This window comes from Coenobita brevimanus, chromosome 91 (assembly GCF_032717465.1).
Source record: "Coenobita brevimanus isolate Jiangsu-jjx chromosome 91, ASM3271746v2, whole genome shotgun sequence".
Lineage (NCBI taxonomy): Eukaryota > Metazoa > Arthropoda > Malacostraca > Decapoda > Coenobitidae > Coenobita > Coenobita brevimanus.
Genome location: NC_137044.1, coordinates 19891702 through 19963790, shown reverse-complemented (window position 1 = coordinate 19963790; position 72089 = coordinate 19891702). Strand labels below are relative to the sequence as shown.

General features: G+C 42.7%; 1 long non-coding RNA gene and 1 pseudogene across 1 annotated transcript; both read right to left on the bottom strand.

Moving 5' to 3' along the window:
- Positions 1-24032: 24032 nt before the first annotated feature.
- On the bottom strand, positions 24033-38606 carry LOC145411812 (uncharacterized). Its single transcript, XR_013899490.1, has 3 exons — positions 38585-38606; positions 26438-26541; positions 24033-24144 (listed from the first exon to the last, which is right to left on the bottom strand). It is a non-coding gene; the product is annotated as an uncharacterized LOC145411812 (long non-coding RNA).
- A 15517-nt stretch (positions 38607-54123) lies between these two features.
- On the bottom strand, positions 54124-54242 carry LOC145412031 (5S ribosomal RNA; annotated as a pseudogene).
- Positions 54243-72089: the final 17847 nt, after the last annotated feature.

The following is a 72089-nucleotide window of genomic DNA, read 5'->3' as shown; positions in this document are numbered from 1 at the left end:
ATGAGTTGGGGGAACGTTTTGGGAAGGAGGGAAAAATATATGTGCCGTTTACTTATCCCCTAATTCTACTGGCTATCAAAAATTCTTTGACTATCTTACTTCTACGATGGAACACATTCTATCCATTTCTCCTTTCTCTGAAATCTCCATTCTAGGAGATTTCAATGTTCACCACCACCTTTGGCTCTCCTTTCCTTTCACTGATCCACCTGGTGAACAAGCCTACATCTTTTCTATCCTTAATGACCTAGAGCAGCTTGTACAGCATCCTACCCGTATCCCAGACCGCCTTGGAGAGAGCTCCAACATATTTGACCTCTTCCTTACAACTAATCCTTCTGCTTACACTGTTAATCTTTTCTCTCCGTTGGGCTCCTCCGATCACAACCTTATCACCTTATCCTGTCCTATCACTCCGGTAGGGCCTATGGACCCTCCAGGGAAATGTCGCCTGTGGCATTTTGGAGCCGAGGATTGGGAGGCCCTCAGGCAGTACTTCTTTGATTTTCCCTGGAATGATTATTGCTTCCATGGCCGGAACCATCTAAGTATGCCTTGCGCATTACGGAGGTTATTCTCTTGGGCATGGAAGCATACATTCCTTTCTCCTATCCTTTGACTAATGCAAGAAAGCCTTGGTTTAATCATGCTTGTTCTAATGCTGTTCGCAACAAGGAGAGGGCCTACAAAAGGTACCGGAGCCAACCCACCCCTGAATCACATCATCTTTGCATTTCTGCCAGGAATCGTGCTAAGTCTATTCTCTGCTCTGCTAAAAATAATTTCATCTGTACAAAATGCTCTCAACTCTCCAACTCGAATTCTTCCCACTCCTTCTGGCACCTTGCCAAAAACCTTTCTAACAACTTTACCTCATCATCCTTCCCTCCTCTTTTCGAGTCTGATGGCTCTGTAGCTATTTCTTCTACTGATAAAGCAGATCTCTTCACTGAGAATTTCTCCTCCAATTCCACCTTAGACGATTCCAGTGCTGTTCCTCCATCATTTCCCGCCTCTGACTTCCTCATGGCTGACATTAAAATTTCTTCAGCTGATGTTTTTTCTGCCATCACTGGCCTCAATACAAACAAGGCATATGGGCTTGATGGAGTCCCTCCTGTTGTTCTCAAGAATTGTGCTTCTGTGCTTACACCTTTGTCTGTCAACTTGTACCTTTCCTTCTTGCTGGAAGTTTGCTCTCATTCAGCCAGTCCCAAAGAAGGGTGACCACTCCCAACCCTCCAACTATCGTCCAATTGCTTTAACGTCCTGTATTTCAAAAGTTGTCAAGTCAATTCTCAATAGAAAAATTTTTAGGCATCTCTCCTATCACAACCTTCTTTCTGATCATCAGTACGGATTCCGTCAGGGACGCTCCACTGGCGATCTTCTCACCTACCTTTCTGACTCCTGGTCATCCTCCTTTCGGGACTTTGGCGAAAGCTTTGCCATTGCACTTGGCATCTCAAAGACTTTCGATCGAGTCTGCCATAAATCTTTAATTTCCAAACTGCCCTCTTACGGTTTCTATTCTTCTATCTGTGCGTTCTTTGCTAGCTTCCTTTCTAGTCGTTCTATAGCCGCTGTTGTAGACGGCCATCGTTCTTCTCCTAGATCTATCAACAGTGGTGTTCCTCAGAGCTCTGTCCTATCACCAACTCTCTTCCTTTTATTCATCAATGACCTTCTAAGCTGTACATCTAACCCTATCCACTCATATGCTGATGACTCCACCCTTCACCTTTCCATTCGGTTCCCACAACCCCCATCTCAGCAGTAACTTCAACAAACAAGGAAAGAGGCTATGGCACACCTAATGTCTGACTTGGCTCATATCTCTGACTGGGGTAAAAATAATCTTGGTGTTTTTAATGCATCTAAGACTCAGTTCTTACACCAATCAACCCATCAAAATCTTCCCCAGGTATAACCACTAATGTTTAATAATATTCAGCTTAATCTTGCATCATCGTTGAACATGCTTGGGTTTTCATTTACTCAGGACTTATCTTGGAAAGATCATATTACATCTCTTGTAAAATCTGCTTCCAAGAGTTTGGGTGTGCTAAACCGACTCCATTCTTTCTTTACCACTGCACAATTGTTGACTCTATACAGGGGTTTTATCCACCCCTGTGTGGAGTACAACTCTCACGTGTGGGGAGGCTCCCCACATACAGCTCTTCTCAATAGGGTGGAGTCAAAGGCTTTTCGTCTCATTAACTCTCCTCCACTTACTGACTCCCTTCAACCTCTGTCTCTTCGCCGCACTGTTGCATCTTTATCTCTTTTCTATCGCTACTTTAATGGTCACTGCTCCTCTGAACTGTCTGCAGGCATTCCTCCACCTCTATGACGGGTGCATAGCACCCGTCTAGCAGCAAACTCTCATCCCTTTTCTGTCCAACTCTCTAATGCAAGAGTTAACCGTTACTCCCAGTCCTTCATTTATGCAACCGGTCAACTCTGGAACTGTCTCCCTTTGCCTGTATTTCCTGCTGCCTATAATCTCCAGTCTTTCAAAAGCAGTGTGTCCAGGCATCTCGAAATGAATGGATCTTGAATTTGGGTCTCTCTTTTATTTTGTTTTTCTCTCGGAGGGAACTCTTATTACTGGCTCATGGTCTTTGGTTCGTTCTTCCTAGCATAAAAAAAAAAAAATGAGGGAGTATTTCATGTGTGGGGGGAACCTTTATATATTGTGAGAGAGTATATCATGTGTGTGGTGAAACTTAGGGGATGGACAGCCGAAAAGTAAAATAAATAAATAAATAAATTTTATATTGTTATGCTGAGTGTTTTTAGGTCGACTCCTCGTCCTAAAAACACTAGCGACTGAGCGGGGTCCTCTTTCCGGACCGGAAGTAAAGCACCAACAAAGGAACAGGACATAAAGACTAGGCAGTATACCTTAACACATCTATTGCTTTAATTCTAAAACCGTTACAATATGATACAGAGTGATATTTAAGATACAGGATACAGGGACACAGAGTTAGACTTTGATAACACAAAATACAGTTGTACTAACACACGATATGATGCATGTATACCAATGTCTTTAGTTATATATATGGAGATACCCGTATTTCATTTAAACCCAAAGTATATATACACTTGATAACAAGGGGAATAAACAAGGTTAAGAGTTCGTGGGGGGAATATTACTTTAACGAAGACAGGGTGCGGATCACGACACTCGACACAGTTACCTGGTCGCGGCGACACTTTACACAGGCTTTTGATTCTCCCGTGCACCCTGATCGTCATTCACAATTACGGGAAGTTCTTTTATTCTGGGCAGGTGCAATTACTTTACTTCCTATGATTAAATATTTTCTACTCTGCTGGGTATGTAATTCTTTTGGGTTAATAACAATAGTCACTGGTTTTGTATGGATCACACTCTGTCACTGTTCACTGTTCCTCTTCCCCTGGCTTATTTTCGGTATAAAGGGCGTCACTTATTTACCCGTGTTTCCTGGGTTGTTTCACTGTCACTGTTCGAGAGGAGGACCTCAGGGGGACTCTGCCCATAACGGGCAACACACTAACCTCAGGGGAGTCACTGCCCGGGTCCAGGCCATCAGTGAGGTGCAGGGAGGCCCTCATGTCTGGGGGCCTCAACCCGAAGGGAGGCCCTTACCTCGGGGTCTCGTCGGTGGGGTGCAGGGAGGCCCTCCTGTCTGGGGGCCTCGACCTGAGAGGTGGCCCTCGGGACTGGGGCCAAACAGCTGGAGGAGGCGGGCCTGGGATCGGCGGCTCTGTGGGGTGAGGGAGTCGGGGTTGCCCTCGCCTGTAGTCTGCTGGGCTCGCCTAGGGGTCCTGGGGGTGCGGTCGTCTGCCAGGGGACGCGCCGTCAGGGTTGGACTGCGGCCTCGTCTCCTGCTGGTGCCTGCAAAGGACAGAGATTTCCCAGGAGTGGGAGGCAGGTCCGGTCTCAGACTTTGCCTCCTGTCTAGTGACACCTCTGGGGCAACACTCCCGGGTGATGCCGAGCAGTTCCCACAGGGGAACGCGGTAGGCTGAGTATACACAGAGACTGTGTCCTCTCCTACATACAGGGAGGAAGCACAGAGGCGACTCTCTCTCCTGGGTCTGTCACAGCCGTGGCTCCAGGTCTTTTTACCCTGGGACCCACTTTTAGTTGTCTGCTAGGGCCTCCTGCCCTTGGAGTGGCTGAGGGTACTAACACCTTGGTGCTCACTAAAGGGCCTCCTGCCCTGGACGTGGCTGAGGGTACTGACGCCTCTGTGCTCACTAAAGGGCCTCTTACCCTGAAAGTGGCTGAGGGCACTGACACCTCTGTGCACACTACTGGGCCTCCTGCCCTGGATATGGCTGAGGGCACTGACACCTCTGTGCTCACTAAAGGGCCTCTTGCCCTGGAAGTGGCTGAGGGCACTGACACCTGTGCACACTACTGGGCCTCCTGCCCTGGACGTGGCTGAGGGCACTGACACCTCCGTGCTCACTAAAGGGACTCTTGCCCTGGAAGTGGCTGAGGGCACTGACACCTCTGTGCACACTGCTGGGCCTCCTGCCCTTGAGGGGGTAACTATGGCCGTCGCCAAAACGTTACTTGGGACTGAAACCTGTTCAGTCCCACCCCACTGCTGGCGATGGTTGTCCCGCCTGCAAGGTCATTGCCGATCCTTGTTCACCTGGTGTCAGGGCAGTTGCGGGGAAAAGGGGCGCAGGTCAGTAGTGGATGGGTGACCCTCTTGCCCTGGGTCACTAGCCCCCCCGTTGTGTCTTCCTGGGGTGGTGGTGTGGCGGTGGCCCGGTGGTTGGGTGGGGGGTGGCGGGGTGGGTGGTCTAGCGGCGGGCATTTTATATATATATATATATATATATATGGCACACACCCACGAACGCCAGTGGACAGTTATGAGACCGTGAAAAGACACTGAAAAGTTATCCTTTATGTGAACTGTTTGCAAATGGTGCAGCGATTGGACATAGAGAATGATATAACATGACTTGTGTAGTGCTACTCTCAATGAAGGTGTTGTGTGATCGTGAATGATATCTCTTGTTTTTTAGCTGAGAACCTAAAAAGCTCATACTTGACTTTCTGTGTCAGTACTTGCCAAAATGGAGAAGAAAGGTTTGTCTTCTGATGAGTGGCAAAATGTTCTCTTTGAGGAGGAGACCGAGAGCAAGGTAGATGATGAGCTAAGCGATGTTTCAAGTGAGGAGGACTGGGACGATTTCCAAGGGCATTCCCCTCGGGTGGCTTTGCCCACACTTGTACCATGACGGGAGCAGACACCACCACCACCAGTGTCAGGACTATCGGCCCAACCATCATCTTCACATGGATGACAGGCATTGCCTTTGCTTGGACCTCTGTCCTACAGCCATCGCGGTCTCTCCACTTCAAGCCTCCAGTTCCCCCTTGGCTGAGCCTTTGTCACCAGTAGCAAGGCCTAGTTACGTGACACTGGCACCTGCACACGGTGGTGCCCGCGACGCAACTGGTGCAGGAGGCGACTGTGTCATCGTCCCCTGCCCGGTCGACAAGGGCACTGTCTCTGACAGCATTCATCCCCCCCAACATTTTCCAGCAGCAGGAGACAGTCTCGTCTTCCTCATCATTGGAACCCTCACCACCTCGACGAGGCCGGCATGGTCCACGGCCCGGCTATGTGGGGCGGCCAATGGGTGTCTGAAGAGGCACAAGGGTGTCGGTACGCTGACCCACTGCCACCACTGTGGGAGGTGTTGCTGCAATGGATCCAGAGTGGAGCAGTGGCCCTTTCACACCAGCTAATGGGGCATTCACAGGATCCCCAGGAATGAAGGTGGATCTGCCAACAACTCCTCTCCAGTTCTTCCAGCTGTTCTTCACCAGGGAGTTGTTGACATATTTCACCCACGAGACCAACAGCTACGCGTCATTCCTGGGGAATGTGTTGGATGCATGGTTCATTTACAATGAAGAGGAGATGGCCAAGTTCCTGGGGCTGTACTTTTTCATGGGGGTGATAAATCTGCAGACCATTAGGCATAACTGGATAAGACCCCATCTCCACAACTACCCCCTGTTCACGCAAGTGATTAGTGGAAGGCGTTTCAGGGCCATCCTGAAACACTTCCATGCCTTCAACTCACTTTCAATACCCCAGGACAATCACCCCCAGCTCATCAGGGTTCGCACGGTGATGGAGTACCTCCTTCAGTGGTTCCCAAACACCTACTTACCTGAGGAGCACCTCAGCCTGGACGAGGGCTCACTGCCGTGGAAGGGGCGCCTAAGCTTCAGCGTATACAACCCCATGAAGCCCTCAAAGTATTCAATCAAGCTTTATATCCTAGCTGAGGCTTCCTCGGGTTACATCTGGAATTTCGAGGTGTATACGGGGCAGAAGAGGGCTCTGGGGCTTCCTCGGGTTACATCTGGAATTTCGAGGTGTATACGGGGCAGAAGAGGGCTCTGGAGACCAACGTGTGGAGCCTCGTAGAACTGCTGAAGGATCAAGGATACAAAGTGTACATGGACAACTATTATAACTCTGTATCCCTGTGCAAACGCCTCTTCAGTGCAGGTACCTACGTGTGTGGGACCCTACGCCTGACAAGAGGAGCACCAAAGCGGCTGCAGGACATCACAAGGACCAAGAACCTGCCAGTGGGGGGCATGACAGCGATGCACAATGACAACTTGATGGTGTTACTGTGGAAGGACAAGTGCATCGTCAACATGGTCTCCACTTTCCACAGCTCAAGCACCATCCAGAAGCAGGTTCGAGGGAAGATCAGGGCTTCTGACTGGAGGACAACCTATGTCCAGAAGACCGTGTACAAGCCCGTCATGATGGATGACTACATTCGACACATGGGTTGGGTGGATCACTTCGACCAGATGGTCCATTACTACCCCATCCAGCAGTGGACCATGAAATGGACCAAGATCACTTTCTATTTCATCCACATGGCCGTTTTCAACGTGTTTGCCCTGTACATGAAGTTCTCACATGGGTCAGTCAGTCTGCTCGAATTTGTAGAGGAGATAGTGGACAAGCTCCTCTACTTTGATGAAGCAGAGTGGCCCGCATCAGGGCACGTCATCCACCATGCCCCTCATCTTCCAACCCGATGACCAGCAGGACATCTGGCACCCGCGGCACCTGTGGCACCTGCTGCAGCACCAGCACAGGTGCCATCAACACCGGCTCCTGCACCAACACCACCATCTCCAGGAGGAGAGCCAACACAGGAGTCAGCACCACCATCACCTGCAGGACCAGCACAAGTGCTGAAAGAACCTTCACCAGTTCCTGGTCCGTCGGGAGAACATGCTGTCGCTGCCATGCCCGGCCCTGCAGCTGCACCTCCAGGACAACAGGACCGGGGAACACAAGGAGGACATCCAACCATGCATCGTCGTTTCATCAGCGACAGAGTGCGACTGGATAACACACTGGGCCACCGACGAGAAAGGATCCCCAACCGGAGGAGGCTGTGGTGCACCATGTGTTCCCTGGCGAAGATGAGGAGGGACACAAGTCACATGTGTCCTGTTTGTGATGTGGCACTGTGCGTGGGTGATTGCTTCAAACGGTTCCATGGCGAGCAAAGTATTCCCTAGTGCAGTGTACACACACACACACACACACACACACACACACACACACACACACACACACACACACACACACACACACACACACACACACACACACACACACACACTCACACACATACTTACACACTTACACACACACTAACACAGACACTCACACACACACTCACACACTCACAAACACACACACACACACACACACACACACACACACACACTCACACTCACACTAACACACTTACACACACACTAACACAGACACTCACACACACTCACACACACACACACACACACACACACACACACACACACACACACACACACACACACACACACACACACACACACACACACACTAACACACACACACACACACTAACACACACACACACACACACTAACACACACGCACACTAACACAGACACTCACACACACACTTACACACACTCACACACACACACTCACACTCATACACACACTAACACACACACACACACACTAACACTGACACTCACACACACACACTCACACACACACACACACACACACACACACACACACACACACACACACACACACACACACACTCACACACACACACACACTAGCACACTTACACACACACACACACACACACACACACACACACACACACACACACACACACACACACACACACACACACTCACACACACTACATAACTCCTCATCTTCCAATCCCAGAAGGTCGTACAACTCCATCAACACCCCTGGAGGAAGTGAGTTCTCCGAATATTGTTGATATGTATATTGACCTAATATCAATACCCCTATAATATTCAGGCAAATAACCTCCTTCTCCTACGTATTACACGTATGACAGAAAGTACAGCTTCATTAGCAGTAACTTGGAAAAAGTAGTGTTCATGTGTAGTAGGTTACAACCATAAAAAAAACAACCTTGGAAGATTTTAGTCTGCGCATAAAAAAAGAAAGAAAGAAAAAAAAAAGCTTTGGCAGCATAGTTTTTAGGCAAAGGGGGGGAAAACACTGTTCTTTTTTCGCTTGCGGTAAAGGTAGGTAGCAACTGGAAGAGTAATCTAGCTTAGTCGTCCTATTACTCGAAAACTATTGGGCGTATCGACTTCCTGTAAGAGCCAAGATAAAGAGCAGTAATTATTACATATGTTCATTACCAGAATATGAGCCTTTGGGAGTATTTTTGGTAGGAAAAGGCAGGGGAACAGACTTCGTTTTTTCCTCACTTACCGTAAAAGTCGAAAGCTCTAGGAGGAATAATCTCACTTTGTTGGCCAATTACTCAAAATGTATTAGACGTATCGATTTCCTGTAAGAACCATGATAAAGAGCAGTAAATTCTACGTATGTTCATTTGCAGAATATAAGCCTTTGGGAGCATTTTCTGTTAGAAAAGTTGGGGGAACAGACTTTGTTTTTTTCCTCGCTAGCGGTAAAGTCAAAAGCGCTCTGAGGAATAATCTCACTTTGTCGGCCAATTACTCGAAAACTATTGGACGTATCGATTTCTATTTGAACCATGATAAAGAGCAGTAAATTCTACGTATGTACAAGACATAACAATGTAATATCTATGATAAGAATTCGTTGTTAGGTAGGCGGGACTGTAGCGTATGTCATGCGCGCATCACGAAACTGATGCACGGACGTGGGTACCCAGTCGTTTTGGCGATTACTCGAAAACTATGAGGCATATCGAAACCAAGTGGTCTATCTATCTATCTATTGCCAGACGCCTCAATCCCATTTGGGGTGGCCACAAACAAATCGCCTCCACGTCGCCCTGTCCTCCGCCATTTCATTGCCCCTCTCCCAACTCACACCCCCCTCTCCCATATACCTTTCCACCCCGTCCGTCCATCTCATCCTCGGCCTCCCCCTCCCTCTTCCCCCATCCATCTCACTCACATACACTCTCTTCGTCAGTCTTTCACCCTCCATCTTCTCCACATGGCCAAACCACCTCAGTGTATTCCTCCTAACACTTCCTATCACATCCACATCACCACCAAGTGGTGCTCATTAGAAAGCTCGTGAAATTCTGCATAAGATTATGCAATAAAAACATACGGTGTGCGAGAAGAGTTCGTTTTGAGAGCTCCATGAAGTTTTTTCGAAAATGGCTTTCAGTTTTTGGCTATTTTCTCAAAAAACACAAATCGTATCACAACCGGATTCATCTCTTTTGAAAGCTGATGAAATTCCCTATCAAAACTTCTAATAACATTTTCCTGTATGATGGAAAACTTTCGAATGGTGATGTTAGGAATTGAAACTGACATACCGAAATGTTTATTCACGGCCGCCTAATGTTGTTTTATTCGTGTTTTCCTGTTTTTTTGTTGTGCTTGTCAGCTAGAACAAACATCGACTAATAAGATGAGATAAGTTTCATGGCAGTATATTGATGTTTGGGTGGCGAAAATAAGGCGAGAATACATGTTATTTGCCGCGCGTGGGCAGCCTGGCCAGGCGGCCAGGCGGATAAAATCGTGCCCCGGAAAGCTTAACCAAAACTTATCATGCACCAGAGGGTTAACATAATTGTCAATGGTCGATTACATACCACACTGTTGCTTCCCTTTGTAAGGCAGGAATGGAAACATGATAGTATTTAACCCGCCACATCCTGACCACTTTTCCACCACTGACTCCCCCCAATCCCGACCATTTTTGGAAAAATTTTTTTTGGCTCAAACCTTCGTTTTTGGTGAGAAACATCGAAAATTCATAGAGAAATCGCTCACCTGAGGTTTAAAATTCTCGATACAGGAAGGAGTATCTCCTTACCTTACTGGGTTTTCTAACAGGCTGGCACCAAAGAAAACAAGTTCTGTGGGAGGATAACTATTTCACACCACTCATAAACGGTATTTATTTATTTACTTGATACGAATTTATATGTAGTATGAGAGTATATTGGTTTTCAAGCAGTAATATAGGCATTATAAGCATTGTTTCACTCACTAATACCTGACCTTTTTTTGCCACATTACCTGATCATCATTTCTAACTGTTTCTTCCTCTAATGCTATGTAAAGTTTGTCCTCCACATTGTCATTGATTGGGGAATCACTCTGGCCCTGAATTTCATACCGTGGCATGACATGGCTATACTGGCCAGGTCACTGATAACAGGTGAATTGCTGAGACAATGGCATGCAGGGGGGGAGGAGGAGCTCATGCTGGGTAAGGCATTGTCCCTGCCTGGCATCTTGCAGAGGAAGGTGTCACGTGTATACGTACCAAAAGTCACTCGTGAAAATTGAAAATTGTGCAAATTAGGGACCTTGCAATTTTTTCGCGTTTATGTACGTCGACGGGATTGGCAGTGACAAAACGTGTGGACGTTAAAGAACGTCGACGGGACCCCGCGGGTTACAGCATGTAAAGACATTCTGTAGCACCATGATCTGTAAGAACAGCTGAGACAGAGGTGATGCAGGCAAGTCCAACGAGAATGGTGGGAAAGAGGGAGAAGGAAAAGGATTTAGGGATGGTGAAGGGGAAAGATGAGAGATGGAAGTGTCAGGTATTGTTCTAATTGCAGGTTGCACAATTACTGACTCTCTTCTCTTCGACATACATCCTTTATTGGAGCTGTTATGGAAGTATTTCCATTTGAATTCCATGATATGTTATCCAATAGACAACAGTATTAACCCCCAAGCACCGGCTGACGTGTATAACTGTCATGATTCAGGGTGCGGAGCTCTGCCAGCTGACGGGATATACGACAAGCCCATTCCTGCCACCTTTTGAACTCACAACCATTTTCCATGACACCCATTGGGTAGGTAGGACCACTAGGTACCCCACGGATGCGCGGCTCAGTCTGTACATGGCACTGGTAGCGTTAGGAGCAATGTCTTCTTCTTCATCATCGTCTGATTCTGTACCACCACGTGCAGGGCCAATAGCCTCATCAAACTGTGCAAAAGTTCTGCCCTTAGTGCCAGGGAAAGGGCTGAGTGATAGTGCCATCTGTCATGCCTTGACTGACACCATGTCCTCACAGACACTTAGCTAAAGCACATCCTTGAAGGAGAGAAAGAGCTATTATGTTGAAAGCGACCTCTCTCGCCCTCCAACCCCTACCCACTTTCAAATGCCAGAGAAAGCTCTCAAACTGTTGCAGGAGGAGGGGAGGGCCTTCGACAGTGACGAGTTCACTGAGGAGAAGGAGGCAGATGACCCAGCACACCAGGCAGTTGAGCGTGGAGTTGGCTGTCATCTGCGGGATAAAGGTCAACGAGCATTATCATCATCATGCTCACTGCCTGCTCGCCGACATCTCGCCCTCGAATGTTTTCCATCACCTCAGCCGAGCACCTTAAAGGCAGAATCAACAACTGGGCCCTTCAGGAGTGGAATTTTCTACACAGACCCCACGTGGTGTACTCAGCACCAAACATCTCTCCAAGGAAGGCCCGCATCAGGTGAGTCATCACCCAATTACTCTCCCACCTACTACACTTCTCTCTCTCTCTCCTTCCCTCTCACCCCCTGCCTGTGGGCATGCACGTGGGCATGTACGCTGGCGTGCATGCACGCAGAAATAACGTCCTGCACATGGCAGACGTGCCACTTTACCAGGTGTGTGTAGAGTGGATACCTTTGGGAAGATGGAGCAGGATTTAAGCTGTCTGTGCCGGTGTTCGAAGAGGAAGGAGCAGATGTTCAAGAGGATGAGCTTTCCACCAGGCCCTGGACTGTTAGCAGTACGTTCAGTGCGATATTCACGATTGGTATAATCCAATATCTAGTAGAAGAAATAAATTTCCACCAGGCTATGTGTGTGCGGTGGCTGGACGTGGCTGCCATTGAAAGCAAGCACATGAGGGACTGGCAACCTGTGGAGGTTGGAGACTTGTTTATGTGGCTAGCCCTTACCATGTTGATGGTGCACGTAAGAAAACATGTGCTCCATTACAATTGGTTAGTAGGCGATCTCATGGGCACACCTGTCTTTTCTAAGTATATGGGCCATGACAGGTACCTGGCCATCCTCAGGTTTCTCCATTTTGAAAGAAATTACAGGCCTGCACCAAACGACAGGTTGTGAAAAATTTGACCCATCTTAACATTGCTCAAGGGGTCATTTTCTAAATTTTTTCGTCCGTTTCAGAAAGTGGTAATTGATGAGTTGCTGGTGTTATTTAGGGGCAGGCTGACATTTATTCAGTATGTGCTGTCCAAGCGTCACCACTTTGGCCTTGAAATTCTTTGTCCTTTGCGACCGAAAAACTGGATATGTGCTTGATGTGATAGTTTATTCAGCAAAAGATGTTGATATACCTACTGACGATCCTCATGGTTTCTCAGCATCAGTCGTGAAAGTGCTGATGGAAAGGTATTTCAACAGGCACTACATTCTGCACACTGACAATTATTATACTGCCTCGGGATTGACCAAGTATTTGCTTGAACATGGTCCTGGGTCCTGTGGAACTGTTAGGGCAAACAGAATTTCCCCGTATTTCCAGCAAATACTGAGAAAGGAGCCCTTCTTACAAAGAAATGTGGCAACATGTTAGCCTTTCTCAGGCATGACAAGAGACAGGTTAACATGTTGTCACATCCAGTACATAAGGGTGTGTATGAGGAAACTGGAAAAACAGATAACAAGACCAGGAAACCCGTGCTGATGCTAGATGCTGTCAACGAATATAATATCAACATGTGGTTTGTTGATAAATCGGACATGCAAATTGGAGAGGTTGATTGCCTACTTAAGTCCTGCAGGTGGTACAAGAAGGCGCTTTTACATCTCCTTGATATTGCCACCCTGAACAGATTCATACTGTTCAAGGAATTCGTCAGGAAACTTCTCTTTCTACTAGAGCTTGAGAGAGAGCTTGCACACAAACTCCATGAAGAATATTCAACTATGCAGGTGCCAGGTGCTAGGCAGGGGACAGTGGCTACAGGGGACAGGCTAAGCTGTGCCGAGTATTTCTGGCGGCACAAGCTGGTAGAGATTGGCTGTACCACAGCAGGTCATCAGGCATATAGGCGGTGCTACGTCTGTAACACGACCAAACGCCATCCCCCGGCCAGTGGCAGATTTACATTGATGCTAATGAGGCTGCAGCCTCAGGCCCGGGCATTCAGGGGGCCCCCGATGATTAAAAAATAAATCAATAGATAAAATTAATAAAATACATAAAAATTATGTGAACTAAATACAATAATTTAAAAAAAAAAGTCTAAAAATGTTGATATACTGAAGGCAGCCATAACTCAGTACTAGAGTCAGCAGGATTTGGTGACTTTTTACATTAGGCTTTTCATACGTGTATCTACTCAATAAGCATTTCTAATGATTTCATACAATAAAATTTCTTTAATAGTATGGTTAAATCACGGACTTCAAGGCGACTTAAGCGCGTAGTGCGTATACATGTGCAATAATACATCACGTGTCACTGTCGGCCGGCGCCGGCGGGGCTTGGCCGGCCGTCTCCAATCTCGGAGAGGCTCAGTCTCAGTTATGTAATGTTAACGCAGGGAGCTGCAGCCTGCTGTACCTGACTTGTGAACTTCCATTGGTAAGTGTTCGGTCTCCTTAGCTCCAATAACCTTGTAAATGTCAGCTCTGTGCATTATTATTCTGTGATTTATGATAAGAATTATAAATATATAACTGCCGTGAAAAGCTGTAATTAGTTGTCTGCAACAACGTAAGAATATTGCAAATAGCTGCATAACCACCGAAAAGGGCCAGTGAGTGAACTGGTGTGTGATTACTAGTGTGGTTATAATAGTGTTCTGGTATGGTGGTAGTGTGTATAGTATGGTAAGCATGTGATTTCTGGTAGTATGGCATGGTAGTGTGGTACGGTGTGTGGTATGGTGATATGGTATTGTGATAAGGTGTGTGGTATGGTGGTGGTGTGGTAGTGTGGAAAGCGTGTGGTATGGCTGTGTTGTGGTAATGTGGTAAGTAGAATTTTTGTGGTCTTCAGTATATTGGAACAAAAGTTTAATTTCATTCTCATTACAGTTAGCTTACAAGAATTCACTTCTGTTTCCAGAGATGTCTCTTAGAAAGTATGAAAGTGGGGTAGTTAGAAGAAAGAAAACAGCTGAAAGAAAATTAAAAGAGGAAAGTGTAATCAAACAAACAACACGGATAGAGATGATTTTCACTCGGTCTACGTCTGATCCTGTTACATTTTCCTCTTCAGCAGAAAGAGAAGGGACATCCGTGCCGATAGAACATCAAGAAGCTCTGCCTCACAGTCAACATGATAATTATGATGTGAACAAACAGCCATATGGCCATGAGGAAGCTTCATCCATCCATCCATCATCCATTCCTACGTTACCCCATGAGGAGCATAGGAGCCCGGGGCTAGGCAGTTGGTCCTGACATTTAAGATGAGAGTGACCAACCTCGCTCATCCCTAAGTGGCATTACGTGAGCAATAAACCCCAATCACCCCTTGGATATAAACTTTCACCGGCTCAATCCGATTGGAGCACAATAATTACCCATTAAACCACCAGGAGCCAAAATTTGGTTATATGGTTACCACCAAGCGTAGTAAATGGTTTCCTGGTGTACAGGAAACCAATTGGCTTGTCACTCAGTGTAGAGTCACCCACAGGCAGGAGGAAGAGGGAAACTTCATTAACTATAAAAAATAATGGAAATACATCCTCAGGCCTTTATGAGACAGATTTAGGTTTATGGAAAGAGATCTCATCAGAAATGCAAGCACATTTTATTGGTGTAGATAGTGTGGACTGTCAGCATAAAGGTGATGATTTTGCCAAGTCCAAACTCTCATTTGCTGATCAACATCGTTGCTGATCAGCTGCTTTATTCACTCGTTACACACTCTTACAGGTGAAAAATCACATCGAACTTGGTTATGCTACTCTCCAACAACAGGCAAAGTGTACTGCTTTACATGTCAACTATTATCAACTGATGATAATGAATTTTCCCGTGGCTTTAATGATTGGAAGAATGTAAAGCGTGCCATTGACTTTCATGAAAAGAGTCAGACTCACCTGTTGGCTAGCGTTGCTCTTACACATCGATCAAGACTGATCAGTTGTGTTAATATAATGCAAGAAAAGGCACTGATAAGTGAAACTAATTATTGGATATCAGTTCTTCAACGTTCGGTAGACATCATCATATTTTTGGCTGAGCGAGGTATGTCCTTTTGAGGACAAGATGAAAAGTTTGGATCACCAGCAAATGGTAATTATATGGGAAAAGGGTGTGTAGATCAGATATTTGTTCTAAGATGTTTAGTGGAGAAGTATCTAGAGAAGGGAAGGAAAGTGTATGCTGCCTTCATGGACTTGGAGAAAGCTTATGACAGAATAGCTAGGCAAGGTATGTGGGAGGTATTAAGAATATATGGAGTGGAGGGGAAATTGTTGAGTGCTGTGAAGAGTATGTACGAGGGAGCTAGGGCTACGGTGCGAGTGGATGGTGAGCTGAGTGAGTTCTTTGATCTCAATGTGGGACTGAAACAGGGGTGTGTGATGACTCCATGGCTGTTTAATATATATATGGATGGGGTTGTAATGGAGGTGCAAGGTAGGGCAGTGGATGTGGGGCTGGCCCTAATGAATGAAGGTGAGATTTGGAAGCTTCCGGTGTTGCTGATTGCTGATGATACAGTATTGTTGAGTGAAGATGATTGGGAGTTGCAAGGTTTGGTGAATGAATTTGGGACAGTGTGTAGGAGGAGGAAGCTGAAAGTTAATGTAAACAAAAGTCAAGTTATGGTGTTTGAGAGGAATGAAGTCACAGAGTGTGCAGTGAGGTTGGATGGTGAGGATATGGAGAATGTGAGTGCATTCAAGTACTTGGGTAGTGTGATGAGTAAGGATGGAACTTTGGGGGATGAAGTACGTGAAAGGGTACAGCAGGGAAGGAAGGTTGTTGGTACACTGAAAGCAATGATGAGAAATAGGGAGGTGAGTATGCAAGTTAAGAAGTCACTGCATGATGGTATTGTGATCCCTACCCTGACGTTTGGAAGCGAAGCGTGGACCTTGCAAGAGGGGAACAAGTCGAGAGTGAGAGCAGTGGAAATGAGTTACTTGAGAGGAGCATGTGGAGTGACTTGGAGGGACAGGTTGACGAATGAAGAAGTGAAGGAACGTTGTGGGGTAGATGTGGATGTGGTTGAGAAGATTAGCAGAAATACACTGAGGTGGTTTGGACATGTGGAGAGAATGGAGTATGAAAGACTGACTAAGAGGGTGTATTTAGGTGAGGTGGAGGGAGGGAGAGGGAGGGGTAGACCGAGGATGAGGTGGAGAGATGGAGTTGAGAGGTATATGAGGGAGGGGGGGGTGAGTTGGGGGGAGGGTAGTCAAATGGTGGGTGACAGAGTGACTTGGAGGCGTTTTGTCTGCGGCCACCCTTTGCGGGATTAGGGCGTCGGGCTATAGATAGATAGATAGATAGACTTGTGCTACTTGCTAAATATGACAATTTTCTGGCCACGCACACTGCGAATTATGGTAACTCAGGCCAAGGTAAAAAGTCATACTTGTCTTCTACAATATGTGAAGAATTGATCTGTGTCATGGGCAATAAAGTACTTTCTGTAATTGTTCAGGAACTGAAAATGGCCAAGTATTACAGTGTTTGCATTGACTCTACAACAGATATATCTCATGTTGATCAACTGTCAATAGCAGTTCGTTATGTAAAAGATGATGGACCTGTTGAAAGATTCCTTTCTTTCATTGATATTAAAACACACACAGGTAAAGGACTGGCCACTGTACTTCTAGATTTCCTGAGGACCAGCAGTATAGATATCAGTAACTGCCGTGGTCAAACCTATGACAATGCATCAAACATGTCTGGCACATACAGTGGTGTAAAGACTCATATTCTTTCAATCAACGCTCTTGTTGCACACATTTCCTGTTTTGCTCACTCTTTATACTTGGTGGGAGAAAGTGCTGTTGATTGCTGTCCTGCTGCTGTTAACTTTTTTTTATATAGTTCAGAAAGTGTACTCATTTTTTAGTGGATCTACTCATCGCTGGAGCATACTTGTCAGTGCATTAGACAAACAGGTACCAATGCCCAAACACCTTTCTGATACGCGTTGGTCGTGTCATGCTGATGCAACCAGTGCTCTGCGAAAAGGTTTTAAGAGGATTCTGTATGCTCTAGAACAGATCAGAGGTGACCCAGAAGAGAAACAAATTATTAGACAAAAGGCAAAGGGATTATCAAGTGAGTTTCACAAACTAGAAACTGGCATCCTCATAACACTGTGGGACACTATTCCGCAAAGATTTAACAAAACAAGCAAAGCACTTCAGTGTGCTACGCTTGACCTGAATAATGCAGTTAGTCTCTTGAATTCTCTACAGGATTTTGTTCTTTCATTACGCTCAGAATTTGATGATTTTGAAGAACAAGGAAAAGAGCTTAGTGAAAGTGACACTTATAAGGAGGACACCAGCAGAAAATGGAAGCGGAAGGAAAAGTTTTATTGAGAGCTCAAGTGAAGAAACCGAAATATCTGGAAAGGATAAATTTCGAGTCGAGGTCTTTCTAAGAATTATTGATCAGTTGAATACTGCACTGGCATGTCATGCTTCAGCTTATCACGATGTCGGCTCAAAATTTGGTTTCTTTTCTAAAGTGATGACAATGGACTGGAGTTCACTTAAACATCACTGTGATTTGTTAGTTCAGCGTTATCCTTCTGACACTGAGACCAGTTTCAGTGATAAAATGATTCACTTTGCATCCTATGCTGCAGTAAACATCAATGATGTCCGTAGTAGAACTGAAAACCAAGACTGTAGCACTGAATTAATTATATACCGAATGCTCTTGAAATACGAGTTGAAAGAAGTCTTTCCGAATGTTGAAATAACATATCTCATGGTGTCAAACTGTAGTGGAGAGCTTAGCTTTTCAAAACTTAGATTGATAAAGAATGAAGCACGAGCAAAAATGAAGGAACAGCGTCTAAACATGCTATCACTCATGTACATAGAGACTAGTAATTTCCGGGAGCTAAACTTTGAAGATGTAGTAAGAGATATTGTAAATCAGAAAGCTGGCAAAGTGAAGTTCCTTATGTATGCATTAACTTGGAAATGGAAAACTGACTTTAGTTTCCTTAGACTTTAGTTCATATAATTTTATTTATTTGTATTTAAGGAAAATACAATATCAACAAACCAATAATACTTTCTTTTCTTCATATTGAGTTTGTTATGGAATTATATATAATAATTATCAATATTTTCATACAGACATGAGACAGTGTTTATAAAATGCAATTGATGCCATTGATTTTATATAACTACTGATACGATTAGGTAATGTGTACACTTGGTCTTGGGATGAATATGTGAATTATACAATCAAATATTTTCATTGTTTTCCTATTGCTCGTTTGTAATCGAACTTACCTCTTTATGAATAAAATATAGTACAGCATAACAACAAATCAATCCTTTCAATGTAAATTAAACACAGCACCTGCCTACACATGATGCTAATTACTACTGTTCACATCGAAACATGTACTAAAACAAAATATGATAAATATATACATGTCTGTTAAAAGGGTCCCTAAACTGAAGTAGCCTCGGGCCCCAGATACTAAGTAGTAGTCCGCACCTGCCCCCAGCACGAAAAGAGACAGCCTGCCGATGTGCAAAGTGCAAGGTCCACCTATGCATTAAATGTTTTTTGCAAGTATCACTCCGGGTGTGATTTCTGAGCAGGTGTATGGGAATGTGTAAATAGTATACATTTATGCCCAAATGTGTGTTTTTTTATACATTAGCGAAATGTTGGATATTATCAGTGATTTCTAGTAAGTGCTATGATGTAAGTGTTTTACAACAAGTTCTACAAGTGCAATGCAATAACTGTTACTGTTTATTGGATATTGGTGAAAAAATTATTGGCAATACATTGACTCAGCCTACCAGTTAATTGAACGAAAACCACTTGTGAGAGGGCCAGAAAGAAGATTACCTAGTTGGCTATAACAAAGTTTTTTTTCGCACGATACTCAGTAAAATGGTGTTGAATATGTGAGCATAAGCGTAGTGGTGATGTGATGTACAAATACTCTAAGTTGTGTATAACATTTGTAAGATTTTCACGATGCCCTTGATTGGTACAAATCAGTCTGAATTATAGTACAAGTAATTACCTCATACTCAACCACACTGCGTGAAACAGCCACAGCATTTACTTGTTAAAGTGCAATTACCCATTATCATGATATCAAGTGCAATTATAAGTGTCGTAGTAGAGGGAAATTATTATAATTGACGCAAGAAGTGAGTAGAGAAAAAAAGAGCTATTTTCTTTCCTACACACCTACAGGGCATAGTGGCATTAAAAACAGGTGGAAAACCCTTTGGGTAGCCACATGGACGGGGTGATGACTCATCCTTATGACGGTGAGTAAGGAGAAGTCGAAAAACGAATGGAACCTTACACATTCCAGCCAAGGACGCCTGGGCAGTGTTACAATCACCACTTCGGTCAGTGTTGCCAGTGCTAGCCAGCAAGTCCGAGGTCACAACCAGTGGCGCGCGCTCGGAACCAGTCTGCCAAACGAGTAAAACCAGTTGTCTTTAACTTATCCTTATTCATCGACGGGACCACCTGGAGACCTCTGGATACCTTCATTGGTAAGAGGAAGAGTTAGTGAGTCTTATGCACTATCATTTTTTTCTCTAGCTATTATAGATTGGCAGATATTAGGGTTTGAAGTAAGGGTATTTTTCCCAAAATCTCGGGAATTCCTCTTATAAGGAGGAGTGGGCGACGGCCGGAAACCCCCGGGGGATTAGGGTTGATGAACGAATAATTTGGTAAAATATTAAATATCATAACTATACTAGTTTCATTGGTGCTTGCCGTTTATACTGTTGAATGATTACACAGTCAACCATAAAATAGTAATTCGTAAAATTTGGGACCAATATTGCTCTGGGAAACACATGCATCGAGGATGACAGGTGGTGAAGTCATTGAGAACCTCTCTCTCTCTCTCTCTCTCTCTCTCTCTCTCTCTCTGCCTGCGTCCATGCATGTCTCTCTGTCACTGTCTATCTGTTTCTCCCACTGCCTCGTGTGTGTGTGTGTGTGTGTGTGTGTGTGAGAGAGAGAGAGAGAGAGAGAGAGAGAGAGAGACATGAACGCAGGCAGTGTGTGTGTGTGTGTGTGTGTGTGTGTGCATGTGTGTGTGTGTGTATACAATTATAATGGTCCTGGTTCATCCTGGTGCTGCTGGTACTGGGACATATAGCACTGGATGCGTGGGTTGGTGATGAATGGTTGGGTATGGTGATAACAGGTTCACTGGTGAATAAGCCTACCGAGAATATACCATTGGTCTTTGGTGGGAATCAGTAAGTCAACCTTTGTAGAGTAGTAGGTCCATCATGGCATCATTTAAATCCTATCAGTGGAGCAACATAACTCCATGCAGAATAGGCAAGGCCCCTCGGAGGGTTACTACGTCCACAGGGGAAGAGGCATATTCCCCATGAGGAATATACTCGTATACAGTATATAGGTGATGCTGAAATAGGTACGTCATCCCCCCCTCCATAACAGTTAAATAGGTCCATGAGGAAACAATTCCCTCACACAAGGGAGAGTAGATCCAGGAAAAAAGGTTAGTTCCACTCATATGGAGACACAGCAACAAAGGCTACAGAAGATGCCCCCTTATAATTGAAAGTATGTCCATTAGGATTGGGTAACCCCCATCATACGGAAAAAATAAAACCCTTGGGTGTTTTAGAAACCTCATATGAATTCCATTAATTTGCCTAACGTCTCTACTGCAACCAAAGTCTGAGAGAGAGAGAGAGAGAGAGAGAGATGCACGCACGCAGGCAGTGTGTGTGTGCGTGTGTGTGTGTGTGTGTGTGTGTGTGTGTGTGTGTGTGTGTGTGTGTGTGTGTGTGTGTGTGTGTGTGTGTGTGTGTGTGTGTGTGAAGGAGAGAGAGAGAGAGAGAGAGGGGGGGGGAGGGTCACTGGGATTTTTTAGAGAACATAATTACTGGAGAGTTAGGTTAGGTTATTTTAGGTTTGGATAGTTCTGGCTAAGATAAGAGTTTCAGTTAGGTTGTTAGGTCATTCTGGGCTTGGTTAAATAAAGTTAGCTGAGGTTTGGTTAGGTTGGGATAGTTTCGGTTAGGTTAGGTTAGCTATTTTAGGCTTGGTTAGGTTAATTATAGGCAGGTCAGGATAGGTTAGGTAAGGTAAGGTCATTTTCGTTAGATGAAGCTTCTCCCTCCATCGTATCTTATGCATGCTGATACAAAGGGATCACTGAAGTCCTGAGAACATGACATCCGTGTCAAATAAATCTTACACTCAGGATTCTACACCTGTGGCGATTTGACCATAACATTCCCAAGGACATTCACGGTCCTATCGTTAACCCATGAGAGACAGGGTGCCTTTTTCGGTTTATTCTTGTCATTTCGGGAAGATTTTATTTAGTTTCGGATAACCTTCTTAAACTGCAAAACCTAAATACAACGTCAATGAAGCGCTTCAGTATGAGAAACTTTTATGAGTGTAATAAAAGTCTTGGAGCAGGAAGAATAAAATAAAAAATGTCGCACTGTTCTGAGGGGTTAAAAGTGTACAGTTTGTGGAGATTCAGACAAATCCCCAATCATTGAGAGCTGTTTGTGGAACACTGTAACTGCTAGATGGAATTAACCTGCATCACACATTACAGAGTGCATTCAGCAACAACACAGAATGGTTGGACTCTGCATCGTTAATGTTTGCAGTAGAAATCTTTGTCCAAAATTGATGACTTGTCCACAGTGCTATCGTCAGTTTTAGTAATACAGTACGAGACATGGCTCGCTTGTGTTTAGGTCCTCTTGTTCATTTCTGAATTACATGTCTTGATTATCTTATTACACACACACACACACACACACACACACACACACACACACACACACACACACACACACACACACACACACACACACACACGTGCACTCTCATTAATTTGTATGAGCTTAAGTCAATGAGGCAAATAATACGCACATGAGCATTGCAATAAGATTATATTTGATAAAGCACATAGGGACCCTCCAAGCAAAGCAACAGAAGAATGCAGCAGCCACACCCACAGATTCAAGGAGATAATAGACAAACCATTATGTTTTGCTCCATGTGTGTCTTTGGCCAGAAATTTATCATAGATTTAGTTCAATTTTTCCTCCAGTGCAATCTCGAATCTTTTTTCTTGATTGCTGTCAACAACTAAGCGATTTTGTAACATTTGGAGAAACCATTGGTAGTGCAGGCATTGTATTGAGCCATCTTAACCCCTTCCCAATCCTATTTCTCTCCTTCAGATGAGTAAAATTGTATAAAAGTAGCGAAAATAAGTTTAGAAATATGAAAGGCCAGTAGATTGAGGGACGTGATTGATTAGTTGTGGCTGGGAAGTAACACAGAGGAGCAGATGAAGAAATTGATAGATTTGTATAGTGTGTGCAGGGGATTCTTCATCCTTATCCTCATCCTCATCCTCATCTTCATCATTATCATTATCTTATTACGATTATTACTATTATTGTTATTGTTATTATTATTATTATTATTATTATTATTATTATTATTATTCATTATCATCATTATCACCATTGATATTATTATTGAACTTCCTTTCTTTCCTCCATTCCAGTCGACAAATATACAACGAATTCTGGCAAATCATCATCATCATCATCACCACCCTGACTCTTTTCTTAGGTCGTAATGAAAGGGTGAGATAGGATCTAATATTAACCAAAGAGGAAGCACGCAAGTAGGCAAACTATCTAATCCATATATACTTAAAAAGAAGCAAAAGAAAAAGTTGACTGAAATTTATCAAAGAATTGCATATACCTAACAACTGTCCTATTACCTTCACCAGTCCACAAAAGAGGTCATCTATATTCCCTCTTGCTCTCTCCACACAGTTTTATATCCTTTTTGGAGAGACTGTGCAAACGGAAGGAGAGGTAGGCGTTAGCTTCCTCTAACTCCTTCTTTATGATCTGTCCTTCCAGAATTATGTAAAATCGTCCGGAGGTGTCAAGAATAAAATATGACCCAGTGGTAGTGAAGGGGAAGGGGTGGATGTGCAAGGGACTATGTTGAATCCAGTCGAAGGTCTTCCAGGGAGAGACTATTTTCAGCACCCCGTATCCGGACGTACTGTGTGTGTGTGTGTGTGTGTGTGTGTGTGTGTGTGTGTGTGTGTGTGTGTGTGTGTGTGTGTGTGTGTGTGTGTGTGTGTGTGTGACCTTGCCACCTTCAATCACCTCAACTCAGAATAAACCATCACTTATGTCAGGGTTTAACATATACTCCATAAACCCCTTCACAACCTAAGTCAACCTCAGCTGAATAAAATCGTCTGAAGGCAACGAGATTACACAGCAAAATACGTCATCGGACTGAAGGTGTTACTCTTGTCCTTAATTATTCCAGTCCATTGATGCAGGCTGTGAAACGATCCATCTGTTCCTGAAAAAATAATGATAAAAAATGTATAGTGTAAAAATGATGTGGTTAATAATGAAGCTTACACTTTGGCTGTTTCTCTCATCCCTCCAACTGGAAAAGCCAAGCTGTGTCTTGCCTGACTCTTTGGGGCTCTTGGCCTTGAAAGGAACAAGAATGGCTGAAGACAACCCTATGGAAATAATTTCAAGAATTTTACTTCGGATTCACAAAAAAATTACAGTATTTACTTTAAAATCTCAACTGAATATGATTCAGATCCTTAGAACACATCGCCTAGCATCCATTTAGACACAGGGAAGGTTGTTGGAGCCACCCTAGAGACTCTGGTCTGGCACAATTCTCTCCTGGTTACAATGAGTAACTCACAGATTAATGCATTAATAGGCTGGACTCCACCGCTAGACGCGTTTGTCAAATTATCAGCAATAGAAGAGGGGGAGGGAATTATGCTAAAGTTCTTGGGGTAACTTTGAGAAAAATGTTGCATCGACGTCGGCACAATTATCACCGGTTGTGAGCTATATATATATATATATATATATATATATATATATATATATATATATATACAGTATATATATATATAAACGGTTTTTCAGCTTAGCTTGGGTTCAATATTCAACCGCTGGGGAAATGAAAATATATGAAATTTTTGAAATCCACATCAGATAACCTTGCTGCTCGAAAAATCCTTTTTGAGGTTGCTAAGTCCGTCTAGACCTGGCAAGAATAGCATATAATATGCGTTATTAGACTGAAGTAATTAGGTTAGTATGTTTGGCTGGATATATTAAGTATCTAGTTTTTAAGACATCACCATCAACATGTTCACTACTATAAATGCCTCAATGAATTGTGATTTCCTTTTATTTAGACGATATTTTGCAGACTTGAATTATTTCTGAACTAACGAGGGTCAGATATAGCCTTCATTAACTCCATCACCATTATTGTTCTATCACCTTAACCTGGCCAAGATTTTGACTCTTTTGCAGCTTATTTCACGTAGCTCAATTCCAGAAAAAGGCAATGCTATGGCTAGGCAATGTTTCCATACTACTTCGTCATGGCTAGTATCAGATTCCGTTGATAATCGATAGTTATAAATCAATACTCTGGAGAGATGGTAATTTTAGGCCAAGTTAATGTAAAAACTAAATAATGATAAAATATTGTCGCATGACGCAGAAAAAGAAAAGAAAAAAAGAACTTTTTACTGAAGGGGTTAAAACACTACGGTGATATGATGACATTGTATCCAGTTCAGTGACATTTTTTATACCTAAAGAAAATTTTATTCAGCTTAGAAAAGAGAATCAAACAGACGGGGTTAAAGAAAATATTACTATACTGCACAAAAGTATATACAAATTATACATGCAGAGCTAATTTAAATCGCGTTGAACTCTTTCCTAAATTGGAAAAAAAAAAAAAAGTCTTGGGATGAAAAATCAAGCACGCATAGGTTAAAAAATAGCCATGAGGAAAAATGGTCATGGTGTAAATAATAGTCATGAGGTAAAATAGTCATGGGGTAAAAAAAAATAGATATGGCCTAAAATAATAGCCATGAGGGTTATGAGGTATAAAAAATGGCATGGGATAAAAAGAATTGTCACGGAAAAACATAAAATAAGTTCGTGATTTAAAAATAGTCATTAAGTAAAAAATAAAATAGCCATTGTGTTCAAAATAAAATAAAGGCATAAAAATTTCAGAATATAATTATCTATCTATCTATATACCTAGGAAAGGGAGGTAGCCGAGACAGGACGACTCACTCTTCATTTACTCATCCATTCAAACACATTCATTTGCATCTTAGCCCCAAAGGGGAGAACGGACAGATCCTCACCGCACCACACCGCACAAGGGTCAACTGGGCAATGCAATCAGTGACATCCGCAGCAGGGCCCGACAGCAGAACTGGTTTACCCCTGCCACATCATAACAGACCCATCCCCTTACCCGCACCTGACCTGACTAGCTGATCAGACCAAATGCGGGAGAATATCCCCTCAGGGCTGCGTCATCACTTATTCATTCACAATTTCTCTCCATTTATTTCTGTCACGCACAGCCACTCTTCCTTGCTCAACAGACATCCCTCTCGCATCCAGCGCTCTCTTCACACTGTCCATCCATCCTATTCGTGGTCTTCCTCTCAGCCTTACACCTCTCACATCAGATCTAGTTATCTTTTTCACCAATCGCTCATTATCCATTCTCTCCATATGTCCAAACCATAAATGGCGCGGCAATCCAGCAGACACACAGAACCAAGAGGTCTTACCCAGTCCAGTTTGTAGGCAACACATCTGTACAGAGGAAAGAAGTTCGTCACGGTAACGCCCATATTGGTAAGGTCGTCCAGAGTGTAGCACCGTTCCTGGAGTTCTGGTTAAGGAACATTACGGAACATTATCTGGCTGGACTTTGAAGAGGCCTGAGAGGTTGTGGATGATAGTGGAGGGAGTCTGTGGTGGTTGTGGTGGTGGTTGGTGGCTATGGTAATGGTGCTGATGGTTTGTGGTAGTGGTGGAAGTTAATGATGGTGATGATAGTTGGTGGTGGTGTTAGTGACGGTGCAAGGTGATGGAAATTAAGGGTGGGAGTTAGTAATAATGGAATTTAGGGTATGGATGTTGGTGGTGGAAGTTAGTCGTGGTGAAAGTTAGTGGTGATAGGGGAAGTCATTGGTGGTGGAGAGTAATGGTTGTGGAAGCCAGTGATGGTGGGGAGTAATTGTGGTGGAAGTTAGTGGTGGTGGAAGCTAGAGGTGATGGAAGTTAGTGGAGGAGTGGTGGGTGGTGGGTCTTAGAGTTTTTATGAAACGTCGAGTGGGGGAGGTGGTGGTGACAGTGATGGAGAGGAAAGGGTGGTGGTGACAGAGAGTGAGGGGAGATGTTGCTGGTGACAGTGATGTAGGTGGAAATAGTGATATTGGTGAAGAGAGAGATGGTGGTGGCGAAACTGAAACAGAGGGAGATAGTAGTGGTGATACTGATGGAGGAGATGGTGGTGGTGATAGTGATGTAGAGGCAGTTGGTGGTGGTGACAGTGATGGAGGAGGTAATGGTGATGGTGGTCATGATGTAGGGGGAGATGGTGGTGCTCAGAGTGATCTAGGTGGAGATCATGGTGGTGATAGGGATAGAGAGGGAGATGGTGGTACTTGTAGTTGTGTAGGGGGGATGGTTGTGGTGATTGTGATGTAGGCGGGATGGTGGTGGTGATTGTGATGTAGGCGGGATGGTGGTGGTGATAGTGATATATATATATATATATATATATATATATATATATATATATATATATATATATATATATATATATATATATATATATATATATATATATATATATAATCATAACGTACCATAGGATTTCCTTCCATGTTCATCTATCTATATACCTACTGTAGGCTGCTTCCCCCCAAGGAAAGGGAGGTAGCCGAGACAGGACGACACACTCCCCATTTACTCATCCATTCAAACACATTCATTCGCATCTTAGCCCCAAGGGGAGAACGGACAGATCCTCACCGCACCACACCGCACAAGGGTCAACTGCGCGATGCAATCAGTGACATCCGCAGCAGGGCCCGACAGCAGAGCTGGTTTACCCCTGCCACATCATAACAGACCTATTCCCTTACCCGCACCTGACCTGACTAGCTGATCAGACCAAATGCGGGAGAATATCCCCACAGGGCTGCGTTATCACTTATTCATTCACAATTTCTCTCTATTTCTGTCACGCACAGCCACTCTTCCTTGCTCAACAGACATCCCTCTCGCATCCAGTGCTCTCTTTACACTGTTCATCCATCCTATTCGTGGTCTTCCTCTCAGCCTTACACCTCTCACATCAGATCGAGTTATCTTTTTCACCAATCTCTCATTATCCATTCTCTCCATATGCCCAAACCATCGCAACACCCTCTGCTCAACTCTACCAGCCATCTCCCGAACAACTCCAGTTCTCCTTCGCACTTCATCATTTCGCACTCGATCCATACGCGTCACTCCATACATACTCCTCAGACACCTCATCTCCATTACATTCAAACTTTTCCTCTCTGTTACACCCATATTCCATGTTTCAGCCCCATATAATGCAGTCAGTACCACAACACCCTCATACAACCTTCTCTTTACATCCATTCTAAGTGAACGACATCTAAACACTTTTTTCATTCCTCCCAGCACCTTTCCTACTTCATTTATTCTAACCTTCACTTCTGCATCTATTCTTCCATCCACAGCAAACATGTGACCCTAGATATTTAAAACACTCTACCTCCTCAAGCAACTCGCCATTCAAAGCTATATTCATCCCCCTACCATCTACCAACCTCGTACACTTCATCACTTTACTCTTATTCTCATTTACTTTCAATTTCCTCCTTTCACACACCCTTCCAAACTCCTCTACCAACTGTCTCAATCTCTCCTCTGAATCAGCCACCAGTGCAGTATCATCTGCAAACAGCAGCTGCTTCAGATTCCACTCTCCACCATCAACATTCACCAGACTCAGACCTCCACCTAAAACTCTTGCATTCACCTCCCTTACAACACCATCCATGTAAATATTAACCCGTCACGTCCCGAGGTTTTCCGCACCTATGACATCCCCCAGTCCCGAGCCTTTTTGGAATTTTTTTTTTTTTTTTTGCTAAAATTTCCGCTTAGGTCGAGAAACGAAGGAAAATCACAAAGAGAGTGGTTCTCGCGGTCTATAAGTGGTCCGTACAGGTGCGGTTCCCCCCCGCAGGTATGGTGTTCTTTAATGGGCTGGATATGCGTTTACGTTTTCTATGGTAAGGAATAATGGGAGAAACAACACACAACACCTCTATATTTATTGAATTTGAACTAATAAACAATAACAGTAACAATATAATGGATTTCAGACACATATATATGAAAAATAAGCATTGTACCATCGCGCGAGCGTAGCGAGTTTGGTCCGAATCGTAACATGCTATATGCTAAGTGTCTGATATGAGTCAACCTATCATTTTTTTCCCTTGTATACTTCTGTTTCAATGACATTTTACCAATTACAACTGTTTGTAAGTGTTTTCAGATGTTTTCATTCATTATGATGACATGCAGCATAAGTATAGCGCACATCAGCTTAGTAAGCTCACTCGCTATGACTCGTATTTCAACATACCAAATTGTTTTATCACTTTCCAATTATTTTCCCCTTTACATAGAACCTTTCCTCCACCACTAGGTTTTCAATTATTTTCATTCATTACGAGGGCATTTAGCGATATGCTAGCTCATATTCACGTAGCAACCACGATCTTAAACACTCGTGTTTCATCATCTACTTTATTTATTCACTCCACTTATAATTTCCCACTTACATTACACACGTTTACACCCCTATAATGCACTGTACATACTTACTGCCATTATTTATTCAAGTGAGCGTGAGAATATCGCCTGAAAATACCCTCGCAAGAAATGTTTCGACAAACATAATACTCACACACTTATATACTAATTCACTCACACACTTATATACTAATTATTCACTTTATCACTTGCTGACTTTTATTTTGACTAATACGTGCCTTATTCATTCAACTGAGCGTCAGGAAATCGCATCTCTATATACAGTACACGCTATGAATATTTGACTTAAAATATATATCATCACATACAATAATTTGAACTTATATTATACCCGTAAGAATTTCCCATAATAATAATTATATAATTATATAATTATATAATTACGGGGTGAGTTGGGGGGAGGGGAGTCAAATGGTGGGTGACAGAGTGACTTGGAGGCGTTTTGTCTGCGGCCACCCTTTGCGGGATTAGGGCGTCGGGCTATAGATAGATAGATAGATTTATTGCACTGAGCGACAGAATATCGCATCATAAAACCCTCGCTATGTAAGTTTCAACTTAGGGCAGATTTATATACTTACATACAATGTTTTCACTTATGTTCTACCCGTAGGCACTTTATACTAATATCTGGAGATCAACATGACTGATAATTTCACTGAGCGTCTGTCTGTCGAATTTACCTCATAATTTCAGCGTCCTTTCGCATTCACACCATACTAAAAATTGCATCAACGTGTGATATTCACTAAAACATGGGTGAATACAGAGATCCACGTCACACTGCACGCACTCATAGCGGGTGTCCTTCCTCTGTGTCGTGAGTCTCACCTGGGAATTACTGGACACGTGACACCTGCGTTGGGGCCTAGGTCTATTTGGCTGGGGAGGGATAGGAGTGGGGAAATGGCGGCCGGATATTCTCTGGGGAGTTTGGGGAATATGGGCAGTGCGGGTGCGATGTTGGGGCCTTTCAACAGCATACTTTGCAAAGATTTCTCTTGTGAGCTCCCTCACAAACCCTTCAAATGTTTCCTGAACTCCTGTGGTCATGGCGTGAAGGTGGTGGCAATTCAGAGCAGTGATATCTAGCAAGTGAAAGAACAGTTTTTTATACCACTTCATCGTGGTCCTGGCACACTCTACCGTCGATATCATGGAGTCTGACTGGTCCACGAGGCGCATGTTTATATTGTAATCCATAACACACTCAGGTTTCCAAACACGACGCCTGCTCTCGCTACGGTAATCTACTGAATCAGTACGGTACATCAAGGGGCGGTGAACCGTGGACAAGAGGCTTACTTCTCTGTTGTGGTTCCACATAGTTGCAAGGATGTTGTTGGCTTTGAAGAAGACAACCTCATTCCTTGCAAGTTTCCGCCCTACCTTGGCCATGTGACGCCGGTTCACCTTTACGGTTCCACAGACTCCCGTTTCATGTGTGTGAAGATAACGAGCGAGAAGAGGGCTAGTGTACCAATTGTCGAGGTAGAGAACGTGACCACGATGAAGGTAGTCTTCTATCATCGTCTTTACCACTGCTCCCGACAGTCCAATACTTTGATCTTCTATTATGTCTGTCTGTGCACCGGTGTACAAGACTACGTCTTGCACGTATCCAGTCCTACAGTCACACATAACAAAGATCTTGAACCCAAAACGGTGCCTTTTGCTGGGTATATACTGTCTGAATGAAATATTGCCTCTCCACAACACGAGACTCTCGTCTATGACGAGGTCTCTATAGGGATAGAATGAGGAACGAAAGGTTTGCCTGAGGTGATCAAAGACCAGCCTAATTCGCCTCATTTTGTCAGTGTTGTTTGCATTTGCAGGGTCATGAGCATCATAAAAATGGAGGCGACTTAGAATTTGTTGAAACCGATTACGGCTCATCACTTGACCAAATATGGGGGTAAACATAACAGGGTCCCTAGTCCAGTAAGCAGGAATTCTATTCTTTCTTATAATACCCATCAAAAGGACCAGGGCAAAAAATAAGAACATTTCTGGAAGGGAGACAGGGTAATCATAGATGATAGAATGCCTACTCCTTGTTCCCAATCTTTCACTCTCTAGGCGCTGGGCGCTTGCAAACAGGTTTGTTTGGTATACAATCTGATCCACAAATGCCTCACTGAAAAACCGGTGGAAAAAATCCAACCTGGTGGAATTACGGTGAATTCCTGGTGCAATGCAGCCAGATCGCCCCTGCTCAGTGAAGGGGTGAATGAGGGGAGAAAAATCACTCCCATCCTTCCAATCCCACGACACAAATCCCACGTCCCCATCAGCCCCATCACCGCCTTCGTCTGGGTGGGGAGATCCTGGTTGGGGAGGTGGGGAAGAAGGAGTGTGGAGGGCTTCCCCACTGTCACTCCTCTTCCCTCTGCCTTTACCCTTTCCCTTTCCCTTACCCTTACGGCCTTGAGGAACATTAGGGGGCTGTGGGGATGAAATATGGGAATATTGGGGAGCAGAAGACGTGCTGGGGAGTGGTTCCTCCCCACCTTCCCCCTCCATTACAACACCACGTGCTCTCTCACGCAACCTAGCTCGACCACGTGTTAGGGGATATTGGGGAGCATAAGACGTGCTTTGGAGTGGTTCCTCCCCACCTTCCCCCTCCCTCACAACCCCACGTGATAAGGAACGCACCCGCACTGGCCCACATGATCCACTAAGCCGCCTCACACTACGTAGGGAGAGCAATGACTCACTCACGTCACTCTCACTTTCCCTAATCCTCCCTGGACTTTCCCTTTCACTCCCCACTCCCTCCACTTGACTTCCTAGCTCCCCAAACAGAATGCTAGGCCCATACCTGCTCATACGACGTGGTGTGTGCTCTGGGCCACGATGTGTAATCACCTCCCGTCCATACCACGTGGCAGCACGTCCCACGGCTCTGTCCTCGTCCTCGTCCTCGAATTCTGGTTCCAAATCATGCTGGGGATAGGGATAGGATATAACACGTGCCTTCTTTGCCTCCTGCCCTTCTCTAGCAGCACGATAAGTCACGTACTGCCGCTTCCTGGGAGACGGAACTTCCTCGTCACTGCTGGTGGTTTCTTCCTCCTCTGGCTGCACATAATCCTTGTCCATATCCTCGTCGTCCAGTGGGGAATCACTGTCGCCGGTAAAGGTGTCCAGGGCGACTTGAATTTCGCTGTCTGAGAGACCTCTCTTAGCCATGTCTGAGCAGGACCGTGGCTACCAGGTGAGTGGACAAGTGGTGGGCTAGTGCGGGTCGCGCGGGGTCGCCGAGTGTCCCTGCCTGGTGGCAGGTAGGGGAAGGTCATGCGAGGGTACGTACCGCAAATCAAGCGCGAAATTTGAAAATTGTCGAAATTATGCAAATTGCAATTGCACGACGTACTGGTACGTTGCCGGGACTGGCAAATGCAAATCGTTGCAACGTACCCATACGTCAATGGGACGGGGCGGGTTAAACAACCAAGGCGACATCACACATCCCTGTCACAGCCCCACTCTCACAGGAAACCAGTCACTCACAGCATTTCCCACTCTTACACAGGCTCTACTATTTACATAAACTTTTCACCCCTTCTAGTAACCTACCATCAAGTCCATACAATCTTAAAACAGTTCACAGAGCCTCCCTATCAATTCAATCATACACTTTCTCTTAATCCATGAATGCCCAAAACACATCCTTGCCTTTTGCTAAATACTTTTCACACACTTGTCTTACAGCAAACACCTGGTCCACGCATCCTCTCCCTCTCCTAAAGCCACACTGCTCTTCACCAGTCACTCCCTCTGTACCCTCTCTAACTCTCATAATTAACACTCTACCATAAACCTTACCTACAACACTCAACAGACTTATACCCCTAAAGCTAGTACATTTATTCTTATCACCCTTGCCTTTATACAACGGGACCACACAAGCACTTGCCCAGTCAATTGGCACCATACCTTTCACAAAGCACACATTCAACAATCTTACTAACCAGTCAACAATGGTCACTCCACCACCTTTCAGGCATTCCACAGGACACCCATCCATACCTGCAGCTATCCCTGTTTTCATCTCCTTTACTGCCTTCTCCACTTCCTCCTTCGTGATCAAAGAATCATTCAACTCTCTCAACACATTTATTCCTTGCACCTTTCCATCCGCCACAATCTCAGCCACCCTTTCCTCCTCTACATTTAACAATCTTTCAAAATACTCTGCCCATCTCTTCCTTACTGCATCCATCTCAATTAACATCCTTCCATCCTCTGCTTTTACTCGTTCTTCCTTCCCAGACTCTCCCTTTCGCACCCTTTTCACCTCCTTCCAAAACATTTTCTTATTCTGTTGAAAATTCTCTGTAAGCCGCCTACCCCACCTCTCATCTGCTGCCACTTTAGCATCACGCACGGCCCTTCTCGCCCTATTCCTCTTTTCCTTATACCTTTCATATGACATCTCATCCTTCCTCTGCAGCCACACTTCATATGCACGTCTCTTCTCAGCCACAGCCATACTTCCTCGCACCACCATTCACTTCCTTTTCTTACACCACCACCCACACGTCTCACACCACACACCTCTTCTGCATGCCCCACCACAGCACTCTTAAACAACTGCCATTCCTCCTCCACACTGCCATTTTCCTGAAACTATAAAAGTTTTAAAGTAAATTTACTTTGAAAATTTTTGATTTTATTTTTACATTTTCGAACCTGTGACCTTGAAAAGTAGGTGAAGGTTGCTGAAACTGAGTCAGTGTAATTGAGTCATGGTGCTGTATATCTTCAACACGTATGTTGAAAATGGAGATGAAAAGTGACACAATAATAATAATAATAATAATAATAATAATAATAATAATAATAACAATAATAATGAGAAACAAAAGAATTCGTGAGCCGAATGGTAATCGCCCGCCAGAATATGGTGTTTGCCAAGTTACAAGCTACTTACAAACCAAATGTGAAGAAAATTTGCAAAAATCTACGGAATTCAGTCACCGAGTTTCACAAAAACCCAATCCATATTATAATAAGTTGACATTTGGTAGCCATTTGGATGACCTTGACCTTGATGTCGCGTGACCATTTTCGAAAGCACCCAGTGTTTAGGCCATATCTTGATACCCTGAAAGTATCGTGTTCATAGTTCAAGCCATTCAGGAGATATAATGGTAATGCGCACACACACACACACACACACACACACACACACACACACACACACACAAAAGATTTAAATGTTATATACAGAAAATTCTGTGTACATTATGAAATAGGAGTCGAAAATTACATCCCTCAGCACAAAGAAGCAGAAATTAAAATAAAGAAATAAAGAATGTAAACAATCAAAAAATAAAGGAGACTTGTTGTGGAATAGATACAGAAGACACAACAGTTCGAGGACACATAACAAATATAAACAGGCAAGAAACGAATATACAAGAATAAGGAGAGAAGCCCAAAAACAGTTTGAGGAAGATGTCATAAACAAAAGTAATGATCAACCTAAGCCATTTTACAGCTACATCCGAAGCAAAACCAAAGTAAAAGATAAAATACAATCCATTGCGGATGAAGGGATCCTCTATACACAAGAGAAAGATATTTGTGAAGCACTGAATAAGAATTTCCAATCAGTTTTTACAGAAGAGAATAATTTCGAGAGGGACGATATAGAATATGCATGCCCCCACATATTACCAGATATACAAGTATCAGAAAAACAAATACAGGCTGAGTTAAGTAAATTAGGCAAAGGAAAAGCAAATGGTCCTCACGAAATTTCATGTTGGGTGCTACATGAATGTGCAAAGAAGGTAAGTAGACCATTATCTTTAATATTCACGGAATCCTTGAGTCAAGGTAAACTATCTGATATTTGGAAGAAAGCAAACATTGTTCCTTTATTCCAGAAAGGGAATAGACAAAATCCACTCTACTACTGACCAGTATCACTAACCAATGTTGTAAGATACTGGAAAAGCTGATAAGAAAAGTTTGGGTAAACCATCTAGAAGAACACAATATGATAACAGAAAGGCAATTGATTTCAGAAGGGGAAAATGATTTGTTACTAATCCAATAGGCTACTATGACAGACATGCAGAAACATTACAGAAAAGAGAAGGATGGGTGGACAGTATCTATCTAGATTTCAAGAAAGCATTTGACAGAGTACTGCACCAAAGACTTTTATGGAAAGTGTACCATCAAGGAGGAATCCGAGGCAAACTGTACTGTTGGATGCAATATTTTCTCAGAAAAAGGGAAATGAGAACAGTACTTCGGGGAAAGCACTCATCATGGAAAGAAGTGACTAGCGGACTTCCACAGGGCTCAGTGCTGGCACCAATTATGTTTTTAGTGTATATAAATGACACAGTAACATTGGAAATGAAAGCTATTTAAATATGTTTGCTGATGATGCAAAAATGCAAAGGAGAATTACTAATTCAGACTCTTGTACAGTTACAAGAAGAATTAAATAAACTCCATGAATGGAGTAATACATGGCAAATGGAATTCAATGTGGACAAGTGTCATGTAATCAAGTTTGATAAAAGTGGGAAAAGACCAGATTGGAATTATAAGTTAGGAAGTAAAACCCTACACATATCAGGAAGAGAGAAAGACTTAGGTGTGATTATCAATAACAAACTATCTCCAGCTGACCACATAAAAGAGAAGGTTCGGAACATGTATACACTGATCGCAAATACGAGAAGAGCATTCACATGCATAAATGAAGACACGCTGAGTAAGATAAGATTATTCATCAGACCAACTCTGGAGTATGCATCAATAGTCTGGAATCCTCAAGAAACACAAAGATAAGATTGAAAAAGTTAAAAGGCCACTACAAAATGTGTTACCAAGCTTAAGGGATCTAAGCTTTGAAGAAAGACTAGAAAAATTTAATCTGCCAACACTACAGAAGAGAATGAAAAGAGGAGATATGTTTATGCTATATAAATGCATATCAGGGAAGGAGAAAACAGACATAAATGAATGTATAACCTATGGGGAAGATCCAGCAAGAGGACACTCCAAAAAACTGCATAAAAAGGCTATAAAGACGTAAGATAATTTAGTTTCCAAAAGAGGCCAACTGATCAGTGGAATACACTACCGAATGAAATAGTGTGTACCAAAACAATTAGTAAATTTAAGGAGATGTATGATGAAAATAGTTTAAGACACGGGAAGGTACGAGCTTGACTCATTCCTATCAAGATACAACTAGTTAAGAACAATTAGGTAAGAACACACACACACACACACACACACACACACACACACACACACACACACACACACACACACACACACACACACACACACACACACAGACGCTGGCAAAAACATTATCACTCCACTTTGCAAAAGGCGGGTGATAATAATAAAAGTAATGATGGAAACAAAGATCTCCACTTATGATAATAGGTGGAGATCAATATCCACTTATGGTACTAGCTGGAGAATAATAATAACTAACAGTTCATAACTGTCAGAGAGAGTTAGTGATCTCCACCTATGAGGGTTTTGCTGAAAGGAGCAGCCTCCATTGTTTTTGTAGTAACTCAAAAACCATTGGTCAAACTACCACCAAAAATGAATACATACCTGGTCCAGGACTAGACAAAACGTCTGGGGCCATGAAGTGCTTCATTATCGTTCACCATTAGCAAGACAGAGCGAAAACTTTTTTGTCAGTGTGTGTGTGTGTGTGTGTGTGTGTGTGTGTGTGTGTGTGTGTGTGTGTGTGTGTGTGTGTGTGTGTGTGTGTGTGTGTGTGTGTGTGTTAGCATTATATCTCATGAGCGGCTTGAGCTATCAAAATAAAACTTTCAGGTAATCAAAATATGCCCCAGATCTTGGACGAGTTCGAAAATGGGCACTCGGGGTAAAGGTCAAAGCCACTAAAATGGTTGCCAAGGGTAAACTAGTTTTAATATGGATTGGATTTCTGTGACACTCGGTGACTGAAAACCGTAGAGTTTTGCGAATTTTCTTCACGGTTTGTAAGTAGCTTGTAACTTGGCCAACAGCATTTTCTGGTGGGCTATTAGCATTCGGGTCCCAAATGCGTTTGTTTCACTTACGTTTTGTTGTTTCCTGTATGGAAGAGCAATTGAAAACTGTCGAAAAATAGGCTCTCCGAAATATCATAATGTTACATATGAATGAGCTTCAACTTTTCCAGTGAAAATGTTTGAAGGAAAAAAAACGTGAGATTTCCTTCAATGTCGATGTATCTGCAACAGTTTTCATGTAAACTGAGGTTCGAAAATAATTATTTTTGAAAAATATTGGACCTGTGACGTTGAAAAAAAGGTGAAGGTCACTCAAACTGGGTCAGTATAATAGCGTCAGTGCTGTACATCCTCAGAAAGTGTGATAACAATCGGGGAAGGAAAATGACGGAATAGTAATAAATATTATAATAATAATAATAATAATAATAATAATAATAATAACAGTAGTAGTAGTAGTAGTAGTAGTAGTAATAATAATAATAATGAATATATTATCCCTCTTGTTTTGGGGTTATAAAAAGTGCTCCAATATGTATAAAAAATCTGGTCTCTTGTGGGGACGGCTCAGTCTGCTAGTGTGGGGAACTGAGGCTTTGGTTCCTCTGTGAAATTAGTGGCAACGATACAATTCGTGAACGTAAAAAAGAAAGTAATATGAATCACTAAATGCATAACAGAAAGTAGAAAATTACATCGGATAAGTACTGCATGGTAGCACTGAGCCGTCCCTAGAGCAGGCAAGAAATGGGTGGGCAATATTTGGACAATCCTGCATGAGAGTTTGTGAAGAGGGTGGCGATCTTCGGTATTAATCAGCCCTTGATGGATTTTGTGTGTTTAATCTTGTTGAGAGAGAGAGAGAGAGAGCGAGAGAGAGAAGGATGTGGTCACAATAGTATCATCATCTAAGACTGAAATATTGGCAACATGTTAAAAGGCGAAAAAACTTCATGCAATTAAGGTCGTCGACAGAGAGAGAGAGAGAGAGAGAGAGAGAGAGAGAGAGAGAGAGAGAGAGAGAGAGAGAAGCTAACTTACCGGCCAGTGTTGTTGGGAAGTTGTGCACAGTCAGGTGGGCGTGGAAGAGCTCAGAACATTCATAAATATAACCAGTCAGAGCCTTGACGGTCTGGTCATCCATCGCACCGTGGAGTTTATTCAGGATCTGTGGAAGTAATTATGGGGAATCTAAAGTATTTGGCCATATGTGTGCGTCCTGACTGCAAGCGGGCAGGTGGGGGTAAGCGAGAGCGGGGACGGACTGCAGCTATTGAACTCCCGCACTCGAATCGAGTAGGAAGGTGTTGCCATGGCAACATCACGTCACCCTTGGCAGATGCTGGAGGCATGATCTATCCATTTCATCTATTGCCAGACGCCTCAATCCCATAAGGGGTGGCCGCAAACAAATCGCCTTCATGTCGCCTTGTCCCTCGCCGTATCACTGCGTTTCTCCCAGCTCACCTCCCCCTCCTTAATATACCTCGCCACTCAATCCCCCCATCTCATCCTCGGCCACCCCCTCCCTCTCTTCCCCTTCATCTCACTCACATACACTCTCCTCGTTAGTCTCTCACTCTACATCCACTCCATATGGCCAAATCACCTCATTGTATTTCTCCTAATGCTTTCTATCACAACCACACCACAATGCTCCTCCAGTTCCTCATTTGTCAGTCTGTCTCTCCATGTAACTCCACATGTTCATTATCAAATAACTCATTTCCATTGCTCTACTGTATGTCCTATCAACAAGATCCAAACTTCAGGAAGTATGTTAAGAGTTGGTATCACAATACTATCATGCAGCGACTTCTTTACTTCCATGCTTACTACCCTATTTCTTATCACTGCTTTCAAAGAACCAACAACCTTTCTTCATTGTTGTACCCTTTCAAGCACTTCACCCCACAAACTTCCATCCTTACTCTTCACACTACCCAAGAACTTAAATGCACTCATATTTTCCTTTTCCAAATTACCCGACCTCACCGAATATTTAGTGACTTCAATTCTCTCGATGGCCATAACTTTACTCTTCCCTTAATTCAACTGTAGATTCCGTTTCGTACCCACTCTCCCAAACTCATTCATTAAGCCTTGCAGTTCCCCTTCATCTTCACTTAACAATACAGTATCATCTGCAAACAACAGTTCAGTAAGTTTTCAAATGCTGTGCTTTCTCATTAGGGCCGCTCCAACAGCAAGTATCTCACCTTGCATCTCATTTATAACCCCATCCATTTATTTATTGAACAACCATGGACACATGACACATCCCTGTTTCAATCTAACATTCAGACAGAAAAATTCACTCCGTACAATATACATACGCACTGCAGCCTTAGCATCCTCATACAAACTCTTCACGGCATTCAACAACTTGCCATATTTACTCCATATATTCGTAATAATTTCCACATTCTATGTCTATCCTCCTGTCATATGCTTTCCCCAAATCCATGAAGGCCACATACAACTTCTTTCCCTTCTCTAGAATGTTCCACTAAAGACCTAAGGCTGAATATTTGGTCTACACAACATCTTCCCTTACTAAAACCTCCCTATTCATCTCCAACTAATTCCTAAGTTATTTCTCTAACTGTGTCAATAAGTATCCTACCATATACTCTTCCTTTTACACTCAGAAGAAAAATGCCTCTATGATTACCACACACTTTTTTCCCCATTTCCTCCGGACAGGGGAATAATATATCTGACTTCTAATACTCTGGGACTCTACCTTCTTTTCAGGCCAATTTACACATCATTCATATTCATTCAACTACAACCCCCCGCCCCTAATGCTTCTGCATTTCACCACAAACCTCACCAATTTCTAGGGCTTTCTCCATTTTGACTTTCTTCATTGCTTCCACTATTTCCATCCTACTGATCTTTTCCTCACTTCTTATCTCCCTTCTTCTTCCAGCCATTCCCGAGCCACATATACTCGAATTAATTTCATTCTCTGTGTTTAACAGATCCTTAAGGTGTTCTGTCCAACGGCTCATTGTTTTTTTCTCTCCCTTCTACATTATCAATCTACCATTTTCATCTCTCACTTGCCTACTGATAATTTTATTAACCTGTCTAACTCTCTTTACCTCCTTACAGAACGTTTTCTTTTAACTCCTCCACTTTACACTAAAATTCCTTTCAAATTCCTAATCCAGTGTCTTCTTACTCTCACTTACTAATCTCTTTACGATCCTTTCCACCTGAAAAAAATATTAAAAAATAAAATGGCATTCCTAATAACGTCATAGTTGCTGGAAAATAATATGCTGGAATACAAACTGCCATCTGAAAGAAACATGTTAATCTAAACAGGATTCAGACCAGCAAAAAGGTGTTTAATAACCGCCTCTCGAGACAGCCAGATGGTTGTGATTTTGCTTTTGGTATTACAAGAAAATTTAATAATAATGAATAGAACCTAGACAGTCTTTGGATAAAGCAGTACAGATTACTAAATCTGGATTCAAGAAGGAGCTGGGAGCTGGGTGATGTGAATGAAAATCCTGATAATGTGTGGTTTTCTATATCAAGAGAAAAAAACTACACAATAATTTTAAAAAAGTGAGGGCCGCTTGCAGAATACTTCAGTTCGGATCACTAGTTCTAAAACTGGGAACTATGGCCCCCAAAAGGGCCACGGCAGGATTTTTTTTTTTTTTTTTTTTTTTTTGGGGGGGTGGCATGACGGGTTAGCCGAAGAAGTAAATCAGAGTGTGTTTGCCTAACACTCGGGTAAGGGGGCCATGAGTTTATGCTTGTCGACTTTCTTCCTCTCAATCCAGTGTGTACTTGCTACATTTTGACACTGCTGGACCAATGAACGGGGAAAAAAAAAAATGACAAAGTGACAACACTTTGTACGCAATATGCAGGAGCGAATTTGTTGTCAAGCAAACAATACATAAAGTCCTATCCTCCTCTAAAGATGAGATTTTTCCAACAGACTTAGGACTTGTACAGGGTGAAAGTGTGTCTCCCCTCCTCCCTGTTGAAACTTCCATCTCAGCCACTGCTTCAGTTGGTGCACACAGATTTTTTTTTTAATGCAAGAAAGAAGGAACCAAAGGCCATTAGCCTGGAATCTCTTCCTTCCAAGAAAAAAAAAAACAAGTTAGCAGAGAACACAATTCAAGGGGCATTTGCCTTCTTAGTGTAATAGGAAAAATATATGGTGGGATACTTATCGTCAGAGTTAGGGAAATAACAGAGGAATTAGTTGGAGAAGAACAGGGAGGCATTAGGAAGGGAAGAGGTTGTGTAGATCACATATTCATTCTTAGATCTTTAGTGGAAAAGTTTCTAGAGAAGGGAAAGAAATTGTATGCGGCCTTCATGGATTTGGAGAAAGTATATGACAGGGTGTATAGACAAGGATTGTGGAAAGTATTAGGAATATATGGAGTAGATGAGAAGTTGTTGAATGCTGTGAAGAGTATATATGAGGGTGCTAAGGCTGCAGTGCGTGTGGATAATGAACTGAGTGAATTTTTTAATTTCAAGGTTGAGTTGAAATACGGATGTGCCATGTCTCCATGGCTCTTCAATCTGTACATGGATGGGGTTTTAAAAGAGATACAAGGTAGGGAAGCGGATGTTGGAGTGGTCCTAATGAAAGAGGGCAGTGTTTGGAAACTCACTGTACTGTTGTTTGCAGATGATACTATGTTGTTGAGTGAAGACGAAGGGGAGTTGGAAGGTTTGGTGGATAAGTTTGGGAAAGTGTGTAAGAAACGGAATCTAAAGGTGAATGTAGGGAAGAGTAAAATTATGGTCTTCGGGAGAAGTGAAGTCAGTGAACTTACAGTGAGGCTGGATGCTGAGGAAATGGATAATGTCAGTACGTTTAAGTACTTGGATAGTGTGTTGAGTAAGGATGGACATTTGGAGGGTGAAGTGCTTGAAAGGGTACAGCAAGGAAGAAAGGTTGCTGGTTCCTTGAAAGCAGTGATAAGAAACAGGGAAGTGAGCATGGAAGTGAAAAAGTTACTTCATGACAGTATTGTGATACCAACTCTAACGTATGGAAGTGAAGCTTAGACGTTGTTGGAGGGATACAAATCAAGAGCGAGAGCTGTGGAAATGAGTTATTTGAAAGGAGCATGTGGAGTCACATGGGGAGACAGATTGAGAAATGAGGATGTGAAGGAGCGTTGTGGTATGGATGTGGATGTGATAGGAAGCGTTAGGAGAAACACACTGAGGTGGTTTGGCCATGTGGAGAGGATGGAGAGTGAGAGACTGATGAGGAGAGTGTATGTAAGTGAGGTGGAGGGGGAGAGGGGGATGGGGAGGCCAAGGATGAGATGGAGGGATGGAGTGGAGAGGAATATGAGAGAGAGGGGGGGGGGGTGAGTTGGGAGCAGTGAAATGGCGAGGGACAGGGCGACATCGAGGAGATTTGTTTGTGGCCACCCCGTATGGGATTAAGGCGTCTGGCAATGGATTGATAGATAAACAATTCAAGAACCGTTCATTTGGGGATGCCTGGACACACTGCATCTGAAAGGCTGAGGATTATAGGCAGGAAGAAATATAGAAAGAAGAAGACAGTTCCAGAGTTGACCTATTACATACATGAAAGACTGGGATTAACAGTAAATTCTTGCATTAGAGAGTTGGACAGAAATGGAATGAGAGTTTGTTGCTAGATGGGTGCTATGCGCCTGCCATAGTGATGGAAGGATGCGCACAGACAGTTCAGAGAAGCAATGACCATTGAGGTTGCGACAGAAAAGAGATAAAAATGGAACAGTGCAGCAAAGAGATAAAGGTTGAAGAGAGCCAGTGACAGGAGGAGAGTTAATCAGACGAAAAGCCTTTGACTCCATCTTACTTAGAAGAGCTGTATATGGGGAGCCTCCCCACACATGTGAGTTTTACTCTACACAGGGGCAAATAAAACTCATGTATGAAGTCAACAACTGTGCAGGGGTAAGGAAAGTACAGACTCGGCTAAGCACATCCAATCTCTTGGAAGTAGATTTTAAAAGAGAGGTAATATAGTCTTTTCAAGATAAATCCCGAGGGAATGAAACCCCAAGAACGTTTAAAGATGATGCAAGATTGAGATGTGTATTGTTAGAAACTAGAGGGTACTCCTGTGGAAGATTTTGTCAGATCAGCTGCTGTAAAGAACTGAGTTTTTGATGCAATAAAGTCAAAATTATTTTTACACCAATCAGAGATACGAGCCAAATCAGATATTTGGTGTGCCATAGCCTCATCCCTTGTTTGTTGAAGTAACTTCCGAGATCAATGATGCAGGAAGCAAATGGAGAGGTGAAGGGTGGAGTCATCAGCGTATGAGTGAAAAGAGTTAGATGTACATCTTAGGCCACTGACGAATAAAAGGAAGAAAGTTGTTGATAAGATAGAGCCCCGAGAAACACCATTATTCATAGCTCTAGGAGATGCATGGAGGCTGTCTACAACATCAGCTACACAGTGACCAGAAAGGAAGCCGTAGATGAAGGCACAGACAGAAGGATAGAAACCATAAGAAGGTAGTTTGGAAATTAAAGACTAATGCCAGACTCAGCCGAAAGCCAGTGAGATGTCAAGTGCAGTGGCAAAGCTTTCGCCAAAGTCCTGAAAGGAGGAAGACTAGCAGTCTGAGATAGGTGAGATGATTGTCAGTGGAGTGTCCCTGGCAGAACCCATGCTGACGATCAGAAAGAAGGTGGTGATAGGGAAGATGTTAAAAAATCTTGTTAAGAACAGACTCAAAAACTATAGAAACACAAGTTGTTAAAGTAATGGGGCGATAGTTAAAGGGTGGGAATGGTTACCCATCCTTGGGGCAGGCTGAATGAGAGCAATCTTCCAGGAAGATGGGAAGGTACAAATTGATAGACAAAGGCGAAGGAGTTTACCTGGGCAGGGTGAAAGGACAGAAGCACAGTTCTTGAGGAAAACAGGAGGGACCCGATCAGGCTCGTATGCCTTATTAGTACTGAGGCCAGTGATGGCAGAAAATGTATCAACTGAACAAAATTTAATATCAGCCATGAGGAAGTCAGAGGGGGGAAATGATGGAAGAAAACACTGGAATCAATAAGGGGGAATTAGAGGAGAAAGTCTAAACGAAGAATTCAGCTTCAGAAAAAGAAACAGCTACAGAGCCATCAGATTGGAAAAGAGGAGAGAAGGATGATGAAGGAAAGTTTTTAGAAAGGCTTTCTCCATGGTGCCAAAAGGAGTTGGAAGAATTTGAGTTGGAGACTTCACAGCATTTAGTACGAACAAAATTAATTTTAGCAGGGCAAAGAACAAACTTAGCTCGATTCCAGGCAGAAACATACTGGAGACGTCAGGAGTGGGTTGGCTCCAATATGTATTGTAGGCCTTCTCCTTGTTGTGGCCAGCATTAAAACAGACTTGATTGAACATTTTTTTTTTATTAGTCAAAGGCTATGAGAAAGGAATGTATGCGACCATGCCTGAAAGAATAACCTCCATAATGCACAAGGTGTACTCAGATGGCTTTCGGCCATTGAAGCAATAATCATTCCAGAGAAAATCAAAGAGGTACTGCCTGAGGGCCTCCCAATCAGCAGCTCCAAAGTACACTTCTTTGGAGAGTCTATAGGTCTTACTGGAGTGACAGAGCAGGTTAGGGTGATAAGGTTCTAATTGGAGAAGCTCAACAGAGAGGAAAGATTAACAGCTTAAGCAGAAGGATTAGTTATAAGGAAGAGGTCAAGTATGTTTGAACTTGTTCCAAGGCATTCAGGGATACAGGTAGGTTGCTGTGGAAGCTGCTCAAGGTCATTAACGACAGAAAACGTGTAGGATTGTTCTCCAGGTGGATCAGTGAATGGAGAGGAGACCCCAAGATGGTGGTGAAAGTTGAAATCTCCTAGAATGCAGATTTCAGAGAAAGGATGGATGGATGGGATGTGTTCCATCTTAGTAAGATCATCGAAGAATTTTTCAGTCAGTAGAATTAGGGGATAAGTAAACAGCACAGATATATTTATTTTGAAAGTGACAGAAAAGTGGAAGCCAGAGAGTAGAGATTTCAGAAAATTCAACTTCAGAAACACGAGAGCAAGATTTATTGGCCTGAAATATACAAAGCAGCCACCTTTGGCTTTGAAATGAGTATAGAGAAAGGAGGAGGATACAGAGAAGGGTCTGCTATCAGTTGCCTCAGACAGTCGAGTCTTACTTAGGAAAAGTTGAGGTTTAGAGAAGGCGAGGTGGTGCTGAACAGAGAGAAATTTAGAGAAAATGCCGCGAACGTGGCAGAAATGAAGAAGTGTGTCAGACAGTGGTTCTAGGCATCTCGTTATTTCATCACTGGGTGAGTGCCTGATGGTGAAGGTTTTGATGGTCCCCCCCCTCCCCCCCCCGAGACTCCGAGGTTTGGTTAGTGGATACCATGTATTTTTTCGAAAAGTCTGAATATGAAGTGAAGTGTGTAATGTGCATGTAGTTTGGAGTTGACAGAAAGAAGAACTTGTACTGGAGAGCATGCTGGCCTACTCTCTGTGTTACTGAAACACTGAAAAAGTTCAGTAAAGGGAGATGGTCAGAAGCTAGTCCCGAGGTCTGATGAAACGGAATCTCCAGCTCTCCCCGTCATCAGCTTTCTGTCCACCTTGGGAGCATTGCCTTGCTCAACTGGTGCTACACTGTATTCCCAGGAAAAATTTTTGCTTTGTGAGAATTACCTTCTGCTTTCTATACAGTATTCCGGTATTGCTTGAGAGATATTTATTTTATATTACTATTGTGAAGGCGGCTTATGTTTCTTTTTTTTCTATCTGTCTTCAACCTATAGACATATTTAGATTTATATATAGATTTATAGTTTATGTATTCCTTCACTCTGCCTTCCCAGCTCACTGGTGGTCTCCCTATCACACCTCTACCTTTGATACTGATCTCACATTTTCTCTTTGTAACATCATTTCTGTTCAGTTTCTCTTTCCCTTACTAGTTTTTTTTTTTTTTTTTTTTTTTTTTTTATAATATTACTGGCCACTTGCATGAAAAAGTACAACACTGATTTGAATTATTTGACAAAATTCAACGAATTTACTTTCATCAAACGGTCTGAATTAAAATCAGCAATACAAAAAAACTACCGTGTTTCGTTTAATTTAAACTGCTTTCACCAAACCCGATTTCGGTCTAGATTTAGCAGCTCTGACTTAATATTTATGACAAAGGTAAATTTTGATACTGGGTAGAGCCAGATAAAAATTTGAGGCAGCATTTGGTTTTTGGTATTTTTTATAATTATCGATGTTTTTTCTCATGATTACTCATTCATATGTGGTAGTTTATGTTCCTTTTGTTGCATTTGACAGGTTTTTGGCTTTTTTCTTGGGGAGGGATCAACTTTTGATCTTCACTGTCAAACTGTGTGACTCTATGAAAATGATACAGTGATTATTAAATATGATTATTCAAAGTGTAATGCTGCATTTAGCATTTTCACACAATAGTTCACATTGTTTTCTCAAGGGGTAACCTTGATTATATATATATATATATATATATATATATATATATATATATATATATATATATATATATATATATATATATATATATATATATATATATATAATGCTAGGAAGAAGGAACCAAAGGCCATGAGCCCGCAAAAACTGTTCCCTCCAAGAGAAGAACAAAATACAAGAGAGCCAAATTCAAGAGCTCCAACATACTTGACCTGTTCCTTACAACTAATTCTTCTGCTTACACTGTTAATCTTTTCTCTCCGTTGGGCTCCTCCGATTACAACCTTATCACCTTAACCTCTCCTATCGCTCCGGTACGGCCTGTGGACCCTCCAAAGAAACGTCCTCTGCGGCTTTTTGGAGCTGCAGATTGGGAGGCCCCCAGGCAGTACTTCTTTGATTTTCCCTGGAATGATTATTGCTTCCATGGCCGGGAGCTATCTGAGTGTACCTCGCGCATTACGGAGGTTATTCTCTCGGGCATGGAAGCATACATTCCTTTCTCATATCCTTTGACTAATGCAAAAAAGCCTTGGTTTAATCACGCTTGTACTAATGCTGTCCGCAGCAGGGAGATGGCCTATAAAAGGTACTGGAGCCAACCAACCCCTGAATCACATCTTGCTTATGTTTCTGCCCGAAATCGTGCTAAGTCTGTTCTTCACTTTGCTAAAAATAATTTCATCCGTACTAAATGCTGTCAACTCTCCAACTCGAATTCCTCCCTCTCCTTCTGACACCTTGCCAAAAACCTTTCTAACAACTCAACCTCATCATCCTTCCCTTCTCTTTTCTACCCTGATGGTTCTGTAGTTATCTGTTCTACTGATAATGCAGATTTCTTCACTCAGACTTTCTCCTGCAATTCCACCTTAGACGATTCCGGTGCTGTTCTTTCATCACATCCCCACTCTGACTTCCTCATGGCTGACATAAAAGTTTCTTCAGCTGATGTATTTTCTCCCATCACAGGCCTCAATACTAACAAGACATATGGGCCTGATGGAGTCCCTCCTGTTGTTCTCAAGAACTGTGCTTCTATGCATACACCCTGCCTAGGCAAACTCTTTCGCCTTTGTCTATCAACTTGTACCTTTCCTTCTTGCTGGAAGTTTGCTCTCATTCAGCCAGTCCCAAAGAAGGGTGGCCATTCCCAACCCTCTAACTACCGTCCAATTGCTTTAACATCCTGTATCTCAAAAGTTTTCAAGTCCATTCTTAATAGAACAATTTTAAAGCATCTTGCCTATCACAACCTTCTTTCTGATCATCATTATGGGTTCCGTCAGGGGCGCTCCACTGGCGATCTTCTCACCTACCTTTCTGACTCCTTGTCATCCTCCTTTCGGGACTTTGGCGAAAGCTTTGCCATTGCACTTGACATCTCAAAGGCTTTCGATCGAGTCTGGCATAAATCTTTAATTTCCGAACTGCTCTATTACGGTTTCTATCCTTCTATCTGTGCCTTCATCTCTAGCTTCCTTTCTGGTCGTTCTATAGCCGCTCTTGTAGACGGCCATTGTTCTTTTCCTAGATCTATCAACAGTGATGTTCCTCAGGGCTCTGTCCTATCACCAACTCTCTTCCTTTTATTCAATGACCTTCTAAGCCGTACATCTAATCCTATCCACTCGTATGCTGATGACTCCAACCTTCACCTTTCCATTCGGTTCCCTCAACGTCCATCTCAGTCGTTACTTCAACAAACAAGGGATGAGGCTATGGCACACCTAATGTCTGACTTGGCTCGTATCTCTGACTGGGGTAAAAATAATCTTGTTGTTTTTAATGCATCAAAGACTCAAATCTTACACCTATCAACCCGACAAAATCTTCCACAGGTGCCCACTAATGTTTAATAATACTCAGCATAATCCTGCATCATCCTTGAACATGCTTGGGGTTTCATTCACTCGGGATTTATCTTGGATAGATCATATTACATCTCTTGTAAAATTTGCTTCCAAGAGATTATGTGTGCTAAGCCGACTCCATTCCTTTTTTACCCCTGCACAATTGTTGATTCTATACACGGGATTTATCCCCCCCTGTGTGGAGTACAGCTTGCATGTGTGGGGAGGTTCTCCACATACAGCTCTTCTCAATAGGGTGGAGTCAAAGTCTTTTCGTCTCATTAACATGTAATCTTTTGATCACTAAAGGCAACAACAGGACCCGGCTATCACACGCAGAGTATTTCATAGTTTCCAAGGATGCTGCATGACTTTAGCTTTAATTGTGCTAGTGGTAAAATCTACATTATTAACGAGAAAAATTCTTTAATGAAACTTATTCTAACTTATTAGAAACCAAATCCAGCAAACAAATGAATGCAGTATTGTTTGCTATCTATCAATCTAAATACCTATGCTGTTTCCTCCAAGGAAAGGGAAGTAGCCGAGACAAGACGACACACTCCCAATTTACTCATCCACTCGAACATATCCATTTGCATCTTAGCCCCATGGGCAAAAGGGACAGATCCTTACTGCACCACACCGCACGAGGGTGAACTGCACTGTGCAATCAGCGACATCCACAGCAGGGCCCGACAGCAGAGCTGGTTTACCCCTGCCACATCATAATGGACCCATCCCACCTGACCTGATCAGCTGATCGGACCAAATGTGGGAGAATATCCCCCTAGGATTGTGTCACCAATTATTCATTCACAATTCTCTTCAGTCATTTCTCTCATGCACAGCCACTCCTTGCTCAAAAGACATCCCTCTCGTATCCAACTTTCTTTTCACACTGTCCATCAATCCTATTCGTGGTCTTAGTCTCAGCCTTACACCTCTCACATCAGATGTAGTTATCTTTTTCACCAATCGCTCATTATCCACTCTCTCCATATGCTTAAACCATCGCAACACCCTCTGTTCAGCTCGATCAGCCATCTCCTGCACAACTCCAGTTCTCCTTCTCACTTCATCATTTCTAACTCGATCCATATGCATCACTCCACACATACTCCTCAGACACCTCATCTCCAATAAATTCAAACTTTTCCTCTCTGCTACACCCACATTCCATGTTTCAACCCCATATAACGCAGTCGGTACCACAACACCCTCATACAGCCTTCTATTTACATTCATTCTAAGCCAACGACATCTAAACACTTTATTCATTCCTCCCAGTACCTTTCCTACTTCATTCATTCTAACCTTCACTTCTGCATCTATTCTTCCATCCACAGGGACATGTGGTCCTAAATACTTAAAACACTCTACCTCCTCAAGCAACTCACCATTCAAAACTGTATTCATCCTCTTACCATCTACCAACCTCATACATTTCATCACTTTCTCTTATTCTCATTTACACTCAATTTCCTCCTTTCACACACGCTTCCAGACTCCTCTACCAACTGTCTCAGTCTCTTCTCTGAATCAGTCACCAGTGTAGTATCATCCACAAACAGCAGCTACTTCAGATTCTACTCTATAACATCAACATTCACCAGACTCAGACCTCCACCTAACACTCTTGCATTCATCTCCCTTACACCACCATCCATATAAATATTATACAACCAAGGCGACATCACACATCCCTGCTGCAGCCCCACTCTCACGGGAAACCAACCACTCACAGCAGACTGAAGTGTAAGGAGTATACTGTAGCACCAGTCAAGCAGGGCAGTACTCCCGAGGTAGATGGAAAGCTGATGACAGGGAGAGCTGGAGCTCCCGTTTCATCAGCCCTCGGGATTAGTTCCATACCATCCCCCTTTGCTGAACTTTTTCAGTGTCTCAGTAACACAGAGAGTAGGCCAGCATGCTCTCGAATACAAGTTTCTCTAACTATCAACACCAAACTACATGCACAGTGCACAGAACACTTCGTTTCCCAACATTAAAAAATCATGGCGTCTCAACACACAGACTCAGAGTCCCCAGGAGGGGGTACCATAAATACCCCTAACTTCCGCCCCTCTCCCGGTGATGACTCGAGCTGCCTGGAACCACTGTCAGACTCACTTCTTCATTTCTGCAACATTCATTGCCTTTGTGCCAACTTTTGCTCTGTTGAACACCACCTCTTCTCCTCTAAACCTCACCTTCTTTTCCTAACTGAGACTCAGCTGTCTGAGGCAACTGACAGCAAACCTTTTCCTGTATCCTCCTACTTTTTCTGTACTAATTTCAAAGCCAAAGGTGGCTGTTGTTTATATATACGCAACGACTTATCTTGCTCTCGTGTTCCTGAGCTCGATTCTTCTGAATTCACTACACTCTGGCTTCGGCTTTCCTGTCACTATCTGACTAAATATATCTGCGCTGTTTACTTATCCCCAAATTCTACTGACTATCAAAAATTCTTCAACTATCTTACTTCTACGATGGAACACATTCTATCCATTTCTCCTTTCTCTGAAATCTCCATTCTAGGAGATTTCAATGTTCACCAACACCTTTGGCTTTCCTCTCCTTTCACTGATGCACCTGGCGAACAAGCCTACATCTTTCGTATCATTAATGACCTAGAGCAGCTTGTACAGCACCCTACCTGTATCCCTGACCACCTTGGAGAGAGTTCCAACATACTTGACCTCTTCTTTACAACTAATCCATCCTCGTACACTGTTAATCTTTGCTCTCCGTTGGGCTCCTCCGATCACAACCTTATCACCTTAACCTGTCATATTGCTCCGGTACGGCCTGTGGACCCTCCGAAGAAACGTCATCTGTGGCTCTTTGTAGCTGCAGACTGGGAGGCCCTCAGGCAGTACTTCTTTGATTTTCCCTGGAATGATTATTGCTTCTATGGCTGAGAGCCATCTGAGTGTGCCTTGCACATTACAGAGGTTATTCTCTCAGGCATGGAAGCATACATTCCTTTCTCCTATCCTTTGACTAATGCAAGAAAGCCTTGGTTTAATCACGCCTGTTCGAATGCTGTCCGCAACAAGAAGAGGGCCTATAAAAGATACCGGAGCCAACACACCCCTGAATCACATCTTTTATACGTTTCTGCCCGGAATCGTGCTAAGTCTGTTCTTTGCACTGGTAAAAATAACTTCATTTGTACTAAATGCTCTCAACTCTCTACCTCGAATTCTTCCCGCTCCTTCTGGCACCTTGCCAAAAACCTTTGTAACAACTTTGCCTCATCATCCTTCCCTCCTCTTTTCTACTGTGATGGCTCTGTAGCTATTTCCTCTACTGATAAAGCAGATCTCTTCACTGAGACTTTCTCCTCCAATTCCACCATAGACGATTCCGGTGCTGTTCCTGCATCGCTTCCCCCCTCTGACTTCCTCATGGCTGACACTACAATTTCTTCAGCTGATGTATTTTCTGCCATTACAGGCCTCAATACTAACAAGGCATATGGGCCTGATGAAGTTCCTCCTGTTGTTCTCAAGAACTGTGTTTCTGTGCTTACACCCTGCCTAGGCATACTCTTTCGCCTTTGTCTATCAACTTGTACCTTTTCTTCTTGATGGAAGTTCGCTCTCATTCAGCCAGTGCTAAAGAAGGGTGACCATTCCCAACTCTCTAACTATCGTCCAATTGCTTTAACATTCTGTATCTCAAAAGTTTTCGAGTCAATCCTTAATAGAAAAATTTTGAAGCATCTTTCCTATCACAACGTTCTTTCTGATCATCAGTATGGGTTCCGTCAGGGACGCTCCACTGGCAATCTTCTCACCTACCTTTCCGACTCCTGGTCATCCTCCTCTAGGGACTCAGGCAAAAGCTTTGCCATTGCACTGGACATCTCAAAGGCTTTCGATCGAGTCTGGCATGAATCTTTAATTTCCAAACTGCCCTCTTATGGTTTCTATCCTTCTATCTGTGCCTTCATCTCTAGCTTCTTTTCTGGCCGTTCTACAGCCGCCGTTGTAGATGGCCATCGTTCTTCTCGTAGATCAATCAACAGTGGTGTTCCTCAGGGCTCTGCACTATCACCAACTCTCTTCCTTTTATTCATCAATGACCTTCTAAGCTGTACATCTAACCCTATCCACTGATATGCTGATGACTCCACCCTTCATCTTTCCATTCGGTTCCCGCAACGTCGATCTCAATGGTTACTTCAACAAACAAGGGATGAGGCTATGACACACCTAATGTCTGACTTGGCTCGTATCTCTGATTGGGGTAAAAACAATCTTGTTTTTAATGCATCAAGGACTCAGTTCTTACACCTATGAACCCGACAAAATCTTCTACAGGAGTACTCACTAATGTTTAATAATATCCAGCTCAATCCTGCATCATCCTTGAATGTGCTTAGGGTTTCATTCACTCGGGACTTATCTTGGAATGATCATATTACATCTCTTGTAAAATCTGCTTAAAACAAATTAGGTGTGGTGAGCCGACTTCGTATCTTCTTTACCCCAGTATAGTTCTTGACCTTATACACGGGTTTTATTCGCCCCTGTGTGGAGTACAACTCTCATTTATGGGGAGGTTCCCCACAAACAGCCCTTCTCAGTATGGTGGAGTCAAAGACTTTTCATCTCATTAACTCTCCTTTTCTTACTGGCTCCCTTCAACCTCTGTCTCTTTGCTGCACTGTTGCCTCTTTATCTCGTTTGTATCGCTGCTTCAATGGTCACTGCTTCTCTGAACTGTCTGCTTGCATCACTCCACTTCTACGATGGGTGCGTAGCACCCGTCTAGCAACAAACTCTCATCCTTTTTCTGTTTGATTCTCGCTTACTGTAAAGTATGCTTGCACCCAGCCGGCTTGTGCATTCCGATTTCACTTGGTTCACAGACTACACACACATCCAAAGCCACTCCAACACAACAATTACACTTACAAGCACTTTTCACCCTACATACAGTCTCTGCCAGACAGCCTAAGCCACTTGGTAGAGATACATTGGCTGTATCGTCCCCACTTCTGTCGGGATAGGCCGGTCCTGCAGTGGACACTCAAACGGCTGATGAGATGAATATATATATATATATATATATATATATATATATATATATATATATATATATTCATTCATTGCCAGACGCCATGTATCCCAAATGGGGTGGCCCAGAGCTTAGAGTTAACTGCTTTACAGGGAGAGGCACAAATCTTCCACCAACCCCACTTGACACGTAGGGATACCAACAGCATCTGGTGTTCCCAGGCGGTCACCGATCCAAGTACTAACCAGACCCAACGTTGCTTAACTTCGCTGATCGGACGGGAAGCGGTGTACTCAACGTGGTATATATATATACAGTATATATATATATATATATATATATATATATATATATATATATATATATATATATATATATGAAGGTCTCCCAAAGCCTACCAAAAATCATGCACAAAACTTGAAAAATGTGAAAATGGCGGACCTCACAATTGCAAAACATACCAGTACATCATTGGTTCTCAGCGTGAAAAAAAGGTGTGATGTACCCATAAGCTGAGGGGATGCCGCGGGTTGATGATGCCGTGTTCTGTAAAGATGGTCAAACTGATTCTTGGAGAGTCAGATGCATATATGATTCAGCAGATTTTCTTGTCAAACGATACAGTGAAACAGAAAATTAGTCGAATGTCAGCTGATATCATGGAACAAGTGATATAGGAGATTAAAATGTCTCCAACTGGTATGTTCGCAGTATAGTTGGATGTGTCTTCTGCACAACTATTCGTATTTGCTGGGCAAGTATTCATGCATGACATCAAAGATGAATATCTGTTCTGAACACAACTTGAAACTACCACAAAAGCTTTAGATGCGATGGAAAAGTTGCCTTCTTTCTTCACAGCTGACAGAATAGCTAGGGAATTTGGTGTTGAGTCTGTATCGATGAGGCTCCAGCGATGCTGAGATCAAAATCGGGGCAACAGAAGCATGTCAAGGAAGTGGCACCGAATGCTAAAGTGTTTCATTGTATGATTCATAGTTTTGCACTGGCATCAAAAACCCTCCCTGATGCCCTATGGAAGATCATGGAGGCCGTGGTAAAATTCGTCAACTTCGTGAAAACAAGAGATTTTAACTCTTACCTTTTTCATAAACTCTGTGAAGACATGGGTTGAGAGAGTGAATCTGTCCTTTTTTACACCAAAGAGCGATGGCTGTCGAAGGACAATGTTGTGAACAGAGTACTTGAGTTTCAGTGAGAGCTTAAACTTTTCCTGGAAATGAAAGTGAAGGATGGTCTGTTAACCCCTATCCATCGGGCGTCGGTCAAACCAAAGGCAAAGAGGCCCCTGATTCTCGCCAGGTGTTGGTAGGAACCGACATTATATTTGCGCCACGGTTTGAAGTGGTCGCCACTTTATCTCGTCACCAAAAGCTAAGGAGAGAGTCCAGCCAGCAGAGCCAACCACATCTCAGTCGTCTCTCCGACTCTGCCAGGTGTAAGACGATTTTTTCTTAATCTTCTCATCTGATTTTGTTCCTACCTCACTTGGACTTTTGCCTCCACCCCTGCCAGCCTCATTCTAAGGATACTAGGAAAGGGCTCAGTGATAGTGCCAAAAGGGCGTGCCTTGGATGCCACTATCTAGTTTATCTGGTAATGGAGAAATATCCTGTTGAGAACAATGCCATTGTCAGGGCAGCAATCACACATAAACACATTCTACCTCTCGTGGTACAAATTTGTCTTCTTCCTCATGTCCTAACTCATCGACGCAACAATCTACAGACCTGGGGATACTTTCATTCGCAAGAAGAAGATTGAGTATTTAATATGTTTCCTTAACTGCTACAGTTTCCAAGATATTAAGGTTTGAAACGGGCAATTTTCGGAACATTTCCTGTGCAGGGAGAAAGAGTGACCTGTGGCTCGCGGTATAAATAACTCGGAGTTTGAGGGTTAAGTCCCTTCACCAGGCATTGTGGGAGTCACGTCTTGTATACCTTGCCGACATTTCTGAGCAACTAAACTGGCTAATTATCAAGCTACTGGGCTAGAAACGATATGTGTTTCACCTCATGGACTGTATGCAAGCATTTTTTCCTAAACTCCGGAGATGACAAAGGAAAGTGGGTGCAGAAATTGTTGCCATGTTAGAGAATCTTTGAACTGTTCTTGACAAGATTGAAGTTTATCACCTACCTGAACCATCACTCAAAAGTGAAATAATTCAGCATTTGAAATCCTTGGAAAGTGAGCCAAAAAGATACTTCCTAGAATTCAAGGAGGAAGAAGGGATATTTGTGAGGAGTCCTTTCTCTGACATTCATGGCATTGCTGCCATCCCCTATGATGTTCAGGAAGAATTCCTTGACCTGAAGAATTATTCTACTGCCAGAGACATTAGTGAAAAAAAAAAAAAATCTGACTGTATTCTGGTGCTAAATGTATCAATCATATGCAGAAGTTTGTGAAATCGCAGTTAAAGTAATCTTGCCATTTTCCACAATATAATTGTGTGAATCTGGCTTCTCTACCCTTCTGCACATAAAATGTGAAACCCGAAACCAGTTCTCTGTGGACCTAGATTGTGAGATGTGCATTATCAGTGACACACCCTCCAATCAGTCGACTGACTGAAAACAAACAGTGTCATTCATTCCATTGATATGTAACAAAATATGCATTCTGATTAATGGTTGTAAGCATTAAAATGATTGGAGAACACAAAAACAATTTCTATGGCCCGCAATTACCAAGGTGGAGTGATAATATTTTTGCCTCCATCTGTGTGTGTCTGTCGCTGTGTGTTTGTGTGCGCGTATCTGTTTCCGTTATATCTCCCGAATGGCTTGATCTATCAACATGAAACCTTGAGGGTATCAAGATGTGGCAAAAATCTTGGACGACTTCCAAAATGGGCACTGGGGGTCAAGGTCAAAGTCACCAAAATGACCGCCAAAGGTGAACTAGTTTCAGTATGGATTATCTGTTACCATTATTTCTCGTGAACGGCTGGAGCTATCAACATGAGTCATTCAGGGTATCAAGTTATGGCCAAACTCTTGGACGAGTTCGAAAATGGGCAACGGTGCCAAGCTCAATGTCGCCAAAATGGCTGTCAAAGATTAACACGTTTTAATATGGAGTACCTGTTCCAATTATATCTCATGAACGGCTTGAGCTATCAACATGAAACCTTCAGGGTATCAAGATATGGCCAAAATCTTGGACAAGTTCGAAATTGGGCACTCCGGGTCAAGGTCAACTAACTGAAACCTTCAGGGTATCAAGATATGGCCAAAATCTTGGACAAGTTCGAAATTGGGCACTCCGGGTCAAGGTCAACTAACTTTTTTATATGGACTGGTTTTATTTATTTACTTATTTTGTGAAACGTGGTGATTTAGTTCCATAGAGTTTTGCGTTTTTTTTTTCCCCCTCACATTTGGTAACCTGACCAACACAAAAGCATAAAGATAAAACACACTCAGGTTCCACCTAACGAGCCTGACTTGACTGATGCAACGTACAGTAAATGTAATCTTACTAAAAGACCGATATTTAACCCTATGTTACTATTTTTTCACTTTATGGTATGCCCGGTGCTGGAGAGGGACCCCTTCACGTGGTGGCGCCGATATGACCAGGTGGACCCACTGTCTGGTTATACAAACCTCCCTCATCTCACACCCTATCCCCCAAAAGGAGGATGGTTGTCTGCAAGAGAAGGGTAACTTCGGTCTACAGTCTCTGGGTTCACATCCAGATGAGTCTGGGGTTGCAACTACTACTACTACGATTACTACTACTACTACTACTACTACGATTACTACTACTACTACTACTACTACTACTACTACTACTACTACGGTATGTCCGCTGACTGGGTGCGGCGATATTCATCCATACTTAATATTATATTATAAAATAACAGATCCACAACATTATTAACAATAATTATCATGGCTTTGATTTTGTTTTTGCACATTGTTATTCATTCGGGTAATCTTGTACAATGTTTTATAACTTAATTGAATAAAAAAGTACAGTCAGCCTAATCTTATTTTTTTTATGCGGGCAAAAAGGAACCAAAGGCTGAGCCCTCAAAACGTTCTTTCAAAAAAAAAAAAAAAAAAAAAAAAAAAAAAGAGCCAAATTCAAGATCCGTTCATTTCGAGATGCCTGGACACTGCATTTGAAAGACTGGAGATCATAGGAAGTAGGAAATACAGACAGAGGGGGACAGTTCCAGAGATGTCCTGTTAAATAAATGAAGGACTGGGAGTAACGGTTAACTCTTGCATTAGAGAGCTGGACAGATAAGGGATGAGAGTTTGATGCTAGACGGGTGCTACGTGCCCGTCGTAGAGGTGGAGGGATGCAAGCACACTGTTCAGAGGAGCAGTGACCACTGATGTAGCGATAGAAAAGAGATAAAGATGCAACAGTGCGGCGAAGAGACAGAGGTTGAAGGGAGCCAGTAAGAGGAGGAGAGTTGATGAGACGAATAGATTTTCACTCCACCCTATTGAAAAGAGCTGTATGTGGGGAGCCTTCCTACACATGAGAGTTGTTCTCTAAACAGGGGCGAATAAAACTCCTGTATAAAGTCAACAACTGTGCAGCGGTAAAGAAGGCAGGGAGTCGGCTTAGCACACCTAATCTCTTGAAAGCAGAATTTACAAGAGATGCAATATGATCTTTCCAAGATAAGTCCCATGTGAATGAAACCCCAAGCATGTTCAAGGATGATGCAGGATTGAGCAGGATATTATTAAACATTAGTAGGTACTCCTGTGGGAGATTCTGTCAAGTTCATAGGTGCAAATACTGAGTCTCTGATGCATTAGAAACAAAAAGATTATTTTTGCCCCAGTCAGAAATTCGAGCCAAGCCAGACACTAGGTGTGCCATAGCCTCATCTCTTGTTTGTTGCAGTAACTGCTGAGATGGACGTTGTGGAAACTGAATGGAAAGGTGAGGGGGGGAATCATCAACATATGAGTGGATAGGATTAGATATACAGCTTAAAAGATCATTGATGAATAAAAGAAAGAGAGTTGGTTATAGGACAGAGCCTTGTGGAACACCACTTTTGATAGATCTAGGAGAAGAACGATGGCCATCTACAACAGCAGCTATAGAACGACAAGAAAAGAAGCTATGGATGAAGGCACAGATAAAAGGATATAAACCGTAAGAGGGCAGTGTAGAAAGTAAAGATTTATGCCCAACTCGATCGAAAACCTTTCAGATGTCCAGTGCAATGGTAAAGCTTTCGCCAAAGTCCCAAAATAAGGATGACCAGGAATCTGAAAGGTAGGTGAGAATATCGCCAATGAAGCGTCCCTGATGGAACCCATACTGACAACCAGAAAGAAGGTTGTGACAGGAAAGATGCTTTAAAATTGTCTGTTAAGAATAGACTCGAAAGCTTTTGAGACACAGGACGTTAAAGCAAATGGACGGTAGTTAGAGGGTTGGGAATGGTTACCCTTCTTTGGGACTGGCTGAATGAGAGCAAACTTCCAGCAAAAAGGAAAGGTACAAGTTGAAAGACAAAGGCTAGTTTACATAGAGTGTAAGCACAGCACAGTTCTTGAGGACAACAGGAGGGACTCCATCAGGCCCATGTGCCTTGTTAGTATTAAGGCCAGTGATAGCAGAAAATACATCAGCTGAAGAAATTTTAATGTCAACCATGAGAAAGCCAGAGGGGGGAAGTGATGGAGGAACAGCACCGGAATCATCTAAGGTGGATTTGGAGGAAAAAGTCTGAGTGAAGAGATCTGCTTTATCAGTAGAAGAAATAGTTACAGAGCCATCAGAGTAGAAACGAGCAGGGAAAGATGATGAGGTAAAGTTGTTAGAAAGGTTTTTGGCAAGGTGCCAGAAGGGGTGGAAAGAATTCGAGTTGGAGAGTTGAGAGCATTTAGTACGGATGAAATTATTTTTAGCAGAGTGAAGAGCAGACTTAGCACGATTCCGGGCAGAAATATAAAGATGTGATTCAGCGGTGGGTTGGCTCCAGTACCTTTTATAGGCTCTCTCCTTGCTGTGGACAGCATTAGAACAAGCGTGACTAAACCAAGACTTTTTTGCATTAGTCAAAGAATATGAGAAAGGAATGGATGCTTCCACACCCAAGAGAATAACCTCCGTAATGCGCAAGGCACACTTAGATTGCTCCCGGCCATGGAAGCAATAATCATTCCAGGGAAAATCAAAGAAGTACTGTCTGAGGGCCTCCCAATCCACAGCTCCAAATTGCCACAGACGACGTTTCTTTGGAGGGTCCACAGGCCGTACTGGAGTGATAGGGCAGGTTAAGGTAATAAGGTTATAATCAGAGAAGTCCAACGGAGAGAAAAGATTAACAGTGTAGGCAGATGGATTAGTTGTAAGGAACAGGTCAAGTATGTTGAAGCTGGTAGGGTGCTGTACAAGCTGCTCTAGGTCATTAAGGATAAAAAAGATGTAGGCTTGTTCACCAGGTGGATCAGTGAAAGGAGATGAGAGCCAAAAGTGGTGGTGAACATTGATGTCTCCTAGAAAGGATATTTCAGAGAAAGAAGAAATGGATAGAATGTGTTCCATCACAGACAGTCGAAGAATATTTGATAGTCGGTAGAATTAGGAGATAAGTAAACAGTGCAGATATATTTAATCAGAGAATGACAGGAAAGCCTAAGCCAGATAGTAGAGAATTCAGAAGAATCAAGTTCAGGAACACAAGAGTAAGATAGGACGTTGCGTACATATACACAACATCCACCTTTGGCTTTGAAATGAGTATAGAGAAAGTATGAGGATACAGAAAAGGATTTGCTGTCGGTTGCTTCAGACAGCTGAGTCTCAGTAAGAAAGAGAAGGTGAGGTTTACACGAGGAGATGTGGTGTACTGAACCCCTTCAGTACAAAGACGATATTTACACACACACACAAACACATACACACACACATGTAGAGAGAGAGAGAGAGAGAATTGTAGCTGTTGAGTGCAATAGACTTGGCATCACAGAAATTCCAAAAAGAGTATGAACAAAAGTTAGAGAGAAAAAAAATATACATATATATATATATATATATATATATATATATATATATATATATATATATATATATATATATATATATATATATATAAGTTAACTAAAATCGCCAGTGTAGCATCTCTGACTGAATCCATACCGAAGGTCAGAGAAAAGTTTACGATTTGAAAGATGCTCCAGAATCATTATATTTAATATAGATTCAAAGGCTTCAGAAATACAAGAGATGAGTCTATTTTGGTGATAACAGGTTTGACTAATGGATAGGTGGAAGAAATTTTCCTGGCTGTACAAAACGTACAGTTAAATGCCGCCGGATTGCAATTATTAAGACACAAAACAAATGGGAAATAGACGCAAAGAAAAAACTAAATATAAAACTATAAAGCAGTAATGGCATTATTTACTAAATATACAAAGCAAACATTAAAATACGTGCAGAAAACGTGGAACACACGACAGCGGTTACCTTTCTTAGAGATAGGCTGAATGAGAGTAAACTTCCAGAAAGAGAGAGAGAATGTGTGTTGTTGCCAAGCATTTAACAAGTGTAATAAAAATGCAAAAGCTGAAATAAAGTTTGTAAAGTATGTTACCTGGCCGCATTTGTCCAGCTGAGACTGGCAAAACTCCGCCGTCCTTGGTTTACTGCACTGACTTAGTGCTGGAGAGAGGTAGTTATTAGGGATTTTGAAACATGAATGATGTGGCAGTAAATATTGTTACTCACCAGCATAACCCAGAATAACAGTACCCCCCTCTCTCTTATATATATATATATTTATTCATATATATATATATATATAGTTATATATATACATACATATATGGGGGGGGGGGTGTATATATATATATATAGAGAGAGAGAGAGAGAGAGAGAGAGAGAGAGAGAGAGAAATACGAGGTGCTACCCAAAAGTTCCAGTAATTTGAACAGAGAGAGCCAACATTTGCAGTTTTGTCTTTTGCCTCAAGGAGGACTCATCAGCAACCCTTGTGTCTGAGTGTGGCCCCAGCCGTGTCTGTGAGCGGACGTGTTGTTGAGCTACACTTACTATTGTAATGGGGAGTGTAGGTGGTTTGGCGTTTTTGCAATGGCAGACCAATGGCGCGGCAATTTCAAGTCAGTGTTGATAATTTTCTTCAATATCCAAGGGATTGTTCACAAGGAATTCATCCCACCTGGTCAGTCTGTCAGCGGAAAGTTTTATTGTGAAATTTTGCTGGGTCTGAGAAAGAACTTCTGCTGGAAACATCCAGAGCAGTGGAAGAACAAGGACTGGGTCCTGCATCATGACAACGCCCCCGCCCACCCATCAGTTGTCCGTATGTTTCTGGCTTCCACTAACATGTTAGTCATTCCCCATGCACCCTATTTGCCTGACCTTGCCCCCTGCGACTTTTTCCTATTTCTCAAGTTGAAATTACAACTGAAAGGGCGTCGGTTTGATTTGATTGAAGAGATCTAGACAGAATCACAGGAGGTGCTCAAGACCATCACGCCTGAAGTCTTCCAGAGATGCATGAACTCGTGGAAAAAAATGCTGGGACCACTGTATACATGCCCAAGGGGACTACTCTGAAGGCGACAGGTAGAACTAGGAGGTGAAGTAACGTATTTTCCTACAATAATCAATTTACTGGAACTTTTGGGTATCCTTTTGTGTGTGTGTGTGTGTGTGTGTGTGTGTGTGTATATATATATATATATATATATATATATATATATATATATATATATATATATATATATATATACACACACATAATCACACGTAATCATAGAGGCATTTGTCTTCTTAGTATAATAGGGAAAGTTTATGGTAGGATACTTAAAGACAGAGTTAAAGAAAGAACAGAGAAATTAGTTGGAGAAGAACAGGGAGGCTTTAGGAAGGGAAGAGGTTGTGTAGATCAGATATTCATTCTTAGATCTTTAGTGGAAAAGTTTCTAGAGAAGGGAAAGAAGTTGGATGCGGCTTTCATGGATTTGGAGAAAGCATATGACTGGGTGGATAGACAAGGATTGTGGAAAGTGTTAAGAATATATGGAGTAGATGGGAAGTTGTTGAATGCTGTGAAGAGTATGTACGATGGTGCGAAGGCTACAGTGCGTGCGGATGGTGAACTAAGTGAATTTTTCTCTTTGAAAGTTGGTTTGAAACAGGGATGTGTCATGTCTCCATGGTTGTTCAATCTGTACATGGATGGGGTTATAAAAGAGGTACAAGGTAGGGTAGTGGATGTTGGAGTGGCCCTGGTGAGAGAGGATAGTGTTTGGAAACTCCCTGTACCGTTGTTTGCAGATGATACTGTGTTGTTGAGTGAAGACGAAGCGGAGCTGCAAGGCTTGGTGGATGAGTTTGAGAGAGTGTGTAAGAAACGGAATCTAAAGGTGAATGTAGGGAAGAGTAAAGTGATGGTCTTTGAGAGAGGTGAAGTCAGTGAATGTACAGCGAGGTTAGATGGTGAGGAATTGGATAATGTGAGTACGTTTAAGTACTTGGGTAGTGTGATGAGTAAGGATGGAGGTTTGGAGGGTGAAGTGCTTGAGAGGGTACAGCAGGGAAGAAAGGTTGCTGGTTCTTTGAAAGCAGTGATAAGAAACAGGGAAGTGAGCATGGAAGTGAAAAAGTTACTTCATGACAGTATTGTGATACCAACTCTAACGTACGGAAGTGAAGCTTGGACATTGTTGGAAGGACACAAGTCAAGAGTGAGAGCAGTCGAAATGAGTTATTTAAGAGGAGCCTGTGGAGTCACATGGAGAGACAGGCTGACGAATGAGGATATAAAGGAACGTTGTGGTTTTGATGTGGATGTGATAGGAAGCGTTATGAGGAACACACTGAGGTGGTTTGGCCATGTGGAGAGGATGGAGGATGAAAGATTGACGAAGAGTGTGTATGTGAGTGAGGGGGAGGGGGGGAAGAGGGAGGGGCAGGCCGAGGATGAGATGGAGGGATGGGGTGGAGAGGTATATGAGAGAGGGGGGTGTGAGTTGGGAGCAGGGCAGTGAAATGGCGGGGGACAGGGCGACTTGGAGGCGATTTGTTTGTGGCCACCCCAAACGGGATTGAGGCGTCTGGCAATATATATATATATATATATATATATATATATATATATATATATATATATATATATATATATATACACACACACACACACGAGTATATACAAGTATACAATCATAACACTGGCGGTACATCATACACCCTTGTATCACTCTATTTTTTTATATTTAAGCGCTCCCTTAGAAACCCACGCTCTAGACCTTATCGTAAAAAAAAAAAAGCAACATTCAGCAGGTCTCCAGGCACACCATACATCCGGAAATCGTTCCATAATCCATCCCTATTTACCTTGTCATACACCTATTCCAGATCCATAAATGGCAAAAATACCGTACATTCCTTCACACTTATATTCTCCACTTTCTTACTCTAAATATTTGATCCACACATCCCTACCACTCTGAGCCTGTATTATATAACCTCAGTAAAGGAAGCTCCCTAGCATTTTTTCCTTACCAGTTTATTCTTGCATATAGCTCATTAATAGTCCCTTGTGTGTTATTTTCGCCTTGTATTTTGGTGTTTAAAAGATAACTACAACATAAAAGGCAGCAGCAAGGCGTAGTAAGGAAATAAATCACCATGTATTAGGGAGCTTCCTTAATCGACGTACGACTCTTGAAAACACCGTTCATCACTAACCAGACATTCTGATAGATCCCCACCTTTCCTCTAATTATTTTTCCATATAAGATTCCCAAATACACACATCAGACCAATTATGCTGTATTTTTATTTACACTCACTTCTTTCACCTTTATGTTTGTACAGGAGCATAACTACGGCATTCCTACACTCCAGTGCTGTAAATTCTCTAATACTAATTTCTAGTCTAATACCTGAGATATACTTATGTCACTCTCCCCGCTACACTTGACCCTTATTCTCGTCAGCTGAGCAGGCTTCCTAAAACTCTTCCTAAGTGATTTATTTTGTTAATTACACTTTACTTTTCTTCTCTCTTTGTTCCATTAATAATTTTATTATTGCCGTAATGTGCATAAATAACTTATAAAAGAATATCATCCAACCATATCTAAAAATGAATCGCTAAGGAAAAGGTACTAGGGAACTTCGTTACCCGACGAGAATACGAGCATATAGCACAACAACACCTGCTGCTTTTATGCTGCTGAATCTCCTCACAGCATTAAAACAAACAAACAAATTTTACTCACCTAGTTTCCAATCAAACAGTTCACTGAGATTAAACTTGAATGAACTATGAACATGACAGCCCATGAGTCCCGTCTCGCCCGTTGTCTCAGAGGTTATCATCACCATCATCATAATCACTGGAGTCAGCAGTGCTCTCATTATGGGCGATTAAGCAGAAACTTTTCTGTCTGTAGAAGATTAGGTTAAATTTGGTTAGTCAGGTTAGATTAGGTTAGTGTGGTTAGGTTAGGTTAGGTTTGTTTAAGTCGGGTTAATTATGTTAGGTATTGTTACACTGAAAGCAGTGATGAGAAGTAGGGAGGTGAGTATGGAAGTTAAGAAGTCACTGCATGATGGTATTGTGATCCCTACCCTGACGTATGGAAGCGAGGCGTGGGCATTGCAAGAGGGGAACAAGTCAAGAGTGAGAGCGGTGGAAATGAGTTACTTGAGAGGAGCATGTGGAGTGACGTGGAGGGACAGGTTGACGAATGAAGAAGTGAAGGAACGTTGTGGGGTAGATGTGGATGTGGTTGAAAAGATTAGGAGAAATACACTGAGGTGGTTTGGACATGTGGAGAGAATGGAGAATGAAAGACTGACTAAGAGGGTGTATGTAGGTGAGGTGGAGGGAGGGAGAGGGAGGGGTAGACCGAGGATGAGGTGAAGGGACGGAGTTGAGAGGTATATGAGGGAGGGGGGGGTGAGTTGGGGGGAGGGGAGTCAAATGGTGGGTGACAGAGTGACTTGGAGGCGTTTTGTCTGCGGCCACCCTTTGCGGGATTAGGGCGTCGGGCTATAGATAGATAGATAGATTGTTACGTTTGGTGTGGTTAGGTTACATTAGGCTAGGTTATGTTGCGCTTAGGTTTGGGTATGTTATGTTGTGTATGATTTGGTTAGTTAAGGCAGATAGGTTATGTGAGTGTTGTTATATTAGGTTATGATAGTTAAGGTTAGTTTGATAAGGTTAGATAGGGCTAGTGGAAGGTGTGTTCAAGATATTCAAGAAGAAATCTATGCAGCATGTGAGGTGGTGTGTGAGATGATAAGTCGAAAGGGGGTGCAAGGAACAGCATGGTGGAATGAGGATGTGAGACAAGTAAACGAAGAAAGCTACTATAAAGAGTGGATGGGAAGCAGAGGCATGGAGGAGTGCTCAAAGACGAAGGAGAGAGATATATGTAGAGACGAAGAGAGAGGTGAAAAGATTAGTAAGGGAGAGTAAGAAGACAGTAGATGAGGAACTTGGAAGGAATTTGAATGTAAAGTATATGGAATGTGAGAAAACGTTCTGCAAGGAGGTAAAGAAAGTTAGAAAGGATGATAAAGAAATTAGTTGGGGAGTGAAAAATAAAAATGGTAGATTGCAAGTGGAGAGAGAGAGAAAAGGTGGGCATATGGATAGAACACTTTAATCAAACTCCGATCCGATATCGGTAATTATTGTAAATGGTGTAGTGAATGGACAAATAACATGATCAATGAAGGCACATGCAACACACTTAGCAGTCTCGTCTTGGAGAGCTACGAGAACACAGCTACGTAAGAAATGGTCAACTTCCACAAATACCCTGCACCAGACTCTGTAAGAGGTAATTTGCAGAGGTCAGTACGAACTGATTCCCATTGACATGATGGAACTGGATATTGTAAGAATGGAGGTAATCCAGCTGAAGTTTTATGATGATTATAGGAAACAGGAATCAGTGAACATTTGTGTCCTTATGTACAGTGGGCCAATAAAATTAAAAACGTGGTTGTCTCAAACACTGATCTTTTCACGAAAGGAATGCAAGAGATGTGTTATGGATGATGTAGAGTACTGCAAGTATTAAATTACTGGGAACAAGTTGACGTACCATACCTCTGTAATAGTTATGGACCTACCAGTATGAGACGTCTTCTTGTACAAAATGTCATTGTCTAACATGAGATCATCTACTGACACTGGCACTGTAGGCAAGATTGAAGCGTGTCCCGACTCAAGAAAGCAAATACCCTCAGACAACAGAGGGTCTGTGCACTGACAACTATAAGCAACATCCGAGGTTAGAATGGTGTAAGGAAATTCACTTGGTTGATATGGTGAGACTGCTGGGGTTACATGACCTGAAGGAACATCTGCAACTATATTAGATCTGCCAGGTATGTACTCAAAGATTGGGTTGAAGACTTGGATAATAACTGACCGTCATGCTGACGTCCAGTAAGATTTCTTCCTTTGAATAATCACAAAGTGCAAGATGACCTGTTTGATTTACACTGGATATCTATAGATTATGTCTGAAATGTTTGAGAGTCCAAACAAATGCTGAAGTCTCTCAACCAGTAACATTGTTGTTATGTTCAGTGGCACTGAGGACACGACTAGCATACATTATTAAACACTTCATCTTTGTTTGATCATCTTTCATCAGTACTGCGCCTAGGCCTACCAATGGTACATTTGCACAAAGAAGAAAAGGTTTCCTATAATCAAGGAATGCATTGATAAGTGCTGTCTTCAGTGTTTCAAAGGCATGTGATTGGTCATTAGTTCAAACAAAAGCTTCATTTTCCTAAGTAATTTAGTACGAGGGGTGGCAGTCTGTGCATAACACTGAAGAAATCGCCGATAGTAGCCACGCAGTCCAAGGAAACTCCTTATATCATCAGTAATGGTAGGTTCTGGGAAGTTAAAAACTGTCTTAACTTTCTCATCTGAGGCATGAAATCGCTCAACATCAACCACATGTCCAAGAAATTAAATTTTCTTACACAGAAAGTTGCATTTACTGAATTTAACATTTAGATCTGCCATTGGGAGGCTATCAAAGACATTCTGTCGCTTGGCAAAATGTGCAGGAATTGATTTATTATTACAATGTCGCAATCTAATTAAGTAAAAATACAATGGCTAATCTTACCACTGAATACAGAATGGATTATCCTCGTGAACAGTCATGGAGCATTTCAAGGACCAAAGGGAATCATTTTACAATGACAGTGGTCAAATGGGATACTGAATGCGGTAATGGGGCGAAACGACTCCTTCATTTCTACTTGCCAGTAGCTACTAAGTAAGTCAAAGGAAGTGAAAACAATGTAATTTTCCAGTAAATATACTAAGCCTGGTAACGAAAATCGATCAGGTACAGTGAGAGTTTACTTAATGGCAGTCAACTACAAGTCTAAACTCACTTCCTTTCTTGGGGATGTGGAAAACCTGACTATTCCACGGACTGATGTGTGTTCTACGAGTATGATATCCTGATGCATAGTTTGTACTATCTCGTCAGTTTCTTTTCATAAGCTATTGGGTAATCTATATGCCGAAACATGAATTGGTTGAGTACCAGGAATCAATTAAGTATTGTGTTTTATCAAGCTGGTCTTCCCCATAGGTTCACCAGGTAAGACCACAACATCTCTACTGTATAGGTCTGCAAAAGATTATGCAATTGTTCTTTCTACTGAGGAAAGTCATTCCCTTTTACTTGAATGGTAAGATCAGCTGGAAGAGCTGTAGCAGAATCTGTAGAGCTTCAAATGGTATATAAACAAGGTAAATCATCAACGTCATCATCATCCTTAGCAGTTACAGAGAATGGTATATTATGGCACATCTTTTCGATCGATAAGTAAACTAGGATATCGTCAATGTGTGTACCACTGCTAAGCTTCAGTGGAGCTTTACTGACATTAGGTAGGTAATCTATCTATCTATCTATTGTAAGACGCCTCAGTCCCGTTTGGGGTGGCCACAAACAAATCGCCTCCACGTCGCCCTGTCCCTCGCCATTTCACTGCCCTGCTCCCAACTCACACCCCTCTCTCTCATATACCTCTCCATGTCGTCCTCGGCCTCCCCCTACCTCTCCCCCCCTCCACCTCACTCACATACACTCTCTTTGTCAGCCTTTCACCCTCCATCCTCTCCACATGGCCAAACCACCTCAGTGTATTCCTCCTAACGCTTCCTATCACAACCACATCCACACCACAATGCTCCTTTATATCCTCATTTGTCAGCCTGTCTCTCCATGTGACTCCACAGGCTCCTCTTAAATAACTCATTTCTACTGCTCTCACTCTTGACTTGTGTCCTTCCAACAACGTCCAAGCTTCACTTCCATACGTTAGAGTTGGTATCACAATACTGTCATGTAGTAACTTTTTCACTTCCATGCTCACTTCCCTGTTTCTTATCACTGCTTTCAAAGAACCAGCAACCTTTCTTCCCTGCTGTACCCTTTCAAGCACTTCACCCTCCAAACCTCCATCCTTATTCATCACACTACCCAAGTACTTAAACGTACTCGCATTTTCCAATTCTTCACCATCCAACCTCACTGTACATTCACTGACTTCACCTCTCTCAAAGACCATCACTTTACTCTTCCCTACATTCACTTTTTAGATTCCGTTTCTTACACACTCTCCCAAAGTCATCCATCAAGCCTTGCAGCTCCCCTTCGTCTTCACTCAACAACACAGTATCATCTGCAAACAACAGTACAGGGAGTTTCCAAACACTACCCTCTCTCAGTTCTCACCAGGGCCACTCCAACATCCACTACCCTATACCTTGTACCTCTTTTATTACCCCATCCATGTACAGATTGAACAACCATGGAGACACGACACATCCCTGTTTCAACCCAACCTTCAAAGAGAAATATTCACTCAGTTCACCATCCACACGCACTGCAGCCTTAGCACCATCATACATACTCTTCACAGCTTTCAACAACTTCCCATCAACTGCATGTATTCTTAATACTTTCCACAATCCTTGTCTATCGACCCTGTTATATGCTTTCTCCAAATCCATGAAAGCAGTATACAGCTTCTTTCCCCTCTCTAGAAACTTTTCCACTAAAGATCTAAGAATGAATATCTGATCTACACAACCTCTTCCCTTCCTAAAGCCTCCCTGTTCTCCAACTAATTCCTCTGTTCTTTCCTTAACTCTGTCAATATGTATCCTACCATACACTTTCCCTATTATACTAAGAAGACAAATGCCCCTATGATTACCAGACATTTCTTTTTCCCCTTTTCCTTTGTACAAGGGAATAATTATACCTGACATCCAATCCTCTGGGACTCTACCTTCCTCCCAGGCCAATCTGCACATCTTCCACATCCATTCTACTACTATCTCTCCCCCATGCTTCAGCATTTCACCACACACTCCATCAATTCATGGGGCTTTCCCCAATTTAACTTTCTTCATTGCTTCCACAACTTCTATCCTACTGATTTCTTCCTATCTTCTCACCTCCCTCCTTCTCCCAGCCATTCCCCAGCCACTTATACTCGCATTACTTCCATCCTCTATATTCAACAATTCCTTAAAGTGTTCTCTCCATCTGCTCACTTTTTCTCCCTTCTCCACTAGTAATCTACCATTTTTATCTCTCACTCCCCTGCTAACTTCACTTCCGTCCTGTCTTACTCTCTTCACCTCTTTCCAGAACATTTTCTTACAGTCCCTCCACTTTACACTCAAATTCCGTCCAAATTCCTCATCCACTCTCTTCTTACTCTCTCTTACTAATCTTTTCACCTCTCTCATTCTTTCTGCATATAACTCTCTCTGCCTCTCAACTTCTTCCATACCCTTATTTCTCATCCATTCATTGTATGCTTTCTTCTTTTGTGCCACAGTCTGTCTCACTTCTTCATTCCACCACGCTGTTCCTTGCACCCCCCTCCATCTTCTCTTCATCCCACACACCACATCACATGCTGCACATATTTCTTCTGTGAATATCCTGCACAGACCTTCCACGTCCCCCATCTGCTCCAATTCATATTTGCCGAATCGTTCCTCCACCTCTCTCTTATGTTCTGCCTTTTTCTAATCTTCTTGTATCCTTTCCACTCTCCTTGCAAATACTCCTTCTTCCCGTTCTTCCCTTCTTCTATTTCTCCATCTTATTTGGATCTTGATTCTGGCCACTACCAAGTAGTGGTCAGAAAGTCCACTCCCCCAACCTCTGTAAGCTCTTGCATCCTTACACATCTTCACAACCTTTCATCCACACATACATAATCAATCATTGCCTTCCTTTCATTCAGTTCGTCACCCACCTTCTCATCACTTGCCATGTATACCTGTGGATCATTTTGTGCCTGAAGAGGGTATTGGCTATCACCAACCCCCTCCCAGCACAAATGTCCACTAACGCGATGCCATCCTCATCTATCTCAGCAGGCACACCCCACTCACCAACTATTCCATCCACCTTCACATTCCCTACTTTACCATTCATATCACCGATCAAAAACACTCTCTCATTCCTTCCAGACTTTTCCATGCAGACTTCCACATTTGTCCAGAACTCTTCTCTCACTTTGCTTGCACAATCTTGCGTTGGCGCATACACACACACAATCGCCCACATTTGTATTCCAATTTTCATTCTTACCCACACAATCCTTGACCCAAATGATCCATACTCTTTTATGTTCTTCTTCCATCTTTTACTCACAACTATACACACTCCTTCTTTTGCCCTCTCATTCTCACCTACTCCTGCACATACTGTATACCCCATCATACTCCCATTCTCTCACACTCTCACCTTTCCATTTAGTTTCAGTTACTCCACATACAACAACTTTCGCACCCTCAAGCACCTGGACAATCTCTCTCTCTTTCACCTCATCATTCGCACCTCTTACATTCCATGTTGCAATTACCATGTCCTTCGTTCGGTTCTTGGTCGTCATCTTTTGGTCAGTCCTTGTCCGAGGCTTCTTGTTCGTCTTTTTATTTAGTTGTTTTCTGGGGAGGGGCACTAACCCTCTGCCAACCCTTTTAGTCGCCTTGTACAACAAAGAGGGATACTGGGGGAGTATTCTTGAAAAAAAAAAAAACCTTTCCCCAGGGGAAATAACACAAATTATCCTCCAACTCGG